This window comes from Calliphora vicina, chromosome 3 (assembly GCF_958450345.1).
Source record: "Calliphora vicina chromosome 3, idCalVici1.1, whole genome shotgun sequence".
In the NCBI taxonomy this organism is placed as follows: Eukaryota; Metazoa; Arthropoda; class Insecta; order Diptera; family Calliphoridae; genus Calliphora; species Calliphora vicina.
In genome coordinates this window covers 77,344,617-77,406,790 of record NC_088782.1, presented here as the reverse complement: position 1 = coordinate 77,406,790, position 62,174 = coordinate 77,344,617, and the positions used below count along the sequence as shown (strand labels likewise).

Below are 62,174 nucleotides of genomic sequence, written 5' to 3'. Positions count from 1 at the left end.
CATATCTCCTTCCTTATAAATAGAACACTCTAGATGACAAAAGACCCCAGAATACCTAGTAAATGACTGCCCGAAATCTGAAAAAGTCCATACAATTTTATAATTATTTGCTAACAAATAAAAACAAAAATAATGTTTGTCGGTCACCCATATGTTTGACCTATATCTTGGAAACTATATATTTCTTAGATAATATATAAATCAAATGAGTGAGATTTTAAACGATATATTACGTGACCTATTAGTACGTTACCAATTTCCGGGAAAATGATTTTTTGAATGGATATTTTTTAAAAAATAGATCCTACTATATAATACGTTTTAATTTAAGGTAAATGACCCAGTAAGTAATATAGATTCCAAGATATTAGTGATATATTGCGATTTTTCTGCATAAAAAATGTTTGTATGCTATTCGAAGTAAGATTTTATACTTAGCAAGGAGTAAAACAGCTTTATAAAATATTTCATTATATTTAATATCTTAAAAAAATAAAATCTGAACAAACATTTAATTTTTAATCCTCAGCAATATGATCAAATCCCCAAACCAAAAATGTTATCCCAATTTGCCAAAAAAAAGTCAATATGGGGAAAAAATGGGAAAACTGGCAATACTATTAAAGCACAAGGATGCCATATATTAACAATTGCCAGAAGTGCTGCCAGATTTCACCCGAAATTGGGGATTTCATGATTGGTTTACTGGACAGAATTTGGTGCGGTGCTAATTAATGAACGATTTTAACAAAATTTGGAGATATTGATTGAATTCCAAAATGTATGTATGCAATGCAGTCAAGACAAAGCATGCAAACGCGTAGTTAAAATTAAAAAAAAACTTATCATACTGTCTGTTTTTACTTTTTCATACATTTTGCGATATGAAACATTATCAAAGTTTACACGGTTGCGTTAAGAATAGCTCGACTTTTTAAGGTTGCATTGCATACATACATTTTGGAATTCACACATTATATGCATTTCATACAACATTTGGGAATTTTGAATGTTTACATTTTTAATTTTGATTTTATATTACTTACCCCCATTATCAATCACGAAGTCTGGTTATGTGTTAACTAATTCAGTTTTCCTACAAAATTTTTTTTAACCGACAGTATAACTATTAGTTAATACATAACCAGACTTCATGTTAATGGGGGTTAAACCTATTTTGAGTAAAAAATACAATATGTTTATTGATTTTCAGTCCAAAAATACTATCTGATACAAATTTTAAAATGTTAAGAATTGTCTTATCATACTTATTTCAAAATACATAGTTTTACACATTTTTTAAAAGAGTATAATGACAACTAAACCATTTTCTATATTCATGAGAAGATTTAAGGTAGATATATATGTATATTAGGTGAACTAGGTACAAATTTATGTAGGAAAGTGCTTAGTCTACAAGTTTCATGATAAAATTAAACAATTTAATTTTAAAAAAAGATTTCTATAGAAAATTAATCGATATAATATTCGTTGAAAAGATTTCTATTGAAAACTCGACAAAAAATTTCTATAGAAACTCGTTGAATAATATGTTTCCATTAAAAACTCATCAATTAAAAAACTTTACTTCACACTATCAGACAATAAGAATTTATCCCCAGATATTCCGTTAAGGAACCAGTACATTAGATTTATATAAAATATTTTTGAACAAAAATTAAATTTTTTAGTTAGACTTTAGTTAGTTGAATTTTTAATATTTTTAAGATAACGTATAGGGTTTATAAGACGATTGTTCGATAATAAAATGCGTTTTTCTGATCAATAAACCTACATTTCATTAGGATGAATAGTCGACTTTTCATAAGTATCAAATGTCAATTATTCAAAAATTTAAATAATTCGAAGTTCTAAAAGATGACTTTTTGTTTCAACTAATAACGTAATCGAATGTTTGACTTTTTAGCAAAATGTCGATTGTTAGAGCAATCGATTATAAAACCATAGTTATTGATCAACGCTGGTTATCACTCAATCAGCGTATTTCACAATATGAAGGATTTATATATGTTGAATACAAGATAAAAGGGCACAAATCAAGATCCCAGTAACAGTTTATATTTTAATAATATTTTTCTGTTAATAATCATATTTTCTGTATTGCCGGCGTATCGAATACCAGCTTCGCTAATATCACTTTCTCTGTATATCAAAATTTTCTGAAGTACTGTCATATATATTTTTATACCCTTCAGCTTCGTGAGAAGGGTATATATAAGTTTGTCATTCCGTTTGTAATTTCTACATTTTTCATTTCCGACCCTATAAAGTATATATATTCTGGATCCTTATAGATAGCGGAGTCGATTAAGCCATGTCCGTCTGTCTGTCTGTTGAAATCAATTTTCTGAAGGCCCCAGATATCTCCGGGATCCAAATCTTCAACAATTCTGTCAGACATACTTTCGAGAATTTTGCTATTTAAAATCAGCAAAATCCGTCCATAAATAACGGAGATATGAGCAAAAATCCGAGACAACCTCTGAAAATTTCATCAAAAAACACAATGTATTGCATGCTTTGACAAAAAAACAACAAAACGTATGGTTGGATGTGCAAGCTTTGCGTATTTTGTTTTTTTTTTGTGTTTTGTTTCTTTTGGCGTTGTTGTTGTTTTTTATACAATTAAACGTATGTTTGGATGTGTGTTGGTTTCATTGCCTTGCGTATTTTGTTTTTGTTTTTTCTTTTGGTGTTCTGTTTCGTTTGGCGTTGTTGTTGTTTTGTGTTCTTGATAAATTTAGGATGCTGTACGCTGAAAGTGGGCAATGTACATACATACCTATATACTAATTATAAAAAATAATAATGCATCCACAACAAAGGTGAAGGGTATATAAGATTCGGCATAGCCGAATATAGCACTCTTACTTGTTATATATATATATATTTCACAATGAACAGTACAATATTATATATCATACTAGCTGTCCCGGCAAACGTTGTTCTGCCATAGTTCACACAAAGTTTGAAGACTCCCACTATAATAGTATTCCAGATATGCAATAATAAATTTTTACTTTGTATGGGAGGTGCCGTGCCCATATAGTTCCTATATAGGTCAATTGTGAATCTAAACCATCCAAGGACCCACTCAAACACACACAACAAATTTCATCGACATCGGCCCAGCCGTTAAGGAGGAGTTTAGTTACTAACACACGTACAGAAGAATTATATATATAAAGATTGTTACGAAATTGTACTTGAATTCAAATATAACGATTTTAACGGCTGATTTAAAGTTACATAATGCTTTCAAATATCAGTGCCCAAACTTTAACATATCTGTGGGCATTATTAACATTGAATAAAAGCTTTCAGTTGACTATTGATCGTAAGTTGGCAACGCTTTTTGCTGCGACCGTATATTCGAATTCGAATATTCAGTTAAAGAACATTGTTGAAAGTACACCACAGATGGGGTATGTATTAGAAACCTCTAGACCCATGGAAGGCGTTCATATTGTTCAGGTTACGATGATTTTCGTCAAACATTAAATGCCTCTTTTTGCCTACCAATGCTCTAGACCATTGGTAGGCAAAAAGAGCCATTTAATTTGTGTGCTCTTTTTGGTAAAAAAGAAAATATCCACAACAACATCAAGAAACTGAATGAATTGTGTGTATTTTTACGATCTTTTGTTCACATTCGGGTTGTTTGACGAAAATCATCGTAACCTGAACAATATGAACGCCTACCATGGCTCTAGACAGTTAAAGAGAAATCTAGAGTGCAGATGGCAGTGTTATAAATAATGGCAGAGGTTGCAGTTATTAGTTAGTTGATCAGAGACGCTATTTGAATAAACATCAACTGAGTGCCTTATGCCATGTTTCCACGGCAGTCTGAATTACTTAATTCGCGTTTTGAATTACGATTGCGAATCAACCTGTTTACACGACAACATTCGTAATTCAGTTTGACATTTATTTATTTCTTCTTCTTGTTTTTTTGTTTATTTTGTTTGTTTGGTGCGAATTTTAAATTTGTAATTTGGCAATGGATAAAAAAGGTAAGTAAAAACATAAAATTGTAGCATTATTAATTAAAAAAATATAATTTAATTATTATTTTCATTATTAGAAAAAAGAAAAAGTGCAAGCAAGTGGGACCAGGGCAGCGAGCGGGCTTTATTAGAGGTGTGGGCTGAAAGAATGGCAGAGCTGCTACTTCTACAAATGAATTTAACTTTAATCAGACTTTTTATTTCTTTTAATTTATTTATTTAATACAAAAATCTTTTTCTTTATTTTGTTTTGTTTGGACAGCTGATTATTATACATAAATAATCGATAAAAATTAGAGATGACAGTCATTCGTTCGTAATTCATAAGGTAATTCAAACTGAATTACGTACGAACAAGGTAATTCGCACTTGAAATTTTGTATGACGAATCATGTAATTCAGTTCGTAATTGGGGGTTGAATGACGAATGAGAGCGTGAATGACGAATAATGCCGTCGTGTGAACATGGTATTAGAGTGTGCTGTATTTTCCTGTGAATTCGTATATATTATAAAGTGTGTCTGTATTTCTGCGAATTTATGAACGAGTGTAAAAAACATTGAGTGACTATTTAATTCTGTGGTTGTTGTACATTTTAAATAAATAAAGAATTGTTACAATTTTTAAACTACTAAACGGCTTTTATTTGCAATCAAAAGTATCCGGTTTATTTAAAGAAAATAAACAAACGTTTTGAAAAGGTTAAAACGTAACAATATTATTTTGAAGCACTATTCAATGATACCCATAATGATCAGGTTATTTTCTAAATATATGAGAAATTTACTATTACATATATATATTGACTTTAAATTCCTGTAACTCCTTAACTAAAAGAGAGCTGGCCAACATTTTAACGTGTTTATGTTTATAAATATGAGAGCTGTCAACACCAAAGAATTATTAAAATGCAAGCTGCCTCGCCTAAGAACCCTAGTTTTGTTACAATTACTATCGAGAAAGTACAATTTTTAATGCTGATTGGTAAAATTTTTTAATTCCATTTGCCATCCCTGGTGTGAATGTATAGTGCGTATGTTTTATTTTGTTTACGTACATATATTTTTTATCTGTAAACGTATTGATTTTTGCAAAGAAAGTCATTAAATAATCTTCATCGCATTTCTATACATTTCTTAATAAGGTTAAATTAAAAATTTTAATTTTGTGGAAATGTTTTAAATATCAGATACAAATTGGAAAATCTGGCGGACCTTAATACTGTCAAATCAAATCCGCCGCAGCACGTGAACTCCTTTTAACGGCGCCATTAAACTTGATCGACATAGGAGTCACTACGTGAAGAAACTTGGAAATTGAAACAACAGGGTGATACAAAATCATTTATTTCACAACTTTTGTGAAAAGTATGGTTACATCTGTGTTGCCAGATGTTCGTTTGAAAAAGTTGCATGCGAATAGGTTAACGGTATCCTACGAAGACAAAAACTCATACACAAGTAAATACTGATATATTTTAAATAAAAATTAGCTTTTATTTAAATTTTTCTCGAAATATGTTAATTTTTTTTTTAAATTTCTTGTTCAAGTTGCCTGAGACACGTTAAGGGTCTGGCGAATTTGTAATAACTTTAACATTTTTTAACCAAATTTTTGCATTCAATTGCAAAAGTTTTTATTTAGTAGCAAAAATATTAATTTTGATCCAAAGGAGATACAGGGTTAATTTCCAAAAAAATTGTATGTCATATTCATTAACCCTTTCAGACATTAAATAGAATAAGTTGAGATAAAAAACTGAAAATTTCAGTGTAGGCTAATTTGAGGCTGCTAATTAAGAATATGAAGTCAAATTACAGGTAAATCGTCACACGTGCCTGCCAGATGAAGTCAAATATATTGGGCGAATTTTCTTAAATGATATGTATCTCATAAATAAAATTTAAAAAATTAATGTAATTAATTGCAATTAATACACAAATATCTAAACTAATACTCAATTAATACTTACACGCTTTTCTTAGAGCTTAAAATAATGTAATTATCCTTTTAAAAAAGAATATTACTATGTCTAACACATTCTTATAGAACGCTGACGTACTTATGAAAATAGCTTAATTTAACCAAAACCAATGAAAAATTAGATGTTTAAATCACATATATATACAATCTAGTAAACACTATTTTGATAACGCTATTAACTGTAAAAATCTATCCAATTGCGTCAACGCTACATGACTTTAAAAGGAAAAATCCAAATGTCCAATATATTGGACAAAATGTCTGAAATATAATATAAATAAATCTACATATTTCTAGAAAACAATGCAGAAAGTTAACGAGTTTCACCTATTTATTCCATATACATAAATAGTAAAATTTTGCATATACATAACTGAACTTTGGCCTCGATGCGAGTCCAGAGTGTCATAATATTCCACCCGGCACTCTTCAAAATTTAAACAAACTTTTTTTTTCCATACAACTGATTGTCAATTCCGGGAATTTTTATTCATAATTGGGCTGATAGTATATTTTAGTTTAATTTTACATTTGTTACTGAAAATCTCACAATTCAAAAAAAAAAAAATAAACTTTACAAAAACAGATAGAATGGAGTTTTTCAGATTTTTAGTTATATTTACAACTCAAAATTCCATTTGCAAAATAATTCGGAACATATTGGGTTATACAAAACAGGTTGTAAGTTAATTATTCCATTTATGCAATTAAAGGAAATTTAGCTCAAGTTTCAAATCTACTTAAGGTATTTAAAGACGACAATACTGAGTATTAACACTTTTCAAATTTAAAATATTATTGAAATATTTCGGTATTTAAAGAAATCGTTTTGAAAAAACATTTATTGTTTACACGATATTATTACACATATTTTATTTCCTTGTTGATTGATATTTTTCTGGAAACTTTATTTTTATTTTATATTTTCTTGACATTTTTGTATTTATAAATACATACCCGATACACATGAAAATAAAAAGTTTTTGAATTGTTTTAAACAAATTTTGAAATTTTTTCTTGTATTTGTTTTTTGAAATGTAAAAAAAACAGAGTGTAATTTTCCATTTTTTTAAATACCCTTATAGTTTTTATTTTGTAGTTGTATACAAATACATACATGTTTTTTCTTGTAATTCCTATTTCTATGGGGACGTACATAAGGTATTTATCCATTTCAAAACATTTTAAGTATTTTGTTATCGATTATTGCATATTTTACCAATAAAAGCATATTTTTGCATATTTTGCTGTAAGCATTGCCGCCTACGAAAATATAAATTAGTTAAACTTGGCTACAGCGGCAACGGTGGTCGTGTAGCCGTGTTATCGTAAAAATAATAATTTTCATATACACACATGTATTGTATTTTTGACAGCTTGTAGTCGGTAGCCTGCTGTCGTGAATGTGGACCTTTTATGGGAGCTACGACCAATTATTGACCGATCGTCGTGAAGTTAGGTCGCTTGATTTCTTTCTATATGAACCTTAATTGTGTATAATTTTATGTAGATACCAACATTATTAAAAGATTTATGCTCGTTGAAATGATTTTCAGAAATGGGAGCTATGATCGATCAATTATGGATTGATCCACAAAAAATATTAAATGTGATTTGTTTATAAATAAGACTTATGTACATATTTGTGGGAAAATTTATAAAGATACCTACGTATATAAATCAGACATTTATGACTTAAAAGTCCTATTTCGTGATTTTAAAAATTTTGCTCCATTTGTTTCCGAAATACAAATGGAGCAAAATTTTAACAACAAACCAGAATATGCAATCTATATTGCCAAAGTAAACCCTAAAAATCAAATGCTGAAAGTCTTTTTAGGCGGGAATTAGCTATATTTGAATCAAGTAGCAATATGTAGTACAAAAAAAATTATATTCTCTTTATAATGCTTTACTAATGATAAAGCCAACATCAGTCGAAAGCGAAATAGTTTTATCGGAGGTAGTTATTTTGAAAAATCATTTTTTTAAAAAATAGTTCTATGACGAACATACATATAACATTATTTCTATGAAATAATATTTTATTTTATTGTAACGAACATTCTTACCATATGTTTAATTTGTTTTATGTTAATACAATGGAATTGTAATGTATTGTTTTACTTTTTTTTTTTAAATAAAATTACACAATTTTATAAAATTGTCCGGGAATAAAATTATCCGGGAAACTGTAATAGTGAAACATGCTTTATATTTTAGAGCATTAAATTATTTAAAAAATTGGTAGTATGTACATTAAATAAGTTTCGGTTAATTTCGGATAAGGCCGAATATTATGTTCGGTTCGGACAAGCCTTTGATCAGACTCTAAAAAATATAACTTTAATTAACGTAGGAGATATTTTTAAATTTCATTTGTTAATGGTTTCAAAATAAATATAATGAAATGAAAAAAAAAATAAAACAGATAATCAGTCAATTTATTGTACGTTTATTATGTATTTTTATAACAGTATAAAAATATTTAACACATTTTATTAGCTAAAATATCAACAAAATTTAAAACAACTTACAGCTCTTGTACATTTTTAAATAAACAATTTACATATAGATACATACATCAATTATTAAACATTTACAAATTAATTAATTTAACACAATTCATTATAGAACAGACGATTAGAAGAAGTAAATTATATGTATTTGTATATTAGAATAATAGTTTAGAATATTATAAAATATTTTACAACTTTAATTATAATTTTGAAAATAAAGTTAACAGAAGAATCTCTTAATACATTTTAAATATAACAGAAAAAGCAGGAGTTTGGTCGAACATTACCGCAACATTAATCAATAATCGTTGACATCAATATTCCACATCATTCTAGATGACAACAAAAATAAAAAATTAAAACAAACATTACATACGAATATTGGAACATGGATCTTCATCATCATTAAGTGGAATAATGCAGATTCGTTTAAAATTATTGCTAGTAGTCTTCATCTTCATCTGGTGGTTCTGTGGCATAGGTTAGTTCGTTCAGATAAAACCATTTCTGAAAGAGTGCAATCAATTTGTTAAATCTTAGTTCAATTAGCACACGATAAATACTTACAGGTGATTCCGTACAGTTGAAATTGTAATCCCAATCACAAATACGATATTCCTGATTGAAAGATGTCTCGTTGGCACACAGATGAGGTATTCGATTGCTCTCCTCATCACACATGTGGAATATCTGAAGAAGCAACAAAGTATTTTTTAGATCATTAAAAGTAATTTTATGAATATTTTAATAAAATGTTAAATAAAACAAGTAAGAGAGTATATTCGGGCATAAACAAAAGTTGGATTTTGGACAGTCTCACCTCCCAGTTTGGTGAACATTGGTAAAAAAATCATCCTGAAAAATTTTTAGGTAAATCGGTTGTAAGACGTGCCGTGCCGCAAGCCCTCTGAAGTTTTGAGATGCATTTACAAGGGAAATGATTTTCGGAAGAGTGCATTATTGGGAGCTATGACTAATTATGGATCGATCATTCTAAAATTAGGTCATGTTATTTATGTCTATATTCGTGTTGAATTGTATATGTTTACCAACATTTTCAAGAGATTTATGCTCGTTTAAGTGATTTTCGGAAGAGCTATGACTAATTATGAACCGATCATCATAAAATTAGGTGACATGATTTATGTATGTATATATAAAACTTATTTGGAGCGATATTTGTGTAGATACCTATATGAATTAAACATTTATTTGGGCCGAAATTTAATCGACTCAGAAAGTGATTCTGAGTCGATCTGCACAAACGCATAATACCCTCCCCACTATGGTTGTGTAGGGTATAACAATGTTTGTTTTTGTAAAAATTTTGAACGGCAGTTTCAAAACTCAATTTTAAATTTTTTAAAAATTTTGTTAAACAAGTTGCAGAATTTTTTGATCATCTCATTTGGGATTTATTGAGAATATAATAGGGAATAAAAATATGAAAAACAAAATATGAAAATATCTCCTATAACAAAACAAATTAATTGACCATATTTTGGCGAATGAGCTGAATTTCCTTACTGTTATGAATTCTAAGTAGAACCTATTGAAAATATTATAGTCCAGATAATTCTAAATATACTCTGAAAGTTTTACTAAAATTGGAAAACGTTAAACCTTTAATCGTGAAGGTCAAAAGTAAAATTTTTCAATATTTGGAATTTCTATTGGAAAGATAGCGAAATGTTATATATTTTTGGAACGATTTTGATTAAACTTAAGAAAAATATAATAACAGCACAATATATGAAGTTTACAACATAATTTTTTATTCAAAATCGTATTTTTCGTTTTGTTTTAATTTTATATTAGGCATTAAACTGATGCTTGATTAAAATTTCAAACATTATACATATTTTCCTTAATTTTTGTAATTCTTTTTGTATAATTAAATTAAACTTTAGCAAAAGTTTAATGAATTCTTGCGAGCTTTAATTTTATGACATTAGGGTGGTGAAAAAAGTGATACGGGATACTTGAGGTCAATGTCCCTTAGAGCAAAAAATTGGTCTTCTCGAGACAAAAACATTGATATATCATAATTTAAGAACCGACTGTAAGACCCTTTCACATTATGCAATTTAGTTGCGCAAGTCTCCGGTGTTTGTAGATGCCAGAGGTAATGTCGGATTAAGGAGAAGAATTTTTTTTTGTTTTGTTGTTGGACAAGAGACTTGCGCAACTAAATTGCCTAGTGTGAAAGGGGTCTAATAAATGTCAAAGATAAAAATTAAAAAAAAATTTCGTAAATGCCTTGCAGAAATACTTTATGGGCCTGGTTCACTAAATGCGAACGAACATTTTCTTTCTTATTTTATATTGAAAACAACAAATAAATTTTAATTTTATGAATGTTGTTTGTGATAACACTGTGCACGAAATTGACACATTTTTTCTGTCAAGAAGGGCACCCAGTGGGTTAAACTAATTCGGGTACGCTGAATTCAGTATTGCTAACCGTTTTTTTAGGTTAGCTCGTATTTTCGAGATATACCGTTATTTCGAAAATGGAGGAGGTTGGACAACATATATTCGCGTAACTCTAAACTGGTTTAGTTTCTTGAATAAACTTAAAAAACCTGAAATTTCGCAATAAAATTACCTTTAACTAAAGCCTAACACGTTTTAAATCTTCGCCGTTTTAGAAATATAATTTTTTTTGGCAAAAAAAAATTCATTTTTTGGAAATATTTCGAAATTTTTGGTTTTGGAATTGGAAAATGCAACAGAGTTCCAAATAAAACAAACCCTAAATTATTAAAATCTGTCCACAACTTTTAATTTTCTTCACAAAAGATAAGATACATAACTCGTAGTAATTAGCTACATCGTGCAGTGTTCTTCTATGTTTAGTACTGCATGAGTCGGCAATGCAGTGCCGTTTTTACATAACGGCAAGATTCTGTATATTTTCTGTTTGTTATTGATTTTGAATCCATAAATTTCACTAGTGGAAAAGATAAGATATACATATATATTATATATAGGAAATTTTGTCTACTTTTCAAAAATGTATACAATTTTTAAGAATTAAAAAATTTATAGAATATGGAAAAAAATGTTAATTTGCTTTATGTTTTGTTTATAAAATCAATAGTTGTGGACAAATTTTAATCATTTAGAGCATTTTTGTTTGGAACTTTATTTTCTATACGCTTAATTAGTCATGTCGTTTTAAAAAAGAAAAAATTCGATATTTTGCTAAAAAAATAATTTTTGTTTGCCAAAAAAAAAATTAATTTTATTGCGGTATTAAAAAAAGGTAATTTTATTGCGGAATTTTGGGTTTTTCAGATTATTCAATGAACTAAATCGTTTTTGAGTTACGCGAATATCTCGAAAATACGAGCTAACCTAAAAAAAAGGTTAGCATCACTGAAATCAGCGTACCCGATTTCCACCCACCGCACAGTGTCAGATTTCATTGTTTTAGCGGGATTTAATTAAAAAAACAAAACTCCCTTTTTAAAAACAAATTTATTGAGTACAATAAACAACAACCCCGGTATTTATAAAAACAAGTTTGAAAACAAAATGTGTAAACAACAACAATATAATGGTATCAGAAAGTGAGATGATTTATTGACCTTAAACATTCTTAATAGTTCTTTATAAAAATAATCATTTTGTTGCTTTTTGATATTTTTTTAAAAATTTTTTGGAATATTAGACTACAATATTTTTACTACATAAAAGTTTCATTGCATTGTAAAGGAATGCAATACCATTGAAGGTAAGATTTTTTTTTATTAATTTTAAGTTTTCAATAGAAAAAAAGTTATAGAGTTCAGTGAAATTTTTTTACTATAGTGTTTACCATCCTTTCTATTTCTAGAAACAAAAAAGAAAATCCACCTCAATTGACCCCCGGAAAATTTTGACCCATAAAAGCATCATGACCAAACAAGTTGTTTGTAGTGAAATTTTCGAAATTTGGCTTTCAACAAAGCAAAAAGACATGACCGTGTTTTCGATTTTATATGTGGAAGTATTAGTACTGGAAACGACAAAGTTGTAGACTTTTGTTTACGAAATGACTTTTGCATATGGGGCATTTCACGTCAAGTGAACCAATTTTTGAAATCGATGTCTTCCGCGATGAAATTTGCACCAATGTTAGTTCTATTGGATAGTAATTCGGACACCATTTTTCAACAAGATCGGTCAAGAACTCTCTGAGTTATAGGAGGTCAAAATTTGACATTTTGGCCAAACAGGTGTTTTTTTTTATCCATATAACTTATTACCTATTGTTCTTAGCAAAATGTGTCCCAAATAGTTTAGATAGCTATTTATGCAATCTTTCGAAAAAAAAAATTAAAAAAATTTAATAAAATATTTTTGATTTTTTTTTTTAAATCAAAAATATTTTTGACTTTTTTTTTCAAAATGGGCCCTTTTTATATTTTTTTTTTTATTTTTTTTAAGAAAGCTTAGGTCTTTTCCTAAGCGACCTATATGGTCGCTTAGTGGGATGCGAATGGGATATCTATCAAAAAAATATTTTGTAACTCAAGATTTAAAATTTTTGAATTTTTTTGCAAAATCAAAAACTTTGTTGACTTTTTTTAAAAAAATGGACCCATTTTTTAATTTTTTTTTTTTGCTCAGAAGAAAGCTTATGTGTTTTCCTTTAACACCCTTTTTGTCGCTTAGTGGGATGCGAGTGGGATATCTATAAAAAAAATGTTTTGTAACTCAAGACATACAATTTTTTACTTTTTTTTGAAAAATCAAAAACCTTTTTGACTTTTTTTTTCTAAAATGGACTCTTTTTTTATTAATTTTTTTTCTCAAAAGAAAGCTTAGGTCTTTTCCTTTAAAACCTTTTTGGTCGCTTAGTGGGATGCGAGTGGGATATCTATCAAAATAAATGTTTTGTAACTCAAGACAAATGTTTTTAAATTGATTTTTTTCATATTTGTGTGTAAGTGTTTCTAAAACCTTAAAAATAAAAACCACAACTGACCGATAATAGCCACTGGAGGGGTGCAATATGAGGCCGACCGCTATTAATTTTCCACCCCCAAAATTTGTCTGAGTTTTGTATCTTGCGGCTTTTTTAGTCAATCCTAGAAGTAGTTTTCAGCGCACGTGATTTTCATTGTTAAAATATCAGGTGCCCCAGAAACAAATTTTTGGAATCAAGTGGAAATATTTTATGGCCCTTCTCCGAAGTACCAGTTTATTTATTATTTTATGACATTTGACTTTAAGAAGTGGGTGGAGAGGTAGAAGTTGACAGGTAGGTTATTTATATGGTGTTTTATTTTTATTATTATTTGTAACATTTGGTTAAACTAGGTACTTTAGTATGTAAGCCCTTCTTGACCCTAATAAAAGATTTTAGACTCTTTCATTAAAACGTACTACCTATATGATCTTAAAAAACTATTTATTGTCATTCTGAAGACATACGGAAATCAGTTTTTTAGAAACAGCGTTAATGTTAAGACGTGTGTTATTTACATAAATACTTACAAAATTCAAAATGTCTACGACTTCTAAAAAGGCTAAGGTTGAAAATGAAATTTATTCGTCTTTTTGTTTTAATCCCTTTAACAAAATGAAGCACAGATCATCAGATATGCGAAATATTTCCGACGGCTTATTAAAAAAATTCCCTACGCTGTCAAAACGATTGAAAATTTGTGGATCATGCAGGAAAGAGCTCGGAAAGTTGAACGAATTACCGAATTTGAATAGTAATGAGCCTTGCGTTGAAGTTATTCCAGATGAAGACAAAAGTAATTCCGAGAATGAAGACAGAACTGTTGATGATGATGGTTATTCTAACTTTTCAAATTCAACGAATGAGTGTCGAAACCAATACCATAAGGATGCAGTAGAAGTTCTTGAACAAATAAAAGAGAAATACAAAACGTCACAGAGTTAAGCTGAAAGAATTCAACTTCTCACGCTTGCTCCAAGAACATGGAGTTCTGCAAAAACAATGACTGAGTTTGGAACGTCTCAACGAAAAGCAAGAAAATTTAATCAACTCTTTTGATCGAGAATGTATTGAGGAGTTAAAATTTGAATCTTGGCTTCAGACTGAAAGATGCACACTGAAAACCATAATTTTAAATGTGGATGATTTTGTGGAAGAACTGTGTAGAGGATTGCTAAATTTGAGAACCCATGACTTTTTAGTCAAAGAGCAGTGGTCATTCTTCAAGGACTTGAAAACACATTTGAAGTCTGGTGAATTCATTATTTCATTTGATTTCGCAGAGAACTATAAATATGTTCTTCAGGATTCCATACAAGCATTCCACTTCAATAACGACCAAGCAACTATATTCACAGTAGTTATTTACTACATGAAAGAAGAAAACCTGGAACACAAAAGTATGGCAATCATATCCGACGATTTAAAACATGACACCGTTGCAGTTTATGAGTACCAGAAGATAATACTAAATTATCTAAAATCAAAATTTACAGTAGAAAAGGTATACTACGTTTCGGACGGAGCTCGTCAACATTTTAAAAACAAAAGTAGCTTCGCAAATCTTACAGCTCATGAAAAAGATTTTGGAATGCCAGCTGAGTGGCATTTTCATCCTACTGCTCATGGTAAAGGAGCATGTGATGGTATTGGAGCAAACCTCAAAAGAAATGCAGCGAAGTATAGCCTCCAGTGCTCTCATCAAGATCGAATTCAGTAGCTGAATCTAATAACGCCAAGAAAGGATTGACAAAAAAAGCAGCTAATAAAGGTGACAAATAAGGAGGATAAAAGTATGGATATTTGAAAATTTAAAAACTTCATAAATTAAGTGTAAAAATAGTTATTATATAAATATAAATATAAAAGGTTTTAAAGGAAAAGACCTAAGCTTTCTTTTGAGAAAAAAAAAATTAATTAAAAATTTTGGAAAAAAAGTCAAAAAGGTTTTTGATTTTTCAAAAAAAGGTAAAAAATTGTATGTCTTGAGTTACAAAACATTTTTTTTATAGATATCCCACACGCATCCCACTAAGCGACAAAAAGAGTGTTAAAGGAAAACACATAAGCTTTCTTCTGAGCAAAAAAAAAAAAATTAAAAAATGGGTCCATTTTTTTAAAAAAAGTCAACAAAGTTTTTGATTTTGCAAAAAAATTCAAAAATTTTAAATCTTGAGTTACAAAATATTTTTTTGATAGATATCCCACTCGCATCCCACTAAGCGACCATATAGGTCGCTTAGGAAAAGACCTAAGCTTTCTTAAAAAAAATAAAAAAAAATAAAAAGGGCCCATTTTGAAAAAAAAAGTCAAAAATATTTTTGATTTAAAAAAAAAAAATCAAAAATATTTTATTAAATTTTTTTAATTTTTTTTTTCGAAAGATTGCATAAATAGCTATCTAAACTATTTGGGACACATTTTGCTAAGAACAATAGGTAATAAGTTATATGGATAAAAAAAAAACACCTGTTTGGCCAAAATGTCAAATTTTGACCTCCTATAACTCAGAGAGTTCTTGACCGATCTTGTTGAAAAATGGTGTCTGAATTACTATCCAATAGAATATCCCGATCGGAAGACATCGATTTCAAAAGTTGGTTCACTTGACGTGAAATGCCCCATATATATAACTTATTTGTGTTAAATTTTATTGCAATACCAATATTTTTAAGAAATTTATGCTAGTTAAAGAGATTTTCGAAAGTGGGCCTTATATGGGGGCTATGACAAATTATGGACCGATCGTCGAGTGCGAGTTTGGCTTATTTAACTTATTTGTGCTGAATTTGGTTTGGATATCTATATAACTAAGATATTTATGAGAGTTTTACTATTTTCAGATAGGGCAATCGTATGGAGGCTAGGAGAAATAATGAACCGATTCTAACCAAATTGAATAAGCTTCGTCCTTATGGCAATATAAAAGCTTGTACCAAAATTTTTCGAATTATCTTCGAAATTGCGAACTGTAGTTTGATTACAAGGTTTATATGGACGGACAGACGGGCGGACAGACATCGCTAAATACACTCAGAAAGTGATCCTGAGCAGGTTGGTATACTCTAAGGTGAATGTTGGGACAATACTTTTTTACATTACAAACATCAGCAAACATAACCCACTATACCCTCCAAACTTGGTGGTGTATGGTATTAATATTAAAATTTTGATTTTAACATTTGTATGGGAGGTAGGCGTAATATTGCCACGCCCACCTCAAATTTTTCTCCAAAAATGTATCAAATCTTAGAAAACCTGTGTTTCAAAAATCATTGAATTATCTTTACACGTTTTTAAAATTCAGACTTTAGTCCCTCTAGATTACACAAATCTGACACCGGGTGCCCCGCTTGACAGTTTTTTTCAACTAGCACAGTGTAATCAAATGATTCACTCTAAATAAACGAATGTCATCTGAATGAAAATTTTTAGTTGGGTTGATAAAAATTCGTTTATATAAATCGTAATTCTTCGGTGTCAATAGTAATCAGAATAAATCTGTTGTATCAATGCAGAAATAATACTGTAACTTTAGGAAGATAGCTTAAAAAGATATTCCCGGCAAATATTTCCCTGGAATTTCTAAATTCCCGGAACATTTTTTCCGATTAGAAACCGTTCATATGACCTTTACACTGACAAGAGTGACAATAAGTTGTATGGAAAAAATTGTTTGTTAAAATGTTGAAGAGTGCCGGGTGGAACATTGTGAAACTAGGCTTAAAAGTTAAATGCTGAAAATTTGAGCCAAATCGGACAACGATTTCTGGACGCGCATCAAGATCAAAGTTCAGATATATGCAATATTTTACTATTTATATGAAATAAATAGGTGAAACTCTCTGCATTGTTTTCCAGAAATATGTATATAGATTTATTTATAATAATGAATATTACATTAATTTTTTTTTGGAAATTAACCCTGTATCTCCTTTGGGTCAAAATGACCCAAAAACTGTATTATCGCCAAAATTCGGAAAAAATTCAAACTTTTTAATTTTTGTAAAAATTTTGCTACAAAATAAATATTTTTGCAAAAGAATCGAAATATGTACGTAATTATCGTTGTAATGAGATATAAATGACAAAATTTGGTTAATAAATTTTAAAGTTATTACAAATTCGCCAGACCATTAATGTGTCTCAGGCCACTTGAACAAGAAATTTAAGAAAAATAATTTACATATTTCGAGAAAAATTAAAATAAAATCTAATTTTTATTTAAAATATATCCGTATTAACTTGTATATGAGTTGTTGAGTTGAGTTGTGGCTTATTCGAATCTCCATTTTCAAATTTTTAAAAATTTTGTTAAACTAATTTTAGAATTTTTTGATCATTACATTGGGATTTATTGAGATCATAATAGGGTTTTTTACAGTTTTTCCGTACCTGCGATTTAAATTTTGCGATTTTCAAGGAAAACTATTTTTTGTCCATATTTTGGCGAATCAGCCCAATTTCGTTACTGTTATAAATTTTAAGTAAAACCTATTCATAGTATTATAGTTTTGGTTATTCTAAATATGGCCTGAAAGTTTTACTAAAATCCATAAACGTTAACCTTTAAACCGTGAAGGTCAAAGGTCAAATTTTTCAATATTTGGAATTTCTAATGAAAAGATAGCGAAATCTTATATATTTTTGGGCCGATTTTAATGAAACTTGAGGAAAATATACATTGGGTTCTAACATTTACAACAACAGTGCAAAAATGAATTTTAACCTTTAAGGGCACTTAGGGTCAAAATGGCTGTATTTTTCGTGATTTTAAAAGTTAAGGGTAATTTGGACCCCAAGTGCTGCTAAGGGTTAATTTTAATTTTTCTGTTGTTATTTTAAATTATGGACTTTTTGTTATATTATCTTCAAGTTTCATTAAAATCGGCCCAAAAATAAATAACATTTCGCTATCTTTTCATTTGGGTCATTGACGCATCATTAATATAAATAAATCTACATATTTCTAGAAAACAATGCAGAATGTTAACGAGTTTCACCTTCGCATAAATAGTAAAATTTTGTATATATGTATCTGAACTTTGACCTCGATGCGCGTCCAGATATCGTTGTCCGATTTGGCACAAATTTTCAGCACTTAACTTTTAGGCCTAGTGTCACAATATTCCACCCGGCACTCTTTGAAATCTAAAAAAAATCGGCTGTCACTCTAATATATATATTAACTAAACAGTACATTTCAATCGTCATCTTAAATGTTATGTAAAATATATGTCCAATTCACAACGTAGTTGTATGTTGTATGTTGTACGTTGTATGATACAACTATTTTGGTTGTGAACACAATTTTCGCCAAATCGTAAGCTTACCTTGTCAAGTCTTGAAAATGGCAAAAGCAGGAGTTTAAAACAAAAGATTCCAAAGTCCAATATTATGTAAATTCAGTATTAATAGCAAACTAATATCTGCATTGCGTAAAAATGCAAACAATTGACAAATATTTAAAACAAATTATCGTTTTTCATAAATTAAATAAATCAACTGATTTCAGTGTTACCGTTTGGTTATTATTTTACACTAAAATTGTCTAATTTTTTTGTTTATGTAAAAATATGAACTTTTGGTAACACTTAAACTTTCATACAATATTCGAAAAACATATGTAAAAATGTTGTAGGTGTTGTACAAAATATTTATATAGAAATTATCAACAACATTTGTACAACTATTTTAGATTCAGACGACTTACAACTCATACGACTTTACAACGTCAGTTGTGAATTGAACAATACTATAAATGTCGAAAGTCGAAGCAATTTATAAATAAATTGGCTCATTTTCTGAAAATTTTCGCCTATTGTAGATTGTAAACTTCTAATGTATATCTCGATAATAACACTGTTCGACAGCTCTAATCCGCTGGGATTCTGCCCACCGTGAAAATTTAGATAGTTAAACAAAGTTATTCGTGTCCCGGCGTTTCGCTGGCTCAGGTCTAGGAATCGATATATATATCGATTTGAAATCGTATAAGGAAAATTGTAATTTGTTTGCATTTTGACCATATAAATGTCCGAATATCACAAAGTTGTGTTCAGTAAAGTGGTTAAGTTCAAAAATTTGAATGCCATTTAAATAGTAAACACATTGAAACTAAGGTAGCTGAAATATTAGATAAAAATATTGGCAATTGAGGGCGTGGCATATTTCATTTGAATGAAATTACTGACCCAAAGTACAAGTCGCAATTTTGAAGATATTGCGATTAAATTTGGTACGTAAATTTTTTGGTCCATTATTTCATATAGCACCCATACAAATGTTCTCCCGAAGTTGAACTTTATCGGTCGTAAATGGTTAACTTATATAGGTATCTACACAAAATATTGCTCCAAATAAGTTTTATATATAATGAAATAATGTCACCTAACTTTATGATGATCGGTCCATAATTAGTCATAGGTCCCATATAAGGTCCGTTTCCGAAAATCACTTTAACGAGCATAAATCTCTTAAAAATGTTGTTATAAACATAAAATTCAACAGAAATAACATTCATATAGACATAAATCACACGACCTAATTTCATGGCGATCGGTCTATAATTAGTCATAGCTTCCATATAATGCCCGCTTCCGAAAATCCTATTCCCGAAAATAAATTATAGTGTAGGGTATTATATGGTCGGGCTTGACCGAACATACTTCCTTACTTGTTTTTAACAGCTTATAACTTCTTTATAAGTAAAGCTGATACAAAAAAAAACAAACAAACATTTTCATACTAAGTCTGCTTTTACACAGGGCAATTTTTCTTGCGCAAGTCTAGAGTTGCTTGTACTGGCAAGTCTCTTCAAATTTCTTTTGTTTTCTCATTTTCAATATGGCGTCTATTAGGTTTTGACATACAAAATTGCTCACAGACTTGCTGTGTGTAAACAGACGAGCAAGTTTAAAAGGGAATCGACGAGACTTGCTTCAAGTAAACTTGCCCTGTGTAAAAGCAGACTAAGGGCCATTATTGCAACTTGCCGTTGTAGTTAACCTTTTTCTATTGCTTAAAGTTACCTTTAACTATAACGGCAAGTTGTAGTAATGGCCCTAAGTGCTATATAAAATTAAAAGTTCAACTTTAGCTTTAAATTTCTCAACAACTGCTGAACCCATTTTAATGAAATTAAAACTAGAGAAAAACAATATCTGTCCATCAAAAATAAAAATTCTAAAATACATCTATCGGTTCAATAGTTACAGAGTTTTGGCCGATGAAAAACGATCCTCAGCCACTGTGCGACTGCTACCACATAGTCAATATAGAAAAGTGGTATTTTTGGTTTTCATTGAGTGGGTCCCTGGAAAATCAGTTTTTCATAATTATCTTACAAAACTTATTTAAAATCATTTAACAATATAACCAGAGAATATAGTTGTACATGTATACCATAACCATTTCAACATTTTTACAAGCTTTTTTAAACAATATTATGGTTACTGCAATTATGTATATGATTGCAGTAATCATAATATGTTTATGTTACCATTCATATATATGATTGTAGTTAATAAATATATGTTCATGATGAATCATTATATCATAATATCGATGGCTTAATATAGAATGGTCGTATATATCTCGTTATTTTACAAAATCGGGTTTTTTACATATTCTGCTAGACAAAACTCAAATAGACCTCCCTTAAAAAATTCATTTTCCTATGTTGACGAATGACAGATTTACAGTAATTATAAAAAAGCCCTAACTCATTTTAAAAATCGCTTGAAAGAAAAACCCCTAACTTATTTAAGTTGAATGCATATTTTTTGGTTTATATTAAAACAAACAACTTTTCTAAAAATATTTTTTGATATATTACAAATTTTTAGTTGTTTTTTTTTTCAATTTCACTTTCTGATATTATTGAGATTTTTCCTTCTCCTGTAAAGTAACTAAAAGTTGGATTGCGGTGATCATAATATGTTTAAGCTACCATTCATATAATTGTAGTAATTATATAATATATAATGAATGGTAGCTTAAACATATTATAATCACCGCAATCATATACATAATTGCAGTAACCATAATATTGTTAAAAAAACATGTTAACATTTTGAAATGGTTAAGGTAAACATGTACAACTATATTTTTTTTCTGGGTATATTATTAGATGATAACTAATGAAAAAAATTATGAAAAACTGATATTCCAGGGTCCCAATGAGAACCAAAAATACCACTTTTCTTTATTGATTATGTTGTAGCCGGCGTTGAGCTTAACCATGGTTAAGTGAACTTTACTGAACATAACTTTGCGATTTTCGGACATTTAAATGGTCAAAATGCATGAAAAAAAGCAAACAAAATACAAGTTCCCTCTATACAATACTTACTAATTTCAATACGATATACATATCTCGATTCCAAGACCTGACCCAGCGAAATGCCGGGACACGGATAACATTTTTTAACGAGTTTTTGATTTAATTACTTATTGAAAGGCCTTGGAAGTAAAGGCAGATTAAATTAAAAAAAAGTTATGAGCACTGCATCAGCGTCATATGTTGAAAATCTTCCATGAATAATCACAAATACGCCCTGTTATACAAAACTGTTCGAATATACTCGTACATAATGATCTTAACGAACCTTTTTTACATAAAAACATGTAGAAAAATATTTAAAACAGCACCCAAATTCAAATAGAACACAGCATATTTAAGAGATCGAATTTGAAATTAATAGCAAATATATTTAAAAAATATATATGTAGATATGTTAAATTCTTTAAACAAATATTTGCTCTTTATTTATTACTATATACTCCAATTAAATTATTTGAAGTAATATTTTGTGCAATGATTCTAATAAGATATTTCATGTTTGTTGCAATAATTTGATTTATTATATTTTTTATTATATCCCGTCCATTTAATTAGGGATTAGGATTTATGTACATAAAAATAAATTTACCTGACAATTGTACTCCATGTCGGCGTAAAATCCTACTGGACGATTTCTACAATCGAACGAGAACGTAATGTTATCTAAATTTGTCCATTCTTTTGTTTTGTGGTTTTGAAAAACTGGACTCGCTATATCCTGCAGTGAAACAACAGCAAATAATATTGGTCCTGAAATTAAACAAACAAACAAATATGTATTATATTAGCATTATAAATTATTTAAATGGTATGTATACTGTAAACATTGTGATGCCCGTCTGTCTAGGTTCATCAAATTCGATAATACAACGGATAAGATAAATTCTTTATCTCTTGTCGGCTAACTACAACTTATTGGCTATGACTAGATAATGATTACAATCCGACGAGATAAATGCTTCAGCTCTCTGTCGGCTAACTACTGATTTTGGCCTCGTCTAATTATACTTTGTTATACGGGAGCAAAGCATAATTAGATCGGGGCTTCGATTCTTTCTTGCTATTAACCCTGCCAACAATTACTATCCAAAAAGTGTCCCAAACGTATCATCTTGAAGTTGAAATTCATCGAATATGATATCGCTTTCTTATCGTTATAGTGTCTCCGTGCGGGAAAAAACGTTCCACGCATATGATACACACAAGTTTATACATTTTAGTGTATTATTATTATATCTAAATTTATATCTAATATGTGTCCAGAGAGAAGATAATGTTTCCAATTCTGCTTCTTGCATTAAAATGGAAATATTTTAGTGCATTCCAGTTATGAAAACACTATGCATATACTTTAAATATAATTAAAATAATGATATAACTTAACATGACTTTAATTAGAATATAAAAAATTATATAAAATAAGTTTCACTAATTAATTCCAATTTCGTATTTACCTTGTTTAAAAAATTCACTAGTTATTGTACTAACTCTATACTTTTGTAAAAAAAAACTTTATTTATTGACACTTTATTTACACTTTTAACATAAATTTATAATTTATCACTTATTATTTAATAAAACTTATAAATTATATTTATTAAAAAATACACACTTTATTTAACACAACCGATGATTTTAAAATTCATAAATATACTGAGTATTGTCATGTTCTTCTTCTTTCTTTTAAAATGTAAACAGTAAAAAGTTGATACTAATGTAATTTGTTATTGTAAAATTTGTTACTAACCAAAAATAATATTCTTTTGTATACTAAAATGGATCGTTTTTGTATCATAATGTACTTTTTAATGTTATCTATTAAGTTAATTTTTAGGGATCTTTGTTTATAACTAAAATGTACCTTAAGATGAGCATAATTCGATAGTAATGTAATTTGTTTTTGTAAAATGTTTTTTATATGCTGAGTAACATTTTTGTGACACAAAAGTGACACATTTTAGTATACATATCGAAAATATAACTTCCAATTGCTGGCAGGGAAGTAGTCCATTAAAAATAATTAAGTTTAATGTTTTCATATCTTTCATTAATCTATGTATTAGATTCCAAATATAGTACAATCTTTAAAATCGGCACAAAAACAGAATATTAAAATCGTTTTCATATGCAAAATTGAAAACGATTTGACAAATCGGATGCTATATGTATAATTCCCTATTTTTATTGTTTTAATTTGTCTGAAAATATTGCTACTTTGACCCATAACTCGAAACTTTAAATAAAATGAGCAACCCCTAAACGTAAGGCGATTTTGCTAAAACTGTCTGCATTTGGGTTTTAGACGATGGAGAACAATCGAAAAAGTCCAATATAAGGGTCATCCTAATGTACATAGAGTAGATTGTAGGGTATTCAATTAATCGGGTTTCTGGTTTAATCGGTTAATCGAGCAAATAATTAATCGAGGTTTAGATTTAATCGGTTAATAATCGGTTAATTTAAAATTATTCGATTAACCGAATAATTTCTATTTTCATTTAAATTGAAAATACAACAACGAATTTTGTGTACAAAGACATAAAAAAACAGCAAATAAGGTGTTTGAGATCATTTTTGTAAACATATCGCCTATTTGCTGCAACAGCGTCATAACTCAAAATCCGTGTTTATTGAACTGAGTAATACAAAATATGCGCTGTTCTATAATCTTTCATATAGTTTTATTAGTTTTCAAAAAATAAATTATTTTTTGTGTGAGGGTGTTTTTTTGTTGTAAACATTGTAAAAATTCATGTTTTCTAGTATATTTGATAAGTAAAAATTACTTGAAAATTTATTTAAGAAGTAGTAAAATGTCATTTTTGAATTATGACGTTGTTGCAGCAAATGAGCGATGTGTGAGTTTTTTATAGTTTTAGTGAGATCTTCTGAAATAATCTTTTATAAAAAGAATATAATTTAAACGATTTTTTTCTTTAGATTTAATAAAACTTTTCTTGGAAAAAACTCTCTCGCTGATTGTATATTTTGGAGAAATCAAGAATATTCCTTTTTGGATTGTTTTAGATATTGATTAATTTAACAGTTTCGTTCAGTTATGATAAAAGACTCATTTCAAAAAAAAGTTTCGTCTATACATGTAAATACAAACAAATGTAAATTAAATATTCACGAAATATGTTTATTGGATGTTCAAAAAATATCTAATTTTAATTTGAAATTTGTATTTGAATTGAAATGGAAAAATAAATACAAAAACAAAATTTAAAGAGCAAAAAAAGGAATTTCGGTTAATCGTTTAATCGACACAAATTAATCGGTTTATTTGTTATTTGAAAATCGGCAATTTCAAATTATTCGAACAGTTAACTGTCCAAAATTAATCGGTTAACCGATTAACGGTTAATCGATTGAATACCCTAGTAGATTGTGTGCGTATGTTTTATTTTATTATATACGAGTATGTACTCGTATATTGTTTTGAAAGTTGTTGTGTGGAATATTAATTAAATAGAATGCAAGTATGTATTATTATTTTTTTTTATTAATACATTTCTAGGTTAGTATGTATCAATCTATCTACACATAAACACATATCTACTATTTACCTAACTTAGTAGTGTAAAGTTTTATTATACGAATGTGTTTAACCAACTTAACTTACCAAGTAAAACGCCAAAAAGCCATAACAGTCTATAACTGTAATCCATTTTAGTCCATAGATTTTTTTGTTCGATGTTTGTTTGTGTTCTCTTGGTTTTGCTTTCCTCCGTTGACAGTCGTCAGTCACTCTCACTTCTGTCTAAATTCACGGTCGGATCTTTTTATGCCATTGAGTACATTAAGCACACGCGTGGACAAACACTGATAAAACCAATAACCGTTTATACCTGCAGTATTACAAATTGGAAAATGACATTTTGCTTGTGTACCTAAAATTAAAGAAAGAAGAAAAATTAGTACAATTTACTATACATACAGGCTCGGACCCCCGCCCCATTGGAAAAAATAAAAGGGAAGAAAAAGAATATTTTTTGAAAGCAAATACATACGGGTATACATATATCACAAAGTATACCGAGGTGTCACTAGACAGAACATTATCTAGTTTTATATTTGTCTTTTGTTTCTTTATGAACTGCCCTTTTCATTTTGTTTTTGATTTATTTTTCTGCGGAAATAATTCAATTGTGGTAAAAAAAGAGACAAACATTTTGTTTAATTTAAATTTTTATTTATAATTTATTACTTTAAATCACTTGTTGATTCCCTCACCGCCCCATGAGAAGCACTTTGATAGAAATCTAAAATTATTCCCAGTTCCACAAAGTCTGTAACATTTTGTTTGTTTTGTTTATTTTCCTCTGTCTACCAAATTCAGGTTGTATATAGCGTTTTGCTTTAACAATTCACTGATATTAGTAGTGTTCGCGTACTTGATAATTTGTAATAATTTGTACAAATTATCACTGGAAGTTACTGGATTCTGTTCGTTTACTTTTAAAAACTTGTGACAGTTCATAGATAGAGATCATGATATTTTTTACTGGACATTTTTTGTCCAGTAAAAAATATCAAATCAACATTTTGAACTCGATGTTCATGTTTTACATCTTGTTAGAAAGATAATTTTGTCTAGAAGCTTAGGTTTACTACAAATGTTTAAAAATTGTATTTTACAACATTCAATCCATTTCCGGCACGTGTTCCAGTTATCCGATTGCACTTAAATTTTGCTGTAGTTAGTTTTAGCTACTAATGAACAAAATAATACCCATCCAAAGCAAATCTATTTTTAACGGGCACCTCTAATGGACATCCAGTAATAGGCGTATATAAGGCCAAAGTAAGTCAAATATTACAAATTTTTTATTTTAAAGTATAATTTGGTGAAGGGTATATAAGATTCGGCACAGCCGAATCTTAATAACATTTACAATATTCTAAAGGAACAAGTTGATGTACATTCACGTTTCAATATAATTATAAATAAAATTTCTTATAAGATTATTGCCACCAACAAAATAAATTTAAAATACAAATAAAACTAATAATTTTACGTTAGCGGAAGTGATCTTGACAATATTTAAAGGTTTGTCCGTTGTCTTTGTTGTGTCTACGGGTAAATTATGAAGAAAAAAAAAACATTTAAAAGATTGCGATCTTTGCATAAAGGCTAACTCTTATTCATAAATTTATTTAGCGGTAATTTAATTAAAATAAAATAAATGTTAAATTTATTGTAAGTAAGCAGAGAGGAAGACATTTAAATGATGAAATTGCTTTTATGAACTAAATTGCCACTTGATGTGATTGACTGACTAACTGACTGACTGACTGCAGTATGAATGATGTGATTTTAGTTTAATTGTGAGCATTTGCGTTGGTGAATGAATATGTTTATGTTGTCTTCTCTCAATTTGCCATTGCTGAATTGATTTGATGTGATGAATTCTTCTTGATTTTGAATGAATTGTGTTGTGTACGAATGAATGAGTTGCCCTTGTAACGAATTACATTCATTCATTTTTTTTAACTTGACTCGTTTCTAGTTTTGATTGTAGGTAGGTATGAGTGTTCGAATGTGTAAAAGTATTTTTACGTTCATATTGTTATGAACGTAAAAATAAATAAGTATTTACATATGTAATTGTAAATTATTGATTTATTTTTTATTATTTGTACTTTTCACATACATAATTTCTAAATTAGAATTTAGGAAGTTTTAGATCAACACCTTTTGGAAAGAATCTTCTTTCGATGAGTGTATGTTTGTACATATCGCACTGGTTCCTCTAAAGAGAGTCAACTCAAAATATTAAAATGTTCAGTAGAAGCAAAATAACTATTGTTTTCAATACATTTAAATGAAACAACTGTACGGATATAACTGTATTTTTTGGCGAAAGAGTAAAGAAAATGATAGCAGTTTTTTACAGTGGGTAGATATGACCACTGCACATCGATTTCTTGCAAAAAGTGAAATTTGAGTTGACGCTCTTTAGAGGAACCAGTGCGATATGTATTCTACATTGTAAAGTTAATTTGAAATGAATCATTGTTTTGTTTTTATGACAAATTAAATTAATGTTTATGTTTGTTGCCGTCCAAGCGAACTTATATTCATACAATAAGTGAGTTATCTTTAAAAAATTAATTATAAGTAGATAACAAATGATAGTGACATCTTAATATAAATATCGTCATCTGATATGCAAAAGGGCGTAACAACAAAATTTGGAACTAATGTAGACTCAATGTATTTTTAAATACCGAAATTCCAAAACCGTGGAAAATGTGTTCCAAAAACTGAGTTTTTTTTAGAAAAGTGCCTACTGTGACGTTATTTACCGTGTGATAGTAAACAAACTTTGTAGATATTTAAGAAGCATATATCGTTATACAAATATGACGCTTTTTCGTGGGTCGATGCTTTGCCTTTTTAGAATTTTTTACTCAAACCGAATTTTTTTTTTAAAAAATTGGCCAAGTTTGCATAGGTCTAGGAGGTCCTATGTCCGCTTAAGGGAGCCAAATTTTACTTTACACACTTTTGCATTAAGTTATTTTCCCGTATCATATAAAAAATGTAAATAGACCGGAAGAAGTTTTTTTTCAACAAAAAAAAACGTAAAAAATACAGCCCTTTTTACATGTTCCAACTTTGGATGCATATAACTTTTTATAGGATCGAGATTACCAGTTGTTTTATTTTATTTAGAATTTTATCGCCAATATAGCTGATATTTTAAAAATATATTTCGACCCTCTGTGGGCACGCCATATCTAAAAAAATATAAAAAGATCGAGCAAAATTAAAAAAAAAGTTAAGCGTATTTTTTGTAGATCTTCCCAAGGACTATTTATATTTAAAATTTCAGCTCATTCGGATAATAAATGGAATATTGTCGATTTTTCTTAAATGAACTCGAAAACACCTCAATTCCAACCATGTGAAATTTCGTAACAATATCTCTAATAGTTCCCGAGATACCGAATTATTAAAAAAAAAAACTTTTCTAAACTACTGTGCTATGCTAGGGCCATTTTGGTATTTGCAAAAAACATGTAAAAAAGTTATTGCCCTAATGTATATACTTATCAACATTAGGGATCTTAAATAAGTATCGGATAGCTTGAATAATATTATTTGGGTATAAGACACGAACAAATCAGGAAACCCTGCTAAAACCTATTAAAATTTATTCCCAAAAATAACATTTAATGATAACATGATTACTTTGGATTGGGTCATAATATTATTACTAATATTAAGTATTTGATCATAATATGATATTTTATGATACTAATAATATATGTTTGGACAACAATCATAAATCACAAACATGTGTTTTCCACTACGTTTATGAATGATAAAATCATTTTCATATCCAAAATTCAATATTCATTAATTTGTCAGTTTATCATAGAAACAAAATTTAAATCCTAAACGCATTTAACTTAATTTTAAATCACACAGTGGTAAAGAAAAAAAGAGGGAAATAATATTAGTCGATTGGAAAAATAAAAATAAATTTTGATATGGACTATGCGATTTAAGAATTTTAGATAATATGTAGAACACAAACGAAGAAATACGATCGTTCCAATACTTCCACTTTGTGCATGTCAAATTTCATTCAAATCGGACGAACAGTTTAGAAGTTACAGATATATTTCCCTATTTTTTTTCTATACCACTGTGCGCCAGGCAATAAAATTTCATATCTGTATGTAATGAATTTGTCATTTACTTCCCTGTCGGACTTGAACTAACTCAATATCAAGTTGACTTGTTGCTAACTCATTTACAACTTACTTCTGAAGGAACTAAAACATGGTGCAAATATGAGCTGTTTCTTTTTATAACATCTGACTTCTTCTCGATAAGTATTGAACTAACATTTTGCTCACTCAATGCTGATCAAAATCAAGTTGACTTATTTACAAAGAGATGAGCTATTTCCATTTATACCTGACTTCTTCTCGATAAGTATTGAACTAAGTCAAGTAAGTAAAAACAAGTTAATTCATAATGAGGAAACTTGTGGTTAACTGAAACTTATGCACAGTGAGAGAGTGAGTACTGTCTCATTCTGATGGCATTACATTGAAAAACTGACAATTGTTTAACCAGGAAAATGTCACCTGTAACTCGTTTCCGATTGATCATGAGTTAGTTTTAAGTTAACTCGAACTCCGACAGGTTTACGACTAGCCAATCAATGACTTTATTATATTGGATGTGTGCATGTGTGTGTGCATCAATGAATTTAAAGAAATTTCAAGTTCAATGAAGCTGCAGTAGAAACTCGATGCCAGGGTTACCTGATACATTTCTTCGCTATCTGCAAGCGAAATAAAACATATCCCCAAAAATGATTTTTTTTAGCAACGAAACTATTTAATCAGTAACCCCATTATCAGACAGATTTGAAATTTTCTTACAATGACAATTTCTCAAAGAATAAATTTTTGGGAAACATTTTGTAAATAATGATTTACATCAAGAAATTTTATTAGCGGTATTCACAATTTTGTGAATTTGTATTGCAAATTCATGCAATGGTGTATTTCTGTATATTTTGTTAGTGTGCAATACCACAATATTGTGAATTGGGCTATTATATTTTAATAATGTTTTGGAAATACAGCTGTAATGCAAAGTAATTTAAATCTCAATCCAAATCTCTATTTTTCTTCCCAATTTGTTATTGTAATTTTCAATAATAAACACAACTTTATTAATACTATATCCTTGAAATGTTTGAAAATATCCCTAATAAAATTCGCTGTCCCCAGAAGATTTTAAAAATCTCCAACTTTGGCAAGCCTGTTTGTAGCACTAACGCCAGATCCAAACAATACTAACAAAAACAACCACTTTTAACAAAATAACAAGCAAAAAGCAACAAGTTTTTCTAGTAAATTGAACATGTTTATGGATTTTATTCGAATACAGTTTTTAGTTTGACATTTAAAAAAATGTTTATTTTTATTAGCTGTACGTTTTATTTCACATTTCAATCTTAAAGTTGATTATGTTAACATGTTCCATTTCATACTTATTGTACTTAATAGTAATACAAAAAAAATAATAAAAATAAAATATTAATTTACGAAATATTGTGCAAATATTTATTGCTAATCCATAAAAATATCCAGCAAATATCCATCCAGCATGTGATTTGAATTATTGTACAATATTGTTTCTATAAATTACATACCGATGCATTTTTGCCTAACATGTTCGAATTTCTAGGACGTTTTGACTAGACCACACCACTCGTCAGATGTAGTGTTATTTACATCGTATGAGGATATTAGTTTATATACAAAATGGAATTAATGGATACGAATGGCTCTATAAAGGGTGATCAAATTGGCGGGGGTGTTTATATTCAGGAATACGGAATTAGGTTATCTTTGTGAATTCCAAATGAATGTAGTATTATTCAAGCTCAGTTATAACAATATATCATGCAGGGATATTCGTATATACATTGATAGTCAAGCCGCAATAAAATCACTGGTGTGTATACAAAATCGAACATAGTCCAGGAATACAGGGAGGGAATCCTTAAATAGGATGGTGAGACATTCAACAGTCGTACTCATTTGGGTACGTGGACACGGAGATATTTTAGGCAACTGTGTTGTTAAAAAAAAGTTGTCATTATGCCTGACGGAGGTGACCTAGTATCTGACAAATGACTGGTGCACACTACTCTCCTTATTTTTCCTCTTCTGACCTCCTCCTCTAAATTTCTTTGACTCCTTTATTCTATCTGATTTTCCTCTTCTCTTTCATCTCTATCTAACCCTCTATTATTTCTTTATCAGGAAACACAAAGGGTCCTACTGTATGGACCCAAGTGATCTGTTTTTTCCTAATTTTTTTTCAAATTAAAATGCCTATATCTCAAGAACCACATCTTTTGTATATGGGGCATTTCGTGTCCAGTGAACCAACTTTTGAAATCGATGTCTTTCGATCGGGATGAAATTTGCACCAAGGTTAGGTTATTGGATAGTAATTCATACACAATTTTTCAAAAAGATCGGTCGAGAACTCTCTGAGTTAGAGGTGGTCAAAATTTGATATTTTGGCAAAGCAGGTGTTTTTTCTTTGTAACTTATTACCTATTGTTCTTAGCAAAATGTGTACCAAATAGTTTAGATAGCTCTTTCTTCAATCTTCCGAAAAAAAATTTATAAAAAAAAAATAAAAAAAATTTTAAATTTTTTTCCGAAATCTTAAAATAAAGCTCAGATATTTTCCTTGAAGGCATATTTGGTCGCTTAGTGGGATTCTAGTTCAATATCTATCAAACTAAATATTTTGTAACTCAAAACATACAATTTTTGACTTTTTTTTTGCAAAATCAAAAACTTTGTTGACTTTTTTTTTAAAATGGACCCTTTTTTAATTTTTTTAGCTCAAACAAAAGCTTGGATATTTTCCTTGAAGAACTATTTGATCGCTTAGTGGAATGCAAGTGGGATATCTATCAAAATAAATATTTTGTAACTCAAGACATACAATTTTTGACTTTTTCTTGTAAAATCGAAATTTTTTTCCAATATGGGCGCTTTTTATTTAAAAAAAAATATTCTTTTGCTCAAAAGAAAGCTTAGGTATTTTTCTTTAAGATCTATTGGTCGCATAGTGGGCTGCGAGTGGGATATCTATCAAAATAAATTTCAACATTTTTAAAATTTTGATTTAGATTTAATTAAGGTTAATTATACTTTACAATATCGTTGTAGCTGTAATCGGAATTCTAATTTTGTACAATTTATTAAAGGTTACCCAAACCCTCAAAATGTGTTGCATTTTTAACGATCACAATAGAACATAAATCATTACCATTTATGCAATTTTCTTTTATCTAGCTTCTAAATATTATAAAACTATACTTTTTTCTTACATACAAAGTGTTGCATTTCTAACCCTTTGATAAAATTGAGAGTGAAACATGTAGCATATATTCAGGGTTTTAGGGTAACATTATTAGCAAAGAACACGACCAAACTAAATTTTTTTCAGAAAAGAACACGAAGGTAAAAGGCAGAAAAAATGCATCATTTATACCAGAAAAGAAAACACCATAAATGTAGTGCAAAAAAATTGTATTACGCACTATATGTAATACATATTGTCAAAAAATGTTCGAAAGTAAAATGTAAAAAAATAAAACACAAAGAATAATTAAATATTTAAGTTAATCACAAAATTAACATTCTTTTTAAACACAACCAGCAGTACAATTAATGAAATACTGGTTTCTCTCATTCTGTTCTGTTCTATAATTTAAAATAGAGCTAATTTAAAAGAAAAAGAATTTGCAATTTTTCATTTAAATAATATATTGGCATGCTCTCCGAATGACAAATACATATTGTCTAATACGCGTATTGTGTGCTACGTGATTTGTTCCAAACTAGTTTCTAATAAAATATTTGTTTTATTTACTTTTTAGTATTATTTATTTGAAATTCTTTATTCAGTAGTACAGTGGGAATAAATAAAGATAAAATGGTATTACAAAGAAAATATTTAAGAACCAAGAACGAAAGTAAATAATTTTGAAAAAGCTAGTTTTGGTTTATTTTGAATTTGTTTTAAAAAAATCTCATGTGTGCTGAGAATATGGACCGATCCCTATTAAATTATGTAGTCGTGTTTCTATTTCCATGCAAATAAAATATTTGTTTATTATATGAGATTTCAGAAGGGTCATCACTGAGGATCACAGAGTATATACAGAGGTGTCACGATATAGAAAATAATCTAGTTTTATATTTGTCTCTTACTTTATGAACTGCCCTTTTCATTTTGTTTTGGTTTTATTTTTCTGCCGCAATAATTCAACCCTCCATTACTCGCAACTGATCTGGTTGATACAGACAAACATTATTTTATTCTAATTTTTTTTAAAAACCCTAAATTTTAAGTTATTTTTGGTAAAATAATATTTTTACTGCAATTTTTTTGTATTACTCGTTTAAATACATTGCATTTAATATTGTTTTTATGTTATCGAAATAAAAAGTGAAGAGATTATTTTTGAAACGCGCCATTTTTAATTGATATCAATTTGTATCAAATTTGTGACTAGTCTCGATTGAAAATGATTGCGACTAATGGAAGGTTAATTGCGATTTGGGTAAATAAGACACAAGTTTTTTATTATTTATTAGTTTAAATCACTTGTTGAGGCACTCATCGCCCCAGGAGAAGCTCTCTGAAGATGAGTTTGCATCACCGCCCCAATATACTTATTTACACAATTATCTGCCAGCAGTTTGATGTGATAATTTATTTTTGCAATATTTTCTCTTTTAATTGCCATTGTGAATGAGAACTGCCCTAACATCTGATTTTTGAATCGTCAAATTTGACTATCTGTTCTACTCTGTGCTGAGGATGCCAATCCCGTCCCGGAAATGACGATATTTTTGATATTTTGGAAGCTCCTAAAATACTAGAAAGCTAAATTTCAGCGTATTTATAAAACTTTTCTCGCTTAAAATCCTAACGGAGCCAGATTTTTTAATTTCAATCAGGGAGCATCAGGTCTCCCTAGCATTGACAGTCTTATACACAAGTTTATTAATAATTTCGCGTTCACATTATTCAAAATATATAGAATTTGATTATTTTCATTATTTTAAATATTAATATAGGGAGTATACAAACATGGTCAGGATTCTATCGAGGTTAAACTTTTAATAAGAATGGTCTAAAATTATTCAGTTTTAATTTCAAATAACTTTTAAACAGCCTAACCAATTTTTTCACTTAGTTAGGCAGTTTTTTTATTGGTCTCATAGTAATGGCAATGTACCCTAGTTTCAATATATTTCCCTAAAAAGGTGCTGGATATGTACTCAAAACATCGTCCTTTAATGAAGGAATTTTATGACATTAACAAAATTATAAGATAAATGTTTTTAATGTCAATTTCCATATAAAAGTTATAAAATGTTCAGTTTTGTTAAATATTTCTCAATTTCATAAAGTTCAGAATACGGGAATAAATGTGAAATATATTTGGGGTATTCACACTGCTATTAGTCATATTGTCATAATGTCCTAATATATTATAATAGTTGTCGTTAAATAGTCTTATTAGTTTAGAACTTTTTTGTTTGAAACACAACAAAAATTTGTTTAAACTATCTTAATATATTAGGACATTATGACAATATGACCAAATAGTAGACCGTGTGAATACCCCAATTATATATTTTGTTGTAAATTTATTTTAATTCAATGAATTAGTTTTCGATTTGTTAGTTTTTTGTAATGTAATATATATACATATCATGAATATTTTGCTACACCAAATCAAAAATTGTTTCGAATATAGTATGTAAATCTATCTCACATTTTATTAAATCTGGCATGCTGAACATGGATTTGTTAAAAAACTTCATATTCAATACTCAGTTTTGAATATATTAAGTATCTGATATTTCTTTAAACAAAATTTGACAACTCTAAAAAATACTTGTAAACGGAGATTTTTTTTACATAAGTATGTATTAGTAATGATTTATTATTTTAAAATATACTTTAAAAATCAAAATATGACCTAAAATTTTAAAAAAAATATGGTTTTATATATTTGTAAAGACACATAAAATAATTAAATGTGGATCACTCAATGTCCAAAAACTATACAACAGAGTTCCCAGCAAATTGGACTGTTAAATTTATACTATCAATTAAACAGTTAAGTTTTAAAGATATAATTGTTCTTCTATATCGTTTGATTTATACCTTGATCATGTGCTTTACATTTTAAAATCATCAAAATATTGATCGTACTGTAAACTATCATGTAGCCATTATATTCATCTTGTAATAAGATTTAAGTTTTTACAGACATTTCATTTCCAACCGAACAGATACTAGTATCAAAAATACAAATGTTTAACCTTTTTTACTTCTATATTTAGAATTGCTTAAATGTATGTTGTTGATATGTCGATATTTAATATTATAAGTCTGTAGATCATTTGCTAGAAAATAACTTGGAAAATACGGAACTACTTAAAATTTTGGCGGTGTTTCTGAAATGGTTAAGACTAAATTGTGGTGTATCTATTATTATACCCACCATCAAAAATTATGGAAGGTATGTTCATGTTGTCATTCCTTTTGTAACACATCAAAATATTTGTTCCAGACCCACATTAGTATATGTATATATTCTGTTTCCTCTGTCTGCTGTTGAAAACTAGATAGGGCCCAAACGAAAGGAGTAATATCGGTCCATGATTTCACATAGCTCACATACAAATATTGTTTGAGCAGTCATAAAATTGTCTACAAATTGTTACTAAGTACTTTGAAATTATACTGCAAAGTAAGGCTAAAATCGGGCAACATTTGCGCCCAGTCCCAATAGTCCCCATTCCAATTTCCCCTCAGAAAATAACTTAAAAATTCATAATTGCCTTATAATAATTAATATTGTGATGAAATTGGACATAAACAAGTTTTATATGAACCAAAATCGTTCTACCAAGGATTGTAAGGATCTGTCCATAATTTAATCTAACCCACATGGCGTAGGATTCGTTACTGAACACATTGTTATAATTGAATAAGTGCTAGTTTTTAAATTTTAAAAATTTCGAAGATATTTGTTTAAAAATTAAGATAGAAATTTTAAGCCGTATCAACCATTATACATGATGGTAAATGAATCATGTTGATTTGAATTTGTTTAAAATTTAATATCGAGAAAAGCGTGATTAAAAACTAAAGGCAGAACATTAATCTCTATACGAGATATTCCGAAATAGTTTATAGGTAATGGGAAACTGAATACATACCCTACCTTTTAGACATTGATTTTTATAATTAAAATCTACGCTATTTTGGACAATTAGTGCTGTTGCCTAATTCATCTTCATTGCTGGTCATCTAAACTAAATCAGGTTTTTACGAACAGTGTCCTAATTTTGTTTAAGGTTAAATTGATTAAATTTAAAGAAACTGAAAAAAAAACATTAAAAAAGCAAAAAAGAAGTCTTAAAAATGTAAGAAGAAAATTGATGTTGTATGTTTTTTACATTCAAATGTATCTAAATAAATAAATATGTGTGTATTTTGCTCAAATACTGTATTATAGTACGAGTTTGCGTGGATGGATGTGTAACATGTTCAAATTTGTACATTTGAAGACTCGTAAATGTTTGGAATTCATTTCCGTTGGCAAGGTAAATACAAAATACAACAAATGTATTTTGGGAGCACATTAAAGACAAAACAGTAACTAATGATGGTCAAATTGCGATACTTGCACATTCATACATTCATTCATTCATGGTTAAAACCAACAAATATTTATTTTTATATTTCTTCGTGCGTACGAGTATATTCACTCGCAAACCTATAAATTACATAATTTGCTTGTATTTTTTACTACGATTTATTTATTTATTTATTTTTGTTTTTCTTAACACAAAGTGTTACAATTTTATTTTGAAGTAATTATTGAAACATCACATACTCTTATAATTTTAACGATTTGCAGAGTTTTTAACAGATGAATTCATTATACCCCAATTACATATAAGAAATTCATATTTTGCAAGATTGTATTAGGAATTATGTACCATCAGAGACTGAAACTTACATATTTACAATATGTAAATGGTTTAAATTTTGAATGATCACTTGGGTGTGAGAAAGATGACTGCCGCGTTTGCTCACAATCCAGGAATTAGGCTAAGAAATGAGCACCGAGTGACTATTTCTTGTTTCCAAACCTGAAGAAATGTCTCGGCGGAAAGAGATTTGACTCCAACGATGACCAATCTTATTTTTTGGAAGAGATAAACAAATTGGAGAAACGTTGGACAAAGTGAATAGAGCTCAAAGGAGACTATGTTGAAAAATAAAATAATATTTTATTCAACCTGTGATTCATTCAAAAAGGCACGGACTTTTTCTTAAAGAGTAATTATAATAAATGAAATTAAGCCAAATTAAAAATTTACTTTCAAATTGTATAATATGATTTATTTTATTTAAATTTACAATTAAACTGTTCGCCAACTAGCTAGATCTACAACATATGAGAAAAAATGTGTTAAGATGATTTTTTGGAGACCATGACAGATGTCTAAATATCTACATATACAAAACGGATGTAGACTTTACATGATTCAATTTCTTATCAGTGTATGAGGTTTAACCAAAAATGGGAGGGATCAGAGCAGGGGGTGGGACAGAACTACAAATGCAAGAATCTTCAAACTTTGTCCGAATAGCTCTTTCATCATTTTACATAGTTTGGCTGAATATGGTTAGTGGGCGTGTCACCTCCCATAAAAAGTAATAAGTTAATTTCGAATATATGCAGAACTATAATTGTAAATTATTTGTAATTTGTATGAACCAATTTCTTATCACTATACATACAGAGTTTAGCTAAAAATTGTCTGGATCGGAACAGAGGGTGTGGCAACTCCCATACAAAGTACATCGTCAATTTTTAATATGTGAATAAGTAAAATTGCGAGAATTTTCAATCTTTACATGATACATTTGTTTATAATGTTACGTAATTTGAATATTGTCTGGTTATTATTAATGGACATGGAACCACACATACAAAATAAACAGATATCAATATTATCTGGATTTATTTTGTTACCATGCTAACGAAACAATAATTGTGAAAGTCTTTAAGCTTAGTGCGAATGTATTACTTACCACTGTAAATATTAAACTTCAAACTAAAAATGGGCGAGATCGGAGTGTAGGACCTCCATTCAAAAAATTGTAATGGAGGTCTTTAAGCTTTGTCTGAATCAGTTTCCTATATTTTCAATATGTTTGGCTGAAATTGTAATGAATTTGCTTAGTGGGAATGACCCTTCTCAATTAAGTTTATATCAGTGTCCTGTAATGGCAACAAGTGGATCAGAGAAATGGACGTGCCCTCTCTCACATAAAGTAAATAAATATTATCGGGTATCCGGAGAACTCAAAAATATCTGGAGATTCTCAAAACTTTGCGTGAGTTATTTTGTTACCATTGTATGTAGTTGAGAACAACTGAACGCAAATGGATGCTATCTGAACATACAAAGTTATTTTCGAATATCTAAAAAACTGTTATAGTTAGAGCCTTCTAACTTTTTATAAATTACTTTCCTATCATTGTAAGTAGTTTAACTAAAAATAGGCCTTTTCGAAACTTGCCAACTGTAAAAACATATGAAATTATAGCGGACTGAATGTGTTAAGAAAAGGATATTTTTTATACTTTCAATGACAAAAGCAATTAAAAAATTGGTGTATAAATTATATTAATTTAACGTTTATAAAATTCTTTGGTTTGGTATATATGGTGATTACTTACATCTAACTCTAACCTGATGAAGTTACTTATAAGAGATTTATGAGTATTTGAGTGATTTTCGGAAGTGAACTCTATATGGGAGCTATGGACAAATATCGACCGATCCACACAACTTTTGGTCCTGTGATTTGATTTTATCAGGAAACTTATTATGTTGAATGGATACTGCAATTCTATAGGCGCCATATTTCTGGGAGAAATTTGTATGGAGGCTAGATGAAATCAGGGATCGATTCTTACCAATTTCAACAGAGTTTGGTCTTTTTAGTGTTTATAAACCGGATAACCGGTTAACCGAAAAACCGGTTTTTCTTCAAAATCTCAGTTTTTTGCGAACCGGTTAATTTAAAATGTTGATTTTCGGTTAACCGGTTTATCAGGACTATATATAACTGGATTTGGGTCTAAAATTAATAAATCTCATGTTTTTGTGCATTTTTCATATTCATTGTGTACACATTATATCAAACATTTGGTCTGATTTGAAAGCTAAACTGCTGATTTACATTATAAACCTCTTTAGATACAACTTTTTAAGAATTACAATGATTCTAAATAGTAGAGGACTTAAATACTTTTTCAGAATAAATTACCCATAATTCCGAAATTCTAGCATAATTCTAGAAGTTAAGCTAAGTCTTATTGAGTTTGATGTACATTCCTTCTTTCATTAAATTTGACTTCATTAGTGTGGTTTGTTCTTAAAATTTTATTTTATCAATCATTTCGTTAGCTTTGTGTACAAAGTTCCTTTTTTGAAATAAACGGTCTAAAATCCATGATTTGAAATATTTTTGAAATCTGATAATAGAGTTTTATTAATTATTTATATGATTTATAGTGACAAATAATCACAGCTAAGAAAAAGTGCGTTTGCATCTTATAGGTCCTTTTTTGGGACTTGTAACATTTTCTGTTTCATATCAGAATGTCGAGGTGATAATAAATTTTAGAATTATCAAATATTTAATTAAAAAATTAATTTTTTTGGTTGCAATTTAATAAATAAACCAATAATTAAAACAAATACTTATTATATATTTAGTAACAATTTATACTCCATTCCATTTGACTGAGACAATCATTTAAATTTTCACAAAATAAAATGGACTTAGCACTTTTGTATATTTATAGTTATTTAATATTAACCATTACTAACTACTAAAAACGAAAAAAGTCGGATTTTTATAAACACTAGGTCTTTTATCATAGGAATAACGAGTGTACAATTTCATAATCAGCCCAATTGTGAATAAAAAATTCCCCGGGAGTTTGTTCCCAGGGAGTTTTTTCCCATTGAATTTGAATAGGAAAAATCGGAAAAGGGAAAAAACTCTCGGGGAATTTTTATTCATAATTGGGCTGAATATATTTACACAAAATAACCAAAAAAATATGTGAAAATTATATAAAAATGTTTAAGGTTGTCTCATATTTGGTACAGAACATTTGTTATAACATCCCGATTTTGCTGATTTTCAATTTCAGACAGCTTAGGAAAATTATAAACATTAATCTATAAATTTAATTAATTAGGAGAAGAAATTTTTATTACACAGACGGTCAGACGGACATAGCTAAATCAACTTAGAATTCTATAGGGACCAAGATGAATATTTCCTGAAACCAAGAGTTTTCATAGATAGAGGATTTTGAATATAGTCCCTCGATATGTAAACACATAATTTAATTACGCATTTACACCCCTAGTTGACAAAATTATATACACAAATAGTTAGTAGAAACCGTACACTTGCCATCAAAATATTTCAATAATTGTGTAAGTACTTATTTAAAAATATTTGTTAAAATATATGAACAATAAAGTGTTTGTTTAAACAACTACTTCACAACTTATAAAATAATTTGTTATGTAAACAAATAAATAATATTCATACTAAGTAGTTAATATTAATAGAACTTTAAAAATTTTGTGCTGGTACGTTATGGATACAAACAAGTGACATCAGACAAGTTTACACTTTTACTTTTTATTTATTGAAAACTTGATGTATTCATTTGAACTTTACTTGTAGAATTTTAATTTTCAACAACAATTTTACAATTTATATGAACATTTTTAATTGAGTTTCGCCCATCAACTCTTGAAGTTAACAATGCAATTAGGGAATTACTTTCCGGGTTCGTAAATTGAAAATTATTGAAATACAAATTTGAGATTTGTTGAAATTATGGTCGGTCAAGCTCCGAATGAGCAAAAACATTTACTCAGTGTAGGGCAAACAATTTCAATAATTTATTTTCTTGAGTGATTTTCGGAAGTAGGCTATGTAGTAGGCTATATGGACTGATGATCATAAAATTAGGTAACATTAGGTAACTTATTTGGAGCGAAATCCTATATAAATTAAACATTTATGACCGATAAAGTCCTATTTCGGCAGGACATTTGTATGGGGGTTAGGTGAAATAATAGCCCGATTTTAACCAGTTTAAAAAGGATTCGTCCTTGGGCCAAAACAAAATTTATGTACCAAATTTGATCGTATTTGCGCACAAGGTTTACATGGGCAGCCAGCCAGACGACTGATGATTTAATTGACTCAGAGAGTGATTCTGAGGCGATCGATATACTTTAAGATGGGTGTTATACTAATATGTTTGGGTGTTAAAAACATCAGTACAAACGCATAATACTCTCTTATCTAAAAAAATTGATTTCAACAGACAGACGGACGGACAGACAGACAAACGGACATGGCTTAATCGACTCCGCTATCTATAAGGATTCAGAATATATATACTTTATAGGGTCGGAAAATTATATTGTGGAAATTACAAACGGAATGACAAACTTATGAATGACAAACCCTTCTCACGAAGGTGAAGGGTATAATAAGAATACCCATGTCCGTATATTAGAATTAAATAGTAAACAAATAGTAAAACATTCGTAAAAGTATTAAAAGAATATTTCAATATTTTCAATTATTAGGGACAACATCTTAAGTATATTGTATTGTATAACACATTTAAAAAATAAATTAAGGTAGCTTGAGACAGTTATGGTTGGGCATTAACACTTTACCACTAATAAGATTTACACAAATTGTAGCGAAGATATTAAGAAATCATTAAAAAAGCAATATACAAAGATATCTATAGAGGAAACTATGGATGATAAATGAAGAAACATATTAAATGTCGTGGTATTTTGAAACAAAATGATAATTCAAAATGAATGGTTCAATTAATTAGATTGTCTAAGAAACTCTAAAGAATTTAAAGTTTGAAAATTTTAAAATTTAACTAAACACATAGTAATTTATTGCAATAATAAAATCAATTGAATCAACTATTTTCATGTAGTCTTTAAAATCGAAATTTAATCCTGTAATAACCGATTTTAATTTATGAGCTCAGTATTTTATTAAAACTTTAAAATCAAACAAAAACCGACTATTTTTAGGTGCATATTTTTTATATTTAAAGAGCATATTTTTCGTTTTTAAGTGCATATTTTAGAGCATATTTTTGGTTGCCCTCTTTATGTCTAAAACTTGCCAAAGTGAGACTAATAGTGCCAAAATTTATTTTCAAAACATAAATAGGATTTCATTGAAAGTTATTCGGGAATACAAAATTAATATTTTAGTAAGATTTAGTTTTCATATGCTAAATTCCAAAAACAAATTTGGTTTCTGTAAATCACAAGGAATCGTTTATTTTTGCATAAACTTTTTATGTAAATATTTTAAATATTCAAATAATGTCATTTGGAAATTAAAAAAATTCATTTACAAAGACGAAACAAAGTTTTGTTTTCGTTATTGTGGCGAATAATATTTATACAAACAGGCTGTTATTGCAGAACTTTTGAAGTGCCATTTGTACTGAAAAAGTACACTGGTATCTGGAAAACGTTTTTATATAGGTATTGTAGTTTTACAAAGAAAACTTAATAGTTTTTAATATTCATTTCCGAAATTAATATTTTAAAAAACGCAATGGTGTCAAAAATGGCCACAAATCAAATCATTATAATTTTGAAAGAACTGAAATATTAAAATTAAATGCTTCAAAAGAAACTGAAATCTGAAATATGTATGAATGTATTATATATTTACCCGACTAAATTAAATATTTAAGATAATGCTATATTCATATTTTCCAAACAAGTTTATTATTTTGGCATAACAGAATTTTTTCTTCAACGTCTTCATTAGTTTGCAAAATCCGACAAACATCGGAACAAACCAACCAAACTAGAACCAAAGCGGTTACTATTTGGTCAAGAATTCTGACAGACAGACTGACTACGGTTTAATTAAAAGTGAGGTTACATACCTTTGTTTAAGTTATTTTTATTTTTTTTTAGATGTACATAAAAATATTTAATTTATAAGTCACAAAAAAATATACATACATGAGCTAGTACATATTTATTTGAATTTATTTATAATGATATGGGCGCATACTTTAATGTAGATAAAAGTATGTTAATATGTTTATTGATGTTGATATTGTTGTTGGTTGGTGTTTCTTATGATCATGCCAAAAAACAGCATTTGTTTTTGTTATTAATTTTTTTTTTGTTGGATGGATGTATGGATGGTTAAATGATGCCATTTGATATGAAGTTCGAGATGATTTTATAATAAGTCAGCTTAGCTATGTATTTCTTTATGTTGATAATTGTGAGGCAGTAGGTGGAGGTGTTAATAGCAATAACAACAATGTTTGAATGTATATTAATGATTTTTACAGATATAAATACAAGATACCCAGCAGTTAAGTAAGTAGTCAATGTATCCCTTATAGAAAGTAATTGTCACTAAGGTCCTATCACTTGGCTGACTCCTATTTATATTTTGGGTCAATTGACACGTATTTGCTCTTTGTAGTGCAGAGAGAAGACAATTGGCAACTTTATACATCCCAGGTAATCTAGCGTAAAGACAATTGCCACTTAAGTGACTCTGAGTAATTCGTACAAACTGGTTTTATACAAATTGTGTTGATATAATTCTCATACAGAATATTTTTGCTTAAGTATACTGATATCCCATGTAACATAGCGTGAAGTTAATAGCCACTTTAGTGTCTCTTAGTAACCTATAGTGAAGTTACAAGCAATCCTTTATTAGACTGTCTGTGATATGTCTTTTTAGCTGACTATTTGAGGTCAATTAGCACCCGTGCATGTTAAAATAACTAGTTATGCAGCTGATCAAGTAAACGGTTTGGTAGCTAACGCAGAGAAAAAATATAGTTGTCCATGGTTACTGTAACCATTTCAATATTGTTACAAGTTCTTTTTTAACAATATTATATCACAGTAACTATTTACATGGTTGTGGTAACCATAATATGGTTAATTTGCAATTCACATGATTGTATCAACCATATATATAGTTACAGTAAACAAGTAAATGTTCTCATAATCTGAGAACAACATTAGAGTATCCAAAACCGAAAACCGGTCAACCGGTTTTTTCATCTTTGTAAACTCCACCGGTTTCAGTTTTTTTAACTTTTCGGTGTTTTGACAAACCGGTTTTTGTAAGACGGTTAACCGGTTTTAATGAAATATATTTTCTAAAGCTCATTCAAACATATTTATGAAAATCTTTGATACCATTTTTAAAAATAGCATTTGACAACATTTCGTAAAAGATATAAAAAATTTGCATAAAGAATTCAAAAATGCTAAATTTCCATTAAATAAAAATTTAATATAAACCGGTTAACCGTTTTTTTTTTGAAGACAAAAACCGAAACCGCTTAACATTTTTTTAAAAGACAATAATCGAAACCGGATTTTTCAAAAACACACTTTTTAGGTTAAACCGGAAATCGGGTTTTTAAATTTGCCGGTTTTTTTGGACACTCTAAACAACATATTATGATAAAATTATTCGTCATATAAATGGTTGACACAAACATATACTGGTTTACTGTAACCATATACAAATATGATTGACACAATCATGTGAATCGTAAATTAACCATATTATGGTTATCACAATCATGTAAAATGTTACTGTGACTACAATATTTTTAAAAAACTTGTAACACTATTTAAATGGTTACATTAACCATGGACAACTATATTTTTTCTCTGCGTGTAGTAAGACGGTGGATGCTATTTAACCAGTATGTGAATCCAATGCGTTGACTACTTTGAACCAGCTATTAGACAGTCTTATTGTAATCAAAAAGTCACGTAGATATTGCAGTAACTAGTTCCCACACTAAATGATGGGTACAAAATCACTAGTTCGGGACTGTCTTCTAGAACTGCTGGGTAAATACAAGATAGCTACATACTACCTACAAATGTATGTAAATACAAACGTGAATTCATATGTATGAATATCGATTGATATGGTTTTAATTACGATTTGGCAACGTATTATATTATTTTATTTAAACAGGTATGTATTTGCAATTTATTTATTTATATCGATTTTATTATTTTGGAATTTCCTAACATCTTAATAAACTGTGGTGTATTATTGTAGTAGTAACATTTCCTTTTGCACTTTTTTGTATCTTTTTTTTATATTTACGATACGAGTATTAATTACATATGCATATGTAGCTACATACTTATGCACCTAACTATTTGAGAATTATTTTAATTTATGTACATATTTTATTATATTGGTTTTTAACATTTATGCTTCTTAAGAAAATGTTGATCGAATGATCTTAACAAAAACATTCCAAACATAAACACACACATGTAGTATGTACTCAATGCAAACATGCAAGTATCTAGATACATATCATACAAATATTCGTACGTACGTATTTATTTTGAATGTACTTTTGATAATTGCACAATAGTGTCTGCAATTTGAAAATTTTGCCATTGACTAAATTCACATAGACGTACAAACATACTCATGCTCCTCTCTCTTATACATTGGCACAGATGCAGATGCGAACACAGATACTAACTCACACAATATAAGAATTATGTTCGCCTTTTTTCGAAAACTCTCAGCGAATGCAGCTCGAAACGGTGCAAATGTCGGTATAAACGAAAAGTCACCTAGTTAGCAACACTGCCCGTTGTAAGTAAAACCGCAAATTTGTTTGTTTTTTTAAGAAATCTGTAAAGACCGAACGAACATATCACACGACAAACCTCTAGTAGTTAGTCAGACATTCATTCATTCAATCAGTGACTTTAAAATACGTTTTTTGATTCATTGTTCATTTGTTTGTTGGTGTTTCTCAGAGGCACAGATCCACACATGCATACATAAACACATATGTACAAACATACATAGAATCGGTATCCGTCTGTGCATGTCCGTACCACTGTTGATCACCTTAGCTCTCAATATTATTAAATGGCAAATGGGCAACTAAAATTTAACTTGTCTTCGGACCAAGAAGCAACAGAAACAGTAGAAACAATAAACAGAAACAGCCATCACAATCGCAAGCACAACCAACAACAATTGCACTATTCCACCAATTTCAAAATAATGTATGACAGGTAAGCAACAACATCAATATCAACAACAAACACAATATCGAAGAAACAAAACAACACAGAAATAACGAATAAACGTACCAAATGTACAAGCAGAATTAACAAATGATATTATAGTTGTAGTATGTACTCCGATCAACCGCTCGCTCGATGGATGTTTTTTGTATGGAAATCGATACACAGATCTTTAAATAAATCAATCGAACACGTACGTAAGACGATAGGGAAACACACAGTTAAAACCGATCGATACACGATTAAATAACTCAAAGAAACAAATTTTAAGATACGACGAGTATTATTCAAACTTCGAATTGACTCGATTAACCAACCAACCGATCGACCACAGTGTCAGAAGCTCAAACACAAACTAAAACGTGGATATCGCATCGGAACAGTCTGTATGTGCGCATATAAAAAAAGCAAAAAAACCAAATTGAATAAAAAAGTTATAAAAATTCAAATTTCGAAAATAATAAAAACAAGAAACAAAACTACACACAATATTAGTTATTTATTTTTATTTATTTATTTCTGTTGTTGTTATTGTTATTATTGCTGTATAGCCGATCGATGAATATTCGAAGTTTGCTTCAATTTGAATGTATTGTGAGTTTTTGGAAGTTTGTGCTCATAAATGGTGGCGGTGATGGTGATGGTGACGGTGGTTGTGGTATTCATTCGTACGTGTTCAAAAAACAATTCGATTGAGATCTCCCGTTTGGATGTGTGGTTTGAATGACGTTTTGCAAAATACCTCTTGTTTTGAGTGTTTCTGGCTTTAATGTTAACCAGGTTCGTCTTTACCGTTTGTTGTTTCTTGTTTTAGCGTGTACGCGTCTACCGTTTTCTGTCAAGAGTACAACTGGTTCGATCTCAGCATAGCAATTTAATTTTATATCTTGAAGAGTTTTACTTTTATTTTGCCAACTATCTCCAACTGCTCACATTTATTTTTTAGCTTGACTTTAAGCAGTTGCATTCATTTTTAAATCAAAAGAGATGCAGTTCATCTTTCGAGTATGATATCTATTCATGTTGGCGTTAGTGTTGCCATTTTAGCATAATTTGATTGACAAAAGGGAATTTTCAATTTATTTTTAAAAAAATTAATAAATTAATATATTGGTACGAAATTGCACTATCAATTTGAATTTAACGTTATTAACGTCTGGTTTCCACATCCAATATCTCTTCTATATATTGTCCTAAGTGACAATATGGTTGTTTCGTGCGAAAAATTTTATATACAACAAATGATCAGCTGTTGGTTTAAATTTCGTGCGAAAGAAGTGCTGCTTATGTTATTTCGTGTGGAAAAATAAGATTGCCGGATGTATTTCACAAAAAGAACAGAGTACTGCTTTTGCGAAATTATTTCGCAAATATTTCATTCCAAATATTTTATATGTAGTTTGAAAGCATTTCGCACGAAATTTTGAACAGAGTACTTAGCTTAAATGGGGAATTGCAGAGACAGATACATATGTATATATTAGTGCTACCAAAGCTCTGAAAACATTTAACTTAATTATGCGAAACAAAAATTCAAGATTTGTGCTCCAGATTTGTATTTCTAAAAACCTAACGTAGTTGTTGACATTCTAGAAAAAAATAAATGTTAATTTCAAAATGGGTCAAATTTGACCCGAAGACCTTGTAAAGGTTAAAAAAATTAATCAAAATTAAATAATTTTTTGTTATTAGAACACCTGTTTATTCTTTATCATAATTATAAATAAATAAAACTTATTTTCTTCTTTTTGTCCGAAAAACCGGTTATTATTAAAAAACCGAAACCGGTTTATATTAAATTGCAATTTTTCAATTTTTTTAAGGCTACTGAAAGCTCTAGAAATAGATCATTCTAGTTTTGGTCGTTAGATTATTCATGAAAATTCTAGATGATGGCAGTGTGTATATAAATTGTAACAGCAAGTTGCAGTCAGTTTGTGTATTGTTGGACTTAACATCAACTGCATTACCAGTGTGTTTTTAAAGCAGGGATGCCCAAAGCTAAAACTGCAGTTGTGTTGGTGAGCGAAAGAGAACTCCACAGAACGAAAAGTTTAGTGAACTAAAAGAAAAGATATCTGTATTTAGCAAGCTTTATTAGTTAACACCATTATTATATATACATATTATCATAGCTCATTAATTGACAATTCGATATTAATAATTTTTGTCATTAATAGAAAATTTATGTACATTGTTTTGATTAAATTAATTTCAAATCTGAAAATGATTGTTCACAGAAGTAAATTGAAGGAAAAAACCAGACAACACTTTAATGATTTTTAAAATTCGAAATATATTAAACAATCCAAATATTTCTTTCAGTGATCATGAGAAAAAAATTAAAACATAGCAATACACCCGCTTAGCATGTACATTCGTCGCTATTTCAGTGACGACTAAACAAAAGTGAATAAGAATATGTGCGTGGTTAATTTGCACAATTGTGCTATGAAATGGGCATCAATGTTTAAAGCATTGTGACTATTTAAATTGTTGTGTAAATATTAAACTACTGATCGTTTTTATTTGCAATTAAAAGAAAAAATCATACAAGGCTCAAAAAGTTCATGACAGGAACTCTGCTAAAAATTTAGGGGCCAAAGACAGAACTCGGAAATGGAAGTCAAATTTTATACAAAAAATATACCTGCTGCATAATGTACGACGAAACGTACGTATGGAAAATTTTCGTAGCTTCCGGGTCAATATTTTTATGTTGCTGATGCTCGAGGGAATGTTGTAGAAAAGTTTAGAACTCAAAATCAGAAAATGTTCCCAAAAAGTTCTTGGCATGGCAAGCAATATGCAGTTGCGGCAATACCGAAATTTACATCAAGAAATGTTTGCAAAAAAGGATGCTTCCATTCATAAGACTAATTAATATGTCCACTTATTTTTGGCCTGATTTGGCATCCTGTCACTATGGTAAGAAATGTCTTGAGTGGTAAAATAGAGGCAAATCCTCCAAACTGCCTGTAGCTAAGGCCATTGGAGAGATATTGGGCTCTTGTTAAAAGAGAATTGAAGAGCACAAAAAAGGGGTCCAAAAGTGTGGTAGATTTTAAACGGAGATGGTCAACCTGTTCGAACAAAGTGACAGAAAGCTCTATAAAAACCATAATGGAAGGGTTTCTGAAAATGGTTCAAAATTTCATCACTAGTGATTAGAACTATAAAAATATTTTTTTTTTGGAAATTGTAATAATAATTTTAGTCGAATAAAAAAAAAATAAAAAGTGTAAATTTAGTGGTTTCATTTTTATTAACAGTCCTTATTAGCTGCAGTAATAAATTCTTACTTACTTTCGGTATTTTTATGTCTTTTGATAAAATGTGTTCGAATAAGTAAAAAAAAATTATTTCGGAGTTTTTGCATTTATATTAAATAAGTGTATGTTAAAACTGATATTTGTACTAATTTTGTAAATAAAAGAAATAAATTTAAAAAATAAATTTCTATAAACATAATTATGTATGTATGTATATCATTTCAAAAAGGGGACGAGTCCCTTAATGAAAACTCTTTAGAAAGTTCAAAAATGGTGCCGTGAAATAAGGCCATATGGCGTTCCATGGAGGAAAAAGTCCTTAAGAGCGGCCGCAGGCCTCCAATAAAATAAAAACTTTTCTGCGAAACCGAATAGTTGCTGGCCATATTACTGAGTGCAAAAAAACTTGTCTTCGCAAATAAAGTTTTTCTGCGTGTGATATTAATTTTTTATATAAACGAGATTATCATATAAATATTTTGAATTAAAATTTTTGGACTTGTACCGTTTCGAAATGAAATCTTATACAAGGTGGCGCAAAAGTAAACATCCGATGTTTTTTGGCTGTAATTAAAAAAAAAAATGAAAAACTTTGATTCTTCTGTGGATTATTTTTATTTGGTCTTTTAATTTTTTTTACATCAAGTCGAGAATATGATGTCATGTAAATGGCCGCCGCCACTGTTGATTGTCATTTGAGCCCTTTTTATGGCATTTTCCATCACTTTGGCCAAAACTTCCGGCGATAGGTCCTCACATTCTTGACGGATATTGTCTTAAAGAGCTGTAAGAGTCTGAGGCTTGTTGACATAAACCCGCGAATTCAAATAGCCCCACAAAAAGAAGTCTGGAGCAGTCAAATCAGGCGATCTTGCTGTCCAGTGCAAATCGCCAAAACGGGAGATTAGGCGTCCGGGAAATGCATCCTTCAGCATATCGGTTGTGGCACGTGCAGTGTGTGCCGTTGCACCGTTCTGTTGGAACCACATGTTTTCCAATCCCAATTTATCAAGTTGCGACAAAAAGAACTCGTTGATCATTGCTCTGTAGCGCTCACCATTCACAGAACTGACATTAGGGGCCAATCGCAAAATTTATAGCATTTTCTGATAGGAGGATTAGTTTTGCGCCATCTTGTAAATACAAATAAAAATCCAATGATTTTCAGAAAAACCTTGATTTTGTTAACATATATTGCCAAGTAAAAATCTGTTACATTCCGTTTTATTTGAAAAAAAAAATGTATTTTGTTTTTATCGTTTTACCCCCAATAACACGAAGTCTGGTTATGTTTTAACTAATAGTTATACTGACAGTTTTCATACAAAAATTATTTTAACCGACAGTATAACTATTAGTTACGGCATAACCAGACTTCGTGTTAACGGGGGTTAGCATATTTAGAAATTCAGTTTATGGCAACACTGACTCACTCACATTTATTTTTACATTCATTCGTTCATCTGTTCGCAAAGAAACCATCAATGGATCGAAACAGTGCCAGATGCATAGATGGAAGCCAGCCGCATTGTATTGCTTAACTTTAAGCATTTGCATTCATTTTAAAATCCAAAGAGATGCAGTTTATCTTGCGAGTGTGATGTGTATTCATGTTGTCGTAGGTCACCGAAGAGACACAGTTGGACACCATGTAAGAGAAAATATCAACATAAATAATTTCGAAAATACATTTTCAAAGAGAATCACAATTCTTTATAGTTGATTATTAACAGCGTTGTCAACTTTTTAATTTGAAAAAAGCACTTAACTTATGAAAAGGTAAGTGTTTTTGTAATTTCTTTATACATACATAAGTAATTTCCTTTAGATACCCCATGGATTAAATTTTTAGCTTTTATTTTGAAACATTTGTACAACATAAATTTATTCAAAGTATTGGCCCTTGTTAGCTACGAAATTTTCTCATATTTCTGGCAACATATGGATTCCGAGCCTAAATAACTGCTCATCTTTTGAGGCCAAGAACGAATCAAGCCAATATCGGATTCTCTGTTCCAAAGAGAGCGTTCTACATCAATCTAAACAAATAGTAGTCGGAAAAAACATCCCAGCCACTTCATTCTAAACAGGTATTGCGACATATGGCCGAGAGTTGTCATGATGAAATATTACGGTTTCATGTCTGGTCTCATATTCTGGACGTTTTTCGGGCAATGGTCGCTTCAAATTGCTACTTGAGTAGCTCCCAATGATTTTACAAGCTCCTTTTGAGTTTCACAACAATTTTCATGGAGTAATACCTCCAATTCTTGGCATTCAAACTTTTTTGGCTGACCTGGGCGATATGTGTCTTCCGTGTCAAAATTACCACTTCTGAACCACACAAACCATCTCTCGCACGTTGAAACCGATGGAACACATTTACCATAAGCTTTTGGTGAGAAACCGGTGTACTTCAGCGTCACTTTTTTTTCCAAATTAAAGAAGTAAAGCGAAACTTCCCGCATATGACGACACAAAATTCGAAATTTTCGAAGCAAAAAAACTTTGCACATAATGCCTATTTATAGATCTTTATATGAAGGATTTGTACAAATTTAACCTAAATAGTCAGAAGAATACACTAGTAATAAATTTACCCCAGAACCATGAAAATCTAACGAAGTTATGCCATCTAAGTGCACTAAAAAAAGCATTGAGCACTGACTCAATAGTTTTTCGCATCGAAATTTTTAAAAAGCACTAAAAACATTGCTAAAAGCACTGAGTTGACAACGCTGATCTGCAGAGATCTCATATCTTCGACACAAAAATTCTTAACTTCATACCAAGGCGTATGTATTCATTATAAGGTGAGAGCGATTCCACAACAAAAATTTGTTTATGTTGGCTGTAACTGCAAAAGTCTGCCTGTTGTTGTTGTAACAACTTAAACTATACAATTTTCTAATCTGGGAGTTCTTCATCCAGGTCAAGGACAAGAAGTTGTGCTACTTCAACAGGGCTGGTAATCTTTACACCGAAGAAAGAAAACTAATGTCATTCGACCAATTATAATTGAAGTTTAAACTATACATAGATAAATACACATAGATCGAAAACTCTCCTGTTAATGACCTAATTCAGTTGTCAGAAAACTAAGTGGTAAGAATGCATTAGTAAAAAATCGATGTGAAAACTAACACAACATCCCAGCGGCGAAAAGAAGTATTAAGCAGGCCTTCTGGAAGGTCTTATTTATCAGACACAAAGACTTATTGCCCCATTCCATACTCATACATTTTTTAAACACGATGTCCTAGCCAGCCAAGGCCATGTGCTTTAACTTCTTTAACAGGCCTGATAGTATGCCTTCTTCAACATGCCTTTTATTGATTTTAATTTTTTTATAATAAAAACTTTAATAATGACCACGTAAACCACTTCGTTAATTTTTATGAAAACTTCGTTAATTTTTATGAATTTTTTGTTTTGATCTCTTTTATGTATTAGAATATTTTGTTTTTTAATTGAAATTTTTTCCTTAATTTTCGATATGAAATAATTTTTTTAGTTGAGTTTTTTTACTTAACTTTTGTTTTAAGTAAGTTTTTAAAATTACAAATAAAATAAGTTTACTTAAAGTATATATCGTCGCCTTAAATGCTCGGACGTAACCATAGCTGTTAAATAATGATTACTAATCATAATAATTAGTAATTAGATTATTTTTTTTCGAAAGGTGAAGTAATGATTAAATTACGATTATATTCAGATTTGCACGATTACTAATTGATTACGATTACAAATAATCAAAAAATAATCAGGATTACTTTCGATTACGCGAAAATAATCAATAATAATCAAAAGTAATCAAAAAATAATTCGACTATTTTCAAAGATTACTTTTGATTATTTTAGATTATTTTCCAAAAATTTTGCATTTACATCATTTTATTTTCAAAAATTTGCATTTATAACGTGAAAAAATAAAAAAAATAACAGGCCGCCCACATTCGGACTCGAACCGGGATTTCTAAAGCGATAGAGCAACACACATACATTTGACCTATCGAAAGAATTCGTATTGTCAGAGTTATATTGTGGAATTTTATGGGGATAATTTTTGTGGAAGATCCCTCTATCTCCTCCGTTAGCAAGTTGTTTTGATTTTATTCAGAATTTTATAGCAAAACTAGCTTATATTTTTAAAAAAATTTCAGCACTCCACAGGCTCACCATTCTTAACATTTCAACAGAGTTTGTCATTTATATATAGATGTTGAGCGAAACGTGTAATGTTAACCAATTAAATATTGTTAACATCACACGTTTGGCTCAAAATATTTCCTTATTAACCTCAAGTTTAAGAAACAGTGTATAAAAAAGGGTATACAAATATATTTAGACAAAGTTCAAAATTTTGCATATTAAAATGAGTTATATGACAAAATTTTAATATATATTTGCGATTAATGAATTTTCCTGATATGAGCCATAGTCACAAAATCAAGCGGTATGATTTCTGTCTACTTGAAACTAATTTCTGTGGAGTTTTTTAATGTTTATATGCGTTAATGTATTTCTGGATTTATATTGGAGCTACGACCTATTGTGATTCGATTGTCATACAATATTTTTACGTGATGTCTATGTACAAGGTGGCGCAAAACTAATCCTCCTATCAGAAAATGCTATAAATTTTGCGATTGGCCCCTAATGGCCCCAAGTTCTGTTTTGACATTTGTGTAGTAAACACATGCGAAATACACGTTAATAAACAATGTTACGCTACACTGCGGAATATTGCTGACCAATTGATCACCACCAAGAGGAAGATGATTTTTTATCAAAAATAATCATGAGTGATGAGGCCCATTTCCATCTTAACGGGTACATAAATAAGCAAAAATTTCTGGGGCACTGAAACCCAAAGTCACTGTATGGTGTCAAGAATATAGCTCTTAAAGACAATATCCGTCAAGAATGTGAGGATCTATCGCCGGAAGTTTTGGCCAAATTAATGGAAAATGCCATAAAAAGGGCTGTGGCGGCGGCCATTTACAAGACATCATATTCTCGACTTGGTGTAAAAAAAATTAAAAGATAAAAATAATCCACAAGAAGAATCAAAGTTTTTAATTTTTTTTAATACAGCCAAAAAACATCGGAAGTTTACTTTTGCGCCACCTTGTATTTTAATCGAATTTTATCTTTACAATAAAATATGATTTATTTTCGCAAGTGGAACGTGATTTCTAAGTATTTGAGGGCTAATTTTGTAGAATTTCATTTAAATAACTCAATTATCAAGAGTGGACCACATATGGGAGTTATGGAATTATGGACCGATATTTAAAAAGCTTGTAGTATGATTTTTGAATACAAATTACTCATCGGTGTAAAATTTTGGTTCAGTACAAATCTTTTTTTCATATTTGTGTAGGTTAATGTGTATTTCGGAAGTGATTTTTATATGGAGGCTATGACCAATTATGGGCCGATCATCATAAAATTTAGTATAGCGATTTTTATATATGTATATTGAAATTGTTTGTTTCGAATTTCAACTTGATAACCATATTTTAAAGAAATTTATGCAGCGGCTATGGCCATATTAATACATTTTAAACAAAAATCTATCAGTTTTTATTATCTTTTGGCTGATGCTGACCCAACGGTTCCAGGTCCTTGCAGGTCCTCCACAATATTAAAATTTTGTAAATAACTTCCTGAAGTCCTTATTTTCAATATTTCATAAAAAATATAAAACTTTTTTAACGATTTAAAGCCTTGGTCAACTTTTGTTTTATTTTTTAGAATGCAAATTTTTGAAAATAAAATGATGTAAATGCAAAATTTTTGGAAAGTAATATAAAATAATCAAAAGTAATCTTTGAAAATAGTCGGATTATTTTTTGATTACTTTTGATTATTTTTGATTATTTTCTCGTAATCGAAAGTAATCCTGATTATTTTTTGATTATTTGTAATCGTAATCAATTAGTAATCAGAAATTGTTCTAAAGAGAATTATATAATCAATTAAATTATTTTTGAAAAATAATCTAATTGATTACTAATCGTAATCCAAAATTAACAACTATGTATAGAAATATATGTGTACATTAGAGTGCCCCTTAGAATTAAATTTTTTGAAATGTTGAAACGGTACCCGCTGAAAACTTTCGTAATGACCTAAAATACCACCAAAAAAATGTTTAGCTTGTTCTAAGAAGGGCAACCCGTGACGACTTTCGATTTAGTTTTGAGGTGCATTTACAAGGGAAAAAACACAGTAATTTTGACCCCAAGTGCTCTTATGGGTTAATTTACATTTTTGTGCTGTTATTGTAAATACTAGACTTCATTTTATATTTTTCTTTAGTTTCATCAAAATCGGCCCAAGAATATATAACATTTCGCTATCTTTCCATTAGAAATTCCAAATAATGAAAAATTTGACCTTCACGATTTAAGGGTTAACGTTTTCCGATTTTGGGAAAACTTTCAGACTATATTTAGAATTACCTGGACTATAATATTCTGAACAGATTTTACTTAAAATTAATAACAGTAAGGAAATTGGGCTCATTCGCCAAATTATGGCCAAAAAATTAGTTTTTCTCGAAAATCGCAAAATTTATATTGCAGGTACGGAAAAACTATAGGAGGTTTTGACATACTTTTTTCACATTTTTATTCCCTATTATGTTGTTAATAAATCTCCATGTTATGATCAAAAAATTCTGAAATTTGTTTAACAAAATTTTTAAAAATTTGAAATTGGAGTTTTGAAACTACCGTTAAAAAACATATTTTTTTTTGGTTATACCTGCGAATAGGTTAACTGTATCCTATGAAGATAAAATCTCATATCCAAGTAAATATGGATATACTTTAAGTAAGAATAAACTTTTGTTTTAATTTAATTTCTCAAAATATGTTAAATTTGTTCCTACATTTCTTGTTCTAGTGGTCTGAGACACATTAATGGCCTGGCGATTTTTAATAACTTTAACATTTTTTAACCAATTTTTGTCTTTTATATCTTATTAGAACGACAATTACGTACACATTTCGATTCTTTTAAATTAAATTGCAAAAGTAATTATTTAATGACAAACATTTTAAAAACTGAAAAAAATTAATTTTTTCCCCTTGTAAATGCACCTCAAAACTAAATCGAAAGTCGGCACGGGTTGCGCTTCTTAGAACAAGCTAAGAAGGGCATTTGGTGGTATCTTAGGTCATTACGAAAGTTTTCAGCGGGTACCGTTTCAACATTTCAAAAAATTTAATTCTAAGGGACACTCAATATTCATATGTAAAAGTTAATAAAATTTATAAATATGTATATTATTTGTACATTGTCGTATTAAATTTTAAAGACCTTTCTTTTGATTGCAGAAATTTTGTATAATTGCTGTTATTTTTTGTAAAATATTAATAAAATAATTCTTTCTGTAGAGTCAAGTTGTTCCAAGTCTTCATTAAAAAAACAATTTTAAAACATCTAATCGGTTCAGAAGTTGGTTTACAGTAGCTGCGAGTGAAATCCATCGTGTTTGCGAAGGATCCAACTTTTTCCGAGGCTTATGGTCTAATAATATTTACAGGTCTCCAAATAAGCCCTGGCTCCAACTTTAACGAATTAGGGCAAAAAACTACATGTTTAGTTAGCACAAAACGCTAATGAATGGCAAGTGCATTTAAATATAATTATGTTTGGACAATAGTTTTTTAAAAGAGCTGCTACTGAATGGTTAGCACCTGTCATTACATTAGCGCCATCCGATGCAATTAGAGTTTTTCTTTTCCCCCATATTTTCATTTCTCGGGATTAATTTTGAAATCTCCTGGGATTGCCTCCTAGAACAAATTATTCAATTTTAAGAATGTAGACTTCGTTAAAAAGCTAAAAAATCCAATAAAAATTTAATATAAAGAGATAAACTGACTCGATTTCTAATTTTGTTATATAAAAACCTGTTACAATTTGTCATTTGTATAAGTATGGCCTCAATTTCCATTAGATTTTGTTCTTCCTTCGTTAGATTCCAATTAATTCTGTTCATTCGCAAAATATAAATATTTTATTTCTTTTAATTTTGAATTGGCAATGTTTCGCTTATTAAATCGAAAATTAAGTAAGAAATTATTCCAAATATTTTCGTTTAACTCTTTGTGAAAAAGCAAAATACTAAAATAATTCCACTTTCGATCGCAATAGAATTCTGTGATAGCCCTGAACATTCTCGAGTGTTTGGAATAATTTGAATAATGAACATGTTATTGGTCTATTTGGGTTAAATCTTTTTTGTTGTATGAATCTTCTGCATTTGTTTAATGGCTTTAACCCATTAATGCCTGACCCCCGAATTGATGAAAATTTATACAGATTAGCTACTTAGTCCTAAGCTTAGTCCACATATCTTTCATATATTTTTGAACATGAAATTTGTGTTATGTTAACCATTCACCATCTATTGATCAACATAAGTGTGGCTTGATAAAAACCTGTGACTTCACCATTTTTTCTTAAAGTAAAAGAAATTCAAAAATAAGTCAGTAAAAATTGACAAAGTTCTAAAATTTATCGAAAATTCTTTTATATTTTAAAGTTTCAACAGTTGTTGGCTTACAAATATAGATGGATATTGTCCATCAGATAAGGTTGATATTTTAGGAAAATATTGTTTATAATCACCCCTATTATGTAAGTCGTTGTCGACACAAAGTCACGTCGACAGCAAAAAAAGTAGTATATGTTTCGCCGATATCGATAACAATTAGATTCTATTGACAGAATTTTGTAATTTAATAAGTCGGGTTAAAGTACAAAACGCTGTCATTAGTTGCCAATTATTATCGATATCTGCGAAACATATACCACTTTTTTGCTGTCGACGTGACTTTGTGTCGACAACGTCTTACATAATAGGGGTGAATGTCTGATGAAATTCAAATAACTAATGATATGATTGGTAAATCTGAGATTGAGTGTATTTATAAGATCTAAAATTGTATCTTGACTGTTGACAATAATGGAAATATTGGTCTCCATAATATAGAACCATTTTTTTTTTGTTAATCAAGAGAAAGTCTAGGAAACATTATATAGAAAATATATGACGTTATAAAGAATTTCTGTACCACTATTCAACTTGTCTATGGCTATTGTCAAATTCATGATAATATGGTAACGTAATAGCGGTTCTGGTAAAGTTTCATAATTAAATAACAAATTGAGTAGGAATGGAAAATTTCGTCTTTGATTGATAAGAAATATAACATAAACGTACACACCCAAAGGACAGAAAAGTTTTGTTGTAATGCGGAGTGAAGACATTCGTTACTTAAACATTCCCAGGTATTGCAAGGCGGAGGCAGTCGTCACTTTACTGGTCCTAAGTAATCTAGTGATAAGGACATTTTAAACTAGTTTTTTGTATTGTACTTCAAAAAGTGGTTATTTAACCCGTCATTATAAACCGAATGCAGAGTAAGTTGTCCATTTGCAATCAATAAAATGTAGTTACTGTCTCCAAATAGTCAATTGAATTCCTCCTAGGAAAAGCCTATGTTAAAATAACTAGTCACCTAAATAATTTTGTGGCTAGTGGTAACCCGAAAGTAGGTAAGATTGTTAATTCCGGACTGCCACCACGAACTGTGGGGTCTAAAAACCACTACAAACACATAACCAGTGATGTTAACCGTACGGTAATTTAGACCTCCGAACGGTAGGTAAGTAATTTCTACATTTGTACGGTAATTTTAAAAAGTATATTTTCAATTGTTTGTTTTCTTACTAATTTTTGAATGCTGAACATGAATTTTACATTTTTCAATCAATTAAAAAAATGAATTACCATGAAAATATTTTACCTTTTTGTTTTTGGAAAATATAATTTTCATAGCATAAAAATAAATGGTTAAAGTTGGAGTTTGCTTAAAAAAGTGTCTACTTTTAAAGTGTTTTTTTTATCTTATGTTGTATTATTAGCCGTTATCTTAAATAAATCAAGTTAAAAACTGACAGATGGCATAAATGAAATCAAAATAATTTAATTCTATTAAAATGCAAAATCCTCTATCTTATCATTTTCATACATACACATTGAATATTTTGAGAACAAAAACCCTCTATCTATCATAAAGTCCCCAATAATGCAAAATTTTAAAAACCAATTATATGTATGTGAGATTCAGTAGTTGCTTTAAAATAATAATTGTAGCATACCGAATTTTAATAACTCAAGTAATACGCGAAAAAAACAGTTTTTTGGCTATCCTGAAAGTTGTGTTTTTTAAAATAGAGGGTTTGGAATATAGGCACTCGATATATTGAATTATTAAAATAAACCTGTCTCAATAAGAAAATATTATTATTTGTGTACACGATTTTGGATACGGTAATCGAAATTAAAAAGTTAACATCACTGCACATAACTAACATTTTTTTTAACATAAGATAATTGTGGTAATCATCATCAGTATAAAAGAACCGGATTGGCATCATTATTTCATGGTCGAACAAAATTTAGTATCTAAGTTTGTGTCAACATTATACCATCTAAATATTTTATATAGTCATGTATTCCATTACCCTTAAATGTTTTTTATTATGGTTTTCTAAAACAAAAGACTAAATTTTCACACAGAAAAGAGTTTCTGTGTTTTGATTTCATTGATTTCAATTCATAACATTTATAAATAATTTCTTAAATAGTATGATTTATTTCATATTTTATGTTTTCAAAAAAAAATATAGAAGGCTTGAAAAATATTATTTCAATTTCATTTACATATCTTTTATGATTTTCAGTTACAAAATGAGAAAATATGAGCGAAATTCACTAAATTTTGTTAAAAGGATGAAATGCTTTAATGTTTATTGATGTCTTATTATTATTAATGATATTTATTAAGTTTCAGATATTTATTATTCATCATAATATATTGGCCAATATATGGCTATTATGCAAATATTTTTGAAATAATTCATTAGATAATACAATTATAATGCAATTTATTATAAAACTAGCTGACCCGACAGACGTTGTCCTGTCCAAGGTAAAAAAATGCTTGTGTTCGATTTGTGAATTTGTGAGAAGCGGTTTGAAAAGGGTAAAAATAGTTAAAAAGAAAAAGCGCTAATTGGCCAAGTTTAGATATTTTGAGTTTTTATATAAAAAAATCAATTTTTGGTCAGAAATATGAGTGATCACAGATCGAGCTGCTTTTCTTGATTAAACGCTTATTGGCGAAGTTATTAGCGATTTCAGATATTGTGTGTTTTTATATAAAAAATCGATTTTTGGCCAGAAATATGAGTGATCACAGATCGAGCTCCTTTTCTTGATTAAACGCTTATTGGCCAACTTATTAGCGATTTTAGATATTTTGAGTTTTTATATTAAAAATCTATTTTAGGTCTCGGATGGACCTAATGTGTCGTTGGAAAATAAATGGGGAAAACCTGGAACTGGAATGCCTTGAAATTTCTTTGACGATTGATTCCAAGTATAATATCTTGGCATTTCGGAGTATAGCAGCGTTCGGCCAAATTTATCATTCCGGCACATATCAAAAAATCTGGTCAATGTTGTAGATGGCGGTCGATAAACCATTTTCCAGTCACTACCTTTGGTCAAATATTTACAGCATTTGATAAGTGGGCTATAAAAAATAAATAAAAAAATTAGCCAGGTGTTCTGCGATTTTAGATATGTATATCGAAAAAAAGTGGGCGTGGTAAATTTTTCTTACGAATTTTACTACGAAAATTTGCGCGTAAAAGTGGGCGTGGTCTATTTTTCCTTCATTAAAAACTTAAATTGGATAACTACGAACATTTAAACAACAAATTAGCGAAATCGTTGTAGCCATTTACTTTAGATTTTGTGATTTTGTAAAATTGTTCAACTTTGGCCCACTAATTCCCCCCAAGGCATGACCTAATATTACCGACAAATTATTTTAAGTAGTTCGATTCTTACTTTTATAATTTTCTATTTTATAGTCATTGTGTAGAATACATATGTTTGTATAAGCTAGATTTATCAAATAATATAAAGAAATTAAAGACACATTGTCCCAAAAGAAAATAACTTTTGTTTCCTTAACTCCATACAACAATAATTCCGTGACATGTTGGTAACAATCAGTGTATGCGTTTATGAAAATTATATAATTAATATCACGGTTTTGTTGACGTATAGCTGTCAGGAAATTATCACACAACCCACGTACACACCAGCTTGATTGCGACAAATTGAACATTTAA

General features: G+C 29.3%; 1 protein-coding gene across 2 annotated transcripts; it reads right to left on the bottom strand.

Annotated features, from left to right (window-relative positions):
• Positions 1 to 8,453: 8,453 nt before the first annotated feature.
• On the bottom strand, positions 8,454 to 47,499 carry ckd (cracked). Of its 2 annotated transcripts, none has more exons than XM_065503570.1 (5): positions 47,414 to 47,499; positions 25,460 to 25,727; positions 22,424 to 22,584; positions 9,101 to 9,223; positions 8,454 to 9,040 (listed from the first exon to the last, which is right to left on the bottom strand). In XM_065503570.1, exons 2-5 carry the CDS (start codon positions 25,503 to 25,505, stop codon positions 8,975 to 8,977), a joined length of 396 nt encoding a protein of 131 aa, XP_065359642.1. In that variant the 5' UTR covers positions 25,506 to 25,727; positions 47,414 to 47,499; the 3' UTR covers positions 8,454 to 8,974. The 2 variants fall into 2 exon arrangements, with proteins under 2 accessions (XP_065359642.1, XP_065359641.1); XM_065503569.1 differs by lacking the exon at positions 47,414 to 47,499 and adding an exon at positions 46,738 to 47,072.
• Positions 47,500 to 62,174: the final 14,675 nt, after the last annotated feature.

What these genes read in the sequence shown, in the direction of transcription:
- ckd (XM_065503570.1), bottom strand. Translation starts at nt 25,505, where the DNA reads ATGGATTACAGTTATAGACTGTTATGGCTTTTTGGCGTTTTACTTG. An exon ending in GCTTTTTGGCGTTTTACTTG is followed by an intron (nt 22,585 to 25,459) that starts GTAAGTTAAGTT and finishes GTTTAATTTCAG; the next exon opens with GACCAATATTATTTGCTGTT. An exon ending in TCAACTGTACGGAATCACCT is followed by an intron (nt 9,041 to 9,100) that starts GTAAGTATTTAT and finishes GCACTCTTTCAG; the next exon opens with AAATGGTTTTATCTGAACGA.